Source organism: Ursus americanus, chromosome 33 (genome assembly GCF_024610735.1).
Source record: "Ursus americanus isolate L20-20 chromosome 33, mUrsAme1.1.p, whole genome shotgun sequence".
In the NCBI taxonomy this organism is placed as follows: domain Eukaryota; kingdom Metazoa; phylum Chordata; class Mammalia; order Carnivora; family Ursidae; genus Ursus; species Ursus americanus.
The window spans coordinates 24,376,357-24,447,610 of NC_142159.1; the positions used below are offsets into that span (position 1 = coordinate 24,376,357).

At 48.2% G+C, this 71,254-nt stretch overlaps 1 protein-coding gene across 1 annotated transcript; it reads right to left on the bottom strand.

The window, feature by feature from the left end:
- Nucleotides 1–17,990: 17,990 nt before the first annotated feature.
- CA6 (carbonic anhydrase 6) lies at nucleotides 17,991–56,798 on the bottom strand. The gene is made up of 9 exons (XM_045803371.2): nucleotides 56,402–56,798; nucleotides 39,646–39,785; nucleotides 37,594–37,773; nucleotides 29,856–30,004; nucleotides 29,093–29,185; nucleotides 25,333–25,402; nucleotides 21,241–21,398; nucleotides 20,091–20,214; nucleotides 17,991–18,144 (listed from the first exon to the last, which is right to left on the bottom strand). The coding sequence occupies exons 2-9, from the start codon at nucleotides 39,722–39,724 to the stop codon at nucleotides 18,023–18,025; spliced, it is 975 nt and encodes a 324-aa protein (XP_045659327.2). The 5' UTR covers nucleotides 39,725–39,785; nucleotides 56,402–56,798; the 3' UTR covers nucleotides 17,991–18,022.
- Nucleotides 56,799–71,254: the final 14,456 nt, after the last annotated feature.

A 71,254-nucleotide genomic window follows, 5' to 3' on the forward strand; every position in this document is an offset into this window, starting at 1 on the left:
AGCCCCTGAGACCCAAGCGGGTGCTCAGAAATTCGGCGTGGCTCCTCTCAGTGCCGGGGAGGTGGGACCAGCAGGTGGGCTCATCTGCACGTGGGGCTCTTGGCCTCAAGCTTTCAGCGGTCCCAGGCCGGCCCCCACAGGCCCAGCCAGCCCTGCCTCTCCCCGCAGAGTACGGTCCCTGAGCCGTCCTGCCTTGGCATCGCCTGTGTGTTCATCTGCATCACGGGACGTTCCCTCGGGCCCCCTGAGCACCTGCACACCCCACCAGTCTTCCAGGGCCTGGTGCTCAGGAGCACATGGCAGGTGCTCAGGAAATATTTGTGGAATGAACGGACGTCCTCGATTCATGATGCTTGTGACATTCTCTCTGCTTTTTCCTTTGTGCCTATATGTGAAGGTTCAGCTCAGTTTACCTTTCCCTTGAAGGCCGTTTCAGTTCACGCTCATTCGTTCAACACACATTTACCAAGTGCCGACCTGTGCCGCAGCCAGGCCGGGGCTCCCAGAGGTGCCCAACCAGGACATGAGCCTCTCCAAAGAAGGAGCTCATGCCAGCCAGACCGCACTGGGGACACCTCAGTTCACAGCCAAACCCTCCAGTCGTTTGCTTTAGCCTCCAGGCCTACCGCCCACGCGAGGCTCAGTGGTCTTTGGTCCCCTGACCCCCGGCTACAGTTGTTTGTGGCCTTACCCCCGTGACCACACGCTCGCAGCCTCAGGCCCTCCCCTCAGTCTACCTCTCGGGAGCCTCCAGACTCTGGGCTCCCTCTCCCCTCTGTGTCCTCCAGAGAATCAAACCCCATCCTCACTGCCTGGAAAAAAGGTATCTGACTCCAAAGACGAGAACATTCCCTGCAGAATCTTGGTTTTGAAAGAGCTGTCCAAACACCAAAACAAAAGTATCGATCCTTTCAACACACGTTGATGAAGTCCGGACTTCGTGCCAGGCCCTGGGACACGGCTGTGAACCAGAGGGACACAGCCGCGTTTAAGGATAGTTAAGTGGGGTTTTTGGCTGGAAGCCTTCCCAGTGAGCCTCGAATGTGGAGGCAGGAGGGCCCAGTGGGAAGAGTGTTGGTGTTTGTCAGGAACCTGAGTTCTGGGGCGCCTGGGTGGCCCAGTCGTTAAGCGTCTGCCATCAGCTCAGGGCATGATCACGGCATTCTGGGATCGAGTCCTGCATCAGGCTCCTCCACTGGGAGCCTGCTTCTTCCTCTCCCACTCCCCCTGCTTGTGTTCCCTCTCTCGCTGGCTGTCTCTCTCTCTGTCAAATAAATAAATAAAATCTTAAAAAAAAGGAACCTGAGTTCTGCCCCTTCCTGCCTGTGCTTTCTCTGGGCCTCGGGCTCCCGCCTGAAGAATGAGGATGATCAGACGGTGCGCGGATTTGACAGGGAGCCGGGTTCTAAAGGACTGCGTGGCTGCCAGTCTTCTGGAAGTGGAGAGGGAAACAGGACATGGTGGGCGGCACAGATAACTGCCCTCACCGTTTTGGGGTACAGAGCCTTGAAGAAGGGGCCTCCTCCTTGCTGGACTGGAGGGGTTTGACTTCCTACGGGCAGCCCATTTTGGGGCTTTGAAATCCTGTCCATGTCCATCCAGTGAGACTGTGCATTTTCATTGTGGCCAAATCATCCTCAAGGGTTGGAAGGTGGTTAGGAGGAGAGACAGGATGTTACTCTTTTTATATATAAAGCTATAGATAGACACACAGTACATAAAACGGTTATACAGCATATATGTGGCATTAAAATTTCATGAGGGATGGTGATTAGGGGGAAAAAATGGCTGAGGACATTTTAGACCAATCTTAATGAAAAAAGTTTGAGGAACACCCAAGGCAAGGCGCAAGCAGCATGTGCCTACCATTGCCCGCACCCACCACAGGGCAGCAGCACTTCCCAGGCACAAGCTCTCCGCGAGCTCTGCTTCCCCTTCACTGAGAATTTCAAACTGGCACCAACACCAGGGGAGAGTGGACTCGGTGTGACCTTGGGGCCCATGCACAGCTGTGGGTGCACCCAGGGGGAGCCCGAAGGGATAGGAAGCGGGGTGAGAGATGTCAGCTTCTTCCCTTGGCCATCTGGAGCGGACCATGCTCCAGGAGGTCTAGATTTGGGGACAGAGCCAGCCAGGTACTAGTCGTCCTCGAGGGCCCTTGAGCCCCTCTCTGCTCCACTCGTCCTGTGCTCTCTTCCTCAAGGTCCCGTCCCCTCTGTGGTGAGGGCTGAGATCTTCCCGCAGCCCCTCCTGGACGCCCACCTTCATATAGATGGGGCTGTGCGCTGGTTCTCCTGCTTCACCGTGGGCTTCTTGTCCCTTCCATCCAGGTGAGTGGGGTTTTCCAGCAGGAAGCACGTGTGGGCAGCCCCTTTCCCCCGCTTCCAGTCCACCCTGCTACCCCCAAGGCAGAAGAGGCTCCAGGAAAGAACCGGTGTTTCCCCTTCTACGAATTCGACAAGGGGCAGCTCTCAGACACTTTCAAGGTCCATAAAACACACGTGGCACCAATTCGAACTCTGTAAGTAAGGCAGTTTCCTATTTACTGGAGGGAGCTCCCTCGCTCAGTTAATGAAAGACTCATTGCATGGGGCCTCTGGTCGGCCACTTTCGAAGTCAATAGAAATCAAGCTGGAGCCAAGGGAACAGATGTCCCACCCCACTCTCCTTCCCCTGTCCCAAGGGCGTGTACAATGTCCCAGGGAACACCAAGTCCCTGTCATTAAAGGGCTAACAAGTTCTTATTGACATGAAGGTGGGACCCAGTTTTCTAGCTGTTTCCCTCCAGCAGAAGTAAGGTAAAACTGGCCACCAAGAAATTCCTCTATGATTCACAAAGGCCTTGCCCAGAACTGTCCTTGTCACTTCTTTCCTCCTCCATTCTCCTGTTTTCCTGTCCCTTGGCTTAGGAGGTCATTGGTGCCTACAGTTTCATTCTTTGCTAAAATCTGTTTCCTAGCTGCTATGTACGTCTTCGTGGTTATTCCTGAGACCAAGGGCCAGACGTTTGTGGAGTAAACCGAATTTTTGCCAAGAGAAACAGAGGGACGTTTTCTGAGAAGCAAGAGGAAATCACAGATGTCGGGCCTCACATACTGTCTCTGTTTGCCAAGGAAACGCATGTCTGCAGGTGGTGTATCAAGGCTTCCTCCTCTGAGAAGGACTCCGCCCCAGGCCTTGAGCGAGGGTGAGAGCTCTGAGGCTTTGGTGCCCCCCCCCCCACCTTGGCAACTGGAAGACTTTGGAAACGTTAGTCTCTGATTCAGTCGAGAAGTGGTTGGCCCATTAGAATTCCGTTCTCTGATTCTGCATTAGCACCAAAACCCAAATGATGTCTGGATGCACTTCTTGAAAGGAAAACTTTTCAAGTGCTGTGGTTGAGGTAGAGGCCTGAATCCTCATCAGCACATTGGTTAGAGGATTAAAAGAGCTAGAAGCCAAAGCTCTGGACTCCATTGCCTTCCTGGGGAGGCGGCTTCCTCTCACCTTGTGACAGGGGGCTGTGTGTCAGCATTACAGCCTGCAGGGGCGGCTGGGCAAGGGACGTAATTCTATGGAGCCAGCATTACTCTTACACCAAAACCAGACTAAGGACATTGCAGTAAAACCATAGGCCACTATCCTTCGTGAACATAGGTACAAACATATTAACCAAATTTTAGCAAACAGAATCCAATAATATGTTAACAGGATCATAAAATATCATGACCAACTGGAGTTTAGTCTAGAATGCAAGGTTGGCTTAATCCTCTCCACAATGATCTATAAATTCAACACAATTCCAAAGTCTCAGCAGGCTTTATGAGGGGGATAGAAATTGACAAGCTGATTCTACAATTTATGTAGAAATTCAAAGAACCCTGTAATAACCAAAAGTACTTTGGAAAAGATGCAGTTGGATGACTGTATGACCTAACGTCAAGACTTCCTCTAAAGCTACCGTAATCAAAACAGTACAGTGTGCAAATAGATGGATAGAACACAATAAAGAATCCAGAAATAAACTCACACGTAAACAATGGATTTTTGACAAAAACAATTGAATGGTGACAGGATAATAGTTCTTTTTTTTTTAAGATTTATTTTTATTGATTTGAGGGGGAGAGAGAGAGAGCTTGAGTGAGAGGGGCAGAGGAAGAGGAAGAGAAACCCAAACAGACTCTGTGCTGAGCACGGAGCCAGACTCGGGGCTGGATCTCACAACCCTGAGATCGTGACCCGAGCCAAAACCAAGAGTTGGGTGCTCAACTCATTGCACCACCCAAGAGCCCCATGACAGGATAGTATTTCTTTCTTTTTTTTCTTTTTTAAGATTTTATTTATTTATTTATTAGAGAGAGAGAGAGCAGGGGGAGGAACAGAAGGAAGAGCAGAGGGAGAGCGACAGGCAGACTTCATGCTGAGTGTGGAACGCCACCTGGGGCTTGAACTCAGGACCCTGAGATCATGACCTGAGTTGAAACCAAGAGTCAGATGCTTAATTGACTAAGCCACCCAGGCCCCCAGGATAGTATTTCTAACAAATGTGCTGGGTGATTATATCCACATACAAAGACAAAACAGAACAAAACTTCTATCCATACCTCACATCATACATAAAGATTAACTCCAAATGGGTCATAGGCCTAAGTTAAAACCTTACACTCTAAAGCTTGTAGAATCGAACATGAGAGAGAAATACTTGTGAATTTGGGTTACACAAAAACACCAAAAGCATAATTCATAGAAGTAGGTATCGATACATCGGACTGCTATGAAAAGACAAGCAGACCAGCAGAAAATATTTGCAAATCATATAGCTGAGAAAGACTCGTATCTAGATGGATTAAAGTATAAAAACCCCTCGAAACTCCATAACAAGAAAACGTACAATCCAATTTTAAAAATGGGCAAAAGATTTCGATACTTCACCAAAGAAAAAATAGATTGTAAATAAGCATGGGAAAAGGAGCTCAGTATTATCAGTAATTAGAGAAATGCAAATTGAAACCACAAAGAGCTACTCCCACACACCTGTTAGAATGCCTGACCTCACCAAGACTGACCACCTCGAGCATCGACGGAATGTGGAGACAGGAGCCCCTGCGTACCACCGTCAGGATTGTAAAATGCTACAACCCCTTTCCAAACCAGTTTGCCAGTCTCTTAAAAAGTGAACAGTGCACCTGCAAGTGAGCCATCATTCCATGCCTACCTATCGCCCGAAGAAAGAGCATTTGTCCATACACAGGCTTGTATGCAAGGGTCTGTACCAGGTTTATGTGTAAAGGCGCCAAACTGGAAACAATGTAAAAGTGGGTCCCTAGGTGAGTGGATAAACTAGTTGTGGTATGTCCATACAGCAGAGGACCGCTCAGCAATAAAAAGATATGAATGATAGAGAAGTGCTGCATATACATGAATCTCAAAGTAATTCTGGTGAGTGAAAGAAGCCAGACCAAAAAAAAAAAAAAAAGTACGTACTGTATTATTTCAATTATATAAAACTGTAGAAAATGCAAACAAATCGGGGCACCTGGGTGGCTCAGTTTGTGAAGCGTCCGACTCTTGGTTTCAGCTCAGGTCATAAGATCAAGCCCTGAGTCGGGCTCTACACTCAGGGAGTCTGCTTGGGACTTTCTCTCCCTCTCCTTCTGCACCTCCCTCTCTCGCTCTCAAATAAATAAAATCTTTAAAAAAATGCAAAGTAATCTAAAGTTACAGAAAACAGATCAGTGGCTGCCTGGGAGTAACTTCTGGAATAATGGAAATGTTCATTATCTTGACTGTGGTGATAGCATCACAGACGTATGCATATGTCCAACTATCAATTTGTACCTTTTAAATAAAAGAAATGACTAATAAAAATATTTTAAAAATTCACATTGGTAAACCATGGGTCTCTAGGCGACTGTGCCTGTGGTGGGGAATTGCTGTGATCTTGGAAATCAAGAGGCCCGAAGTCTAGTCCCCACTTGGCCACAGACACCTTGTTCTGGAAGCAAGCCCCTGAATTTCCGGGATTTCTTCCCGTGTCCACCGCACAGAACAGCATTCCCTCCATCAGCCACCCCATGCAGGCGGCACAGCCCTGGAGAGCAGAGTGCTTGACGGCACGTGGCCTGTGCCTGGCCAGTGCTTCCAGCAGGTGCTCAATAAGTGCTTGTTGACTGGGTTTAATTCCCAGCCAGGTGACCCGGGGCTCCAAGCTGTAACAGCCGCAGCCCCTCCCTGGGCGGCCTCACGGCATTGTTGTTGTGAGGTTTGGGGTTCAGGCTGAGTCACCGCACATGCCCCGGTCTCGTGCCTCGTGTGAGAATCGAGATTAGCTGTTTGTACTTTGCTTGGTTAACACCGTGATCTCCATGCCTAAGCCCGGGAGCCTCAAGGACGCAACTCTGCAGATAGGGAAGGGTGCCTCGGTCAAGGTTCCTGGAAGGACGGGCATGAGCCCAGATCTCAGGGTTCTAAGTACTTGATTAACAATCCTCCGTATGTGGTTCACTCGAATGAAGAAAACACGCAGCGCATTGTAACGACTCTTTGAATTCAGACTGTGCTGTTCTCAGCTTCACCAAGAGTGACTGAGCTGTTCTAGAAGCCCAGGCTTGGCCGCCACTTCCTTGCCCGAACCCCACAGTCCCAGAACTTGGGACCTCAGTGATGGTCTCATCACAGGCCTCATTTTACAGATGAGGACCCAGAGCCCAGGAGGGGCGCTGGAGCCAGCCTTGTCCACGTGGGGTCTGGACAGCCCTGAGCTTCCGTGAGGCTAACAGCGCTCTTGGGCATCAGGAAAGGCTGGGGGAGGGGTCCTCGGGCTGGTCGATCGCACGGCTCGCGAGGTTTGGGCTCCAGTGGGCCACCCCCCAGGTGTGGGGCCACGTGTCTCCCAGGCAGGCCCTCACTGCCTGCTTGGTAGCCAGTCCACTAGAAAACCAGCCCACATGTCAGTTAATTGTCCAGCGAGTCCTGTGCGGCTCGGGGTGGGGGGGCAGTATTCATGGAACTCTTGGAGCCCACTGCGGGGGGGGGGCATTGTTTGCCCTGCCTGTTCAAAAAATCATGGATTTCAAAACTGAGAGGGACTTTGTCTTAGTCCCTGTCCCTGGTAGGAATCCCATGTTCAACGTTCCTACCCTTGTCATCAGGCCTCTGCTTGAATGCCTTCATTGACGGGCAACTCACCACCCCCAAACACAGCCCACTGCAGCATGGGCTCTGGAACCAGACAGCACAGCTTTCAATCCCGGCTCTGCCACTCGGGTAAGTTACTTAACTTCTCTGTCTCATTTTCCAATCTGAAAAATTGGGACAATCATAGCACTTGTATCTACGCCGTAGCATTGTTGAGAAGATTCAGTGTGTCCGTGGGCGGGGAGGGGGCTCCTTGGCTGAGATTCTGTATGTCTGGCTCTGCTCTCCTCTTTCCGCAAAGATGTTCTTCTGAGCCCAGGGTGACCCACAAGGGCTGGAGGTGGCCGCCCCCGCGGCAGCCCTGCACCCCACTGGCCGACCGAGTGGATGTGCAGAAGCCCCGGGTGCCCCCGCCCCTCCGGTGGGAGCAGTCTGAGGATGCTCCACACGTTTGTGCGACTCCGGGGGGCGATGCCTGCTGGTAGCTGCCTCCACGACACACCATTTCTTGGCTGCTTTCTTACTCGGGGCTCATTTCTCCCCTCCCTCCCAGCATTTTCTTCCCCTTTCCAAATGAAAGACTTGCCCTGGAACCCTTGACTCAGGCTCTGCTTCTGGGGGAGCCCACTAAGTCGGCTTGGAGAGTGCCGCTTGCAGTGGGCGGCCCCAAGTGTGTGCGTGTTCAGTGGGAGCGATGACGGCAGGCAGCTTCCCCCAGGGACATATCCTTCCCGCACGGGTCCCCAGCCTTCCTGCTCGGAGCTCGGCCCTCCGTCCTCACCTTCATATGGCCCCCATCCCATGGTCTTGTCCTAGACGCCTGCTCGGCACCTGGGTGAGGACGGGCTCAGACATCACACCCCCTTTGTCATTCAGGTCCAGGGGAACCTGCCATCTCAGCCACCTTCTGTCCCCAGGGTCTGTCCCAGGCCACGTCCTGGTGGAAAGGGAGCCCCACTGATGAATAATGTCTTTGCCATCATTCCCATCATCGGGACGGGAGCCTCAGAGTGAAAGTCTTTTCTTGGGGATACAGGGTCTGTACTAACACAGACCAGTGGGTGCCAGCACCCTGGTCCTGCCTCAGGGTCACCGACAGCAGGGAAGGACCCAAGTGCTTTGCTTTCTGAGAGGGGCAGGTCAGCACCATTGGCCAAGGTTGGAAACAGGTGTGAACAGGGCTCAGGGCTCCTGTCAATTTACCTGGCTTTGCAATTAGCCTGTTTGCTTCCCATGAGGGGACAGAATGTGACCAACCATGAGAGTCCCAGGCCCCACTTGTTCCCCTGCTGTCCCTGATCCTATTCTCAGTCTAGAAAGTCTCCAAACACCTATGACTCCTAGACACATCCTCGTAATGATCCTTTCTTCCCCCGGTAATGCTTCTTACAAAAAACAACAACAGCAACAACTTATAAATTTGCCATATTTCCTCTCCTCCTCCTCCTTCTTTGCTGAAATATTTAAGAGTTAATTACAGACATCATGACATTTCATCTTTAAAAAATAAAACCTTGTTGGGACGCCTGAGTGGCTCAGTCAGTTGGACGTCTGACTTGATCTCGGCTCAGGTCCTGATGTCAGGGTTGTGAGATCAAGCCCCACGTCAGGCTCTGCGCTGAGCATGGAATCTGCTTGGGATTCTCTCTCCCTCTCTCGCTGCCCATCCCTCTCCAAATAAACAAATAAATCTTAAAAAAAAAAAGCCTTGTTTTTATATAATACCTCTATTTCACATACGAAAATTCAAAAGGACTTCTTAATGTCACCTAATAATGTCCTTCCCGGTCATTATTAAATATCTGTAATTGTGCCCAAAATATTTTTGTGTTTGCTCCTGTCAGGCACCTGGAGTTGTTGTCAAACTTTTGGTTTACTTTTTTTTTCCCTTTTGTTTTTATTTTTGTATTCTTTTAACATGCATATCGTGTGAATTTGAACCCTCAAGCCAGCGGAGGACCGACCTGTGCTTCTGAATGCCCAAGGCTCATGTTTTCACCCCTCCTCCGACGTCTGAGACCTGGACCGTCAGGTTTCCTATTAGTGGGTGGACTTGCTTCCTGCTCTCCCTTTTGCTGAAGATCTTCTCTCCAGGGTCCCACTTTGGATAGGGGTCTCTATTCCAGGTTTCCTCCCTTGGCTGCAGAGCTGAGAGTAGGGAATCCTGGAGCTGCTGGGACCCACCCTGGGGGGAAGACTTACATGAGAACAAGACCAGCAGAGGGCAGAGCAGAGCTGAGGGACGATGAGCTCCGGGCTGACGATATGGTGTGAGCACTGGGATCAGCTGTGCTCAAAGCCAGACCTCACCTGAATTTTCCAGTTAGGTAAACCAATAGGCTTCCTTTGCTGCTAAAACCTGTTTGATCTGGATTTGCTGTCTCCGAAAACAAAGAGTCTTGAATAAAATAGTTCCTTAAAGAGCAAAGCAACTCAGAGCAGTACTTCAGTGTCAGCTAGAGATTTAGACTTCCTCTATTGGCTTGCCCTGTAGTGTTTTCGTTTTCAAAGAGAAGCTTGTTGACCATAGAGAGTTTTTTTTAAGGTTTTATTTATTTTAGAGAATGAGTGAGCAGAGAGCATGAGCAGGGGGAGGGGGTGGGGCAGAGGGAGAGGAAGAAGCAGGCTCCCCGCCGAGCAGGGAGCCCAACACGGGGCTTGATCCTGGGACTCTTGGATCATGACCTGAGCCGAAGGCAGGTCCTTAACCGATTGAACCACCCAGATGCCCCTAGAGGATTTTTTTTTTTAACTCACAACCCTGAGATGAAGATCTGAGCTGAAATTAAGAGTCAGGCGCCCCCACCATAAACAATTTTTAATCTCTGATGGTGAACTTCTGACAAGAGCCCTACGAGGTCTGCTCAGGTAGGAAATGTAATAGAGAGATCACCGGCCTAAGAAACGGAAGACCTAGGTTCTAGATCTTGCTTTGCTGCTTCATACCCAAGACGCCTAGAGAAAGTTGCTTAATGTCCCTGCACCTCTGTTCCTCGTTCTTAAACATGCACCATATGGGTGCCATGCCTGTCTCGCGGGTGGGGATACCACGTCCTGAAGGATGAAGTGGGGCTCCCAGGTAGACCCGGGCTGGGCGGGCAGAGTGAGCAGAACATATGGCACCCTTGTTCTTGTGCGTGGGCAGTGGGCACTGCCTCCGATGCCCCTTCCACGAACATGGGGCCTTTTGTTCTTGACAAAGGCTAGTGGTCCCATCTAAATTTTCTTTCCCGGTCCAGGGCTCTGTTTGTCCGTCTCTGTCTGCTTCTAGGACGAGTGTGCATCAGGGGCGCCTGGCTGGCTTGGTCAGTAGAGCGTGCGACTCTTGATCTCGGGGTTGTGGGTTCGAGCCCCATGTTGGGTGTGGAGATTACTTAAAAATAAAATCTTTAAAAAAAGAAGAAGAGGGCTGTGCGTCAGCAGGCTTTTCTCATGTCTGCACTGAAGCAGAGGCCAATATTTGAGTGGCCCACCCTGGACCGGTGAGGGGTCCCTCTCCCCTCAGACGCCTCTGCCCACAGGCGTCAATCATGCTGCCAGGCGCGGGGCGAGGGACTCTGGAGTAGGGCCCGAGGGGGCATGTAACACGAATTCGGAAGGTGCTCAGGTCCCAGCACCCAAAAATTCAGCCCAGGGGTCTCCTTTGGGGAGGCTGCTGGGCTGCACCTCAATGTCCCCTCTTCTTCTTGCGGACTTGTTCCCTAGGCCAGCCCCAGGGGTCGGAAGGGCCAGTGAGAAAGTGGCTGGAGCCCAGGACTTGGAGTTGAGTTCCCACTTGTCCACTAAGCCGCTGTGTGTCAGAGCACACTCTCTGGTCCCAGTGTCCAAACCAGGCCCTCCAGCCTCCCTGGTTGCTTCCGAGGTGCAAACAAAGATGTGTTGTGTCCCCATCGGAGAGTGTGTGTTTGCAAAGAGCAGAATGGAGGCCCCACGGAAGCCTGTGGGGAATTTCTGGGGAAGCCGAGGGCAGGAGTCCAGCCGTCACCAGCAGCTCATTGCCCACGACCCTCAGCCACGCTGACCCTCCCTCTCTCTGCACCACAGCTGTCCCTGGAAGGACCCTGTGTCTGCAACCCCAGCGTCCCCTTGTGGGAAGCCCAGGGTCACCCGTGTGGGCTGCCTCTGTATGGCCGGGGCCCTCAGACGTCAGGGGGGCTCCAGAGGGGCATCGGAATGGCCAGCCTGTCCCTTTCAGCTGGGGGAGGCAGGCGCCTGGTGACAAGAGGGTGGACAGGAAGAGCTGAGCATCTGTCAGGTGTGAGGGTGCTTTGATATTCAGAAAGCAGGTGGGGGAGACCGGAGGCACCACAGCCCCGGGCAATCCGACGCCCGCCTTCTGAGTGAGAAGGACAGCAGTTCAGGGACACGCGCTGTGCTGGTCGTCGCTGATATGCCTGTAACTTACCCGAAACCTTTACGGCGTCCGCGTACCTCAGTTTACCAATGTGAAAAATGGGAGGGAAAATCTCCAAGGGGCCCCGCCATTCCCGCAGCGGCCACTGGGGGGCAGCACCTCCTCTGCAAACAGCCCGCCCGCTCGGCCCCCTCAGCCATCTTCCGCAAAACCTTGGCTTTCCTTAGTTTTCACAAAATGGCACCAACGCAGAAGGCCTTGTGGAAAATTCTGGCACGGCTGCGAGACGCCCGCTGAGAGCGCCCTGGGACAGCTAGCAGGCTGTGTCTGAGGGATGCTGTGTTCCCCACGACCGCTCTGGGGCACCTTGAGGGCACAGAACCCATAATGGAACAACTGGGGTTCAGGGCCCACCAGGGGGGTCTTCTCGCTTCTGCCCCCAGACAGGCACCCTCGGACCCCAAGGGGGCGGCTGCCCGTGACTTTCTTCCACTGACAGCGTGAAGCTGGTTTTGTGGCTCTTTGAGGGACGAAGTCTCTGTGCTGCCCCTGGGGTAGGATGTGCCCTTGAAGCTTCTGCCGCTGCTGGGAAAGAACGTAATGGAAACAAAATCGACCCCAGCAATTTACTTTAAAAAGTGTTCACAAGGACACTCTGAGGGAAACAACATCAGCCTGAAATTAATATCGCCTGAAGCCTTTTAAGATTTTTCCTTGGGTGTTTTCGTTTTTAAACTAAATTCAGCCAGATTCCTAGTGTGTGTCATACTGAAGAGCTGGAATCATACCTTAGCAGTAACACAATCAGACAATAATATTTATAGTTTCCAGAGAAGCTGTAAAAATGTCCATGGATGGTTGAAAACTTTCGTTTTCAACCTTTCAATACGATTAGAATATAAGGGACTACAGGAAAGCGGAAAAGTTGGTCATGCTAGACGATTCCAGATTTTTCCTTCTTTCTTTCGTTGTGTTATATTTTTTTCTCATTATGGAGGTAATGTTCATTCATGAGGCAGGAAAATGTCATACGCTAACCCACCCAAGAAGATTCTATGATTTAAATCCTTGGTGTGGAAACTTCCAGATCTCTTTGTACACCCACACGAATGTCATGCCAGCCTGGTCTTCAGATGAATTCTTTAGGGTTAGACATTTACAAAATTCCCAACTTCTTCTTTTTTTTTTTTTTTAAGATTTTATTTATTTATTCGACAGAGACAGAGACAGCCAGCGAGAAAGGGAACACAAGCAGGGGGAGTAGGAGAGGAAGAAGCAGGCTCCTAGCAGAGGAGCCTGATGTGGGGCTCGATCCCAGAACGTTGGGATCACGCCCTGAGCCGAAGGCAGACGCTTAACTGCTGTGCCACCCAGGCGCCCCAAAATTCCCAACTTCTTGCTGCTTCAAAACTGAGCAAGCCTAATGGGCTAAAATGTACTAAGAGGTTTAAAAACTTTAATAGAAAAATAATAATAATAAAAATGAAAACTTTAATAGAAGAATTTTACCTGCAAGTGTTCAGGGTAGCCAGTCCCTTCCAGGATCACTTCCTGGTGGCTTTGTCTCTCCCTCTCATTTCTGCTGCCTCCAAGGGGTCTCCATCAGGCCCAAGACCTCCACTCCCCCAGCAGCCCCTGGAAGGCCCTGGACGGTGAGGAGCCCAAAGTTCCCTGCTGGCCTGGTGGGCAGGTTGGCCAGGCCGGGTAGCTGTGGACACCTCCCTGAAAGGACAATTCCTGCCACCCCACCTGCCCCGGCCTCCCCGCCTTTTCCAGCTCCCGCCCTTCCTGCTGCTGTGCCGGAAAGCTCTGTCCCCACAGCCCTACAACACTCACGTGGCGGTACCGCGTGCCCCCACCTCCTGCCGCCCACCGTGACTTCCCGGAGTTTGGCGCCTTGCCTGGTAGGGCCTCCAGGAACACTGTCGCGTAAATGAGTTTCTGGTCAGACCCGCGGCTTCCTGGCTAGAGCCTCCTTTCCAGAAAACAGCCCTCCTCGAGCTCCCTCCCAAGCCCTCGGGCCTCGGTGAGAAGCCACACTCATTGCTGGTGAGGGCCCGTGAACTGGAAATCCTGGCGTCAACTTTGGTCTCCTCACCATGCCCCATGTTTTACAGGTATCACAAAGCTGCTTCCCGAGTGTGTGTTCCCGTTGACAGTCCTACCAGCGGGGAAGGAAGGTGGTCCCTTGTCCTCAGCAGTTCTTGGTATTGTCAGACTTTGGGACGTTTGTGCCCGGCTGGGGGTGAGAAACGGCACTTTGTCATGGTTTTTGTTTTCATTACCTTAATCACTAGTGAGAGTGAGCCTTTCCATGAGTTCGTTGCCATTCCCAGCTCCTCCCCTGTAGGTTGCTTGTCCCGGTTTGTGATTCTTCTCGTAGGTTGCTAGTCCTTTCCTTGCTGCTTTGCAGGAATTTTTTCTGTGGCCGGGATGCATTCGGCCCACTGTCCCTGAGCACCTTCAGGGCACCTACGCTTCTCAGGTGCTTGGAATTTCTTGGGAAGGACAGTCCTCATGGAGCCTTTGTCTTCCCAGTGAGCACCTGTTCTCTCCCCTGCATTTTCCAAAAACTGCCCATAGCTACAGGCTTAATTAGATTCAGGCTCAAAAAAAAAAAATCTCTTTTGCAGCTTGTCTTCATTGGCACTGCTCTGTACTCCAAGAGGCACAGAATGTCACCTTATTTCCTGCCGAGTGATGTTAACACTGCCGAGTATCTCCAGAGGTGACCGGCCCAACCCGTCTGTTGTACTAAGACCGTCTCAGCCTTCAGCCTGCAGGAGCCGATGAGGGTCAGCACCTGCGTCCACCACTCCGCTGCGGTTGTGAACGATTCCTTTTGAATTTACTGGCCGGAATTGCTCCAAGAAGAATTTCCATTCACCACCTGTAGTGGGTTGAATGGTGGCCCCCCCCCCTTAAAAGATACATCCACCCAGAAACTGTAAATGTGACCTTATTTGAGAAAAAGGATCTTTGCAGATGCAATTAAGGATTTTTTAATTTAATTAGGGATTCTGAGATGAGACCATCCTGGATAGTCGGGTGGGCCCTAAAGCCGATGACAAACACCGTAAGAGACAGAAAGAGGGACGCAGACACAGAGAGAAGAGGACAAGGTGATGCGAAGGCAGAGACGGAGGTGGGAGGCATGCAGCCTCGAGCAAGAAGGGCCTGGAGGCAGCACAGTTGGCAGAAGCGGGGAAGGGCTCTCTCATAGAGGCCTGGGGGCACCTTGGCCCGGCCAACATCTTGATTTCGGATTTATGGTTTCCAGAACTGTGGGGAAAAAAAAAATACATTTCTGTTCTTTAAGCCAGGCAGTTTGTGGTCATTGGCTACAATAGCCCAGGAACCACTGTGAGATTTCTCCGAAATACAATTTGGATGGAAAAGGCAGGACAAACACTTGCTTCTTCCCCTCTGTTTGTCAATTTACAGAATAATAAATGGTTCCCCCAGCAACCTCCAAAGTTGACTGATGAGTTTTCTTTCATTGTGTTAGTACCATATGAGCTCAGGTATTTTCTATATATTTGATAGGTTTTGATCCATTGAGTTTGACTCTTTCTCTGATATTTTTTTCGACGCTTAGGTTGTCCCAAGAGCCCGTTCCAGATGGCCCCTGTGTCTTTTGGGCATGACTCCAGTAATCTTAGGTAAATTTCTTGTTTTCTGAGCCTAAAAAGATATCCCAGACCCATCCTGTCTTCCTTGCCCCAGATCTGGACTCGGCATCTCTCCAGGGAGCCCTGGTTCCCCACTGTAGGAAAGAGAAACCACTGTCTGGGCACAAGGCGTCCATTGCTGCTGCTCATGGTTGTTTCCGTGAGCAGAAGTATAGAGGCTATAAAATACATGCCCCTTAGAAAAAGAATTTATCAACTCATGCTGATATTTCCAATTCGAATTTAGGATTACAGGGTTTTTACTTAGCTTTCTTGATTTTATATTTGGATCTCTGTTTTATCATCCTGAAAATCTTGTTACTGGGGGCATAAACGTAATTACGTCCATATAGTAACACGTAGCAATTACACACACGTGCACACACACAGCTTCCAAATAGCAATGCTAGTACTAACCAGACACTGACAAGATTCCTGAGTACTGTTGGGTTTCTTTGCAGCTCTTCTTGTCCTTCGGACACACCTACCCCTCTAGGTGTGATAGTAAAAGCACCATGGTTAACGACAACTTGGCTAGGGCACCTGGCTGGTTCAGTCCATGGAGCGCGCGACTCTTGATCTTGAGGTCAGGAGTTTGAGCCCCACGTTAGGTGTTGAGATCGCTTAAAAAAATAAAATCTTAAAAATAAATAAATAAATAAATAAATAAATAAATAAATAAATAAATAACTTGGATGGGGGCCTGGCTCAGTCGGTAGGGCATGCGGCTCTTGATCTCGGGGCTGTAGGTTGGAGCCCCATGTTGGGTGTAGAGATTACTTAAAAATAAAATCTTTAAAAGAAATAAATTAGGGACGCCTGGATGGCTCAGTTGGTTAAGCGTCAGACTTCAGCTCAGGTCATGATATTGGGGTCCTGGGATCAAGCCCCCCATTGGGCTCTGCACCCAGTGGGGAGTCTCCTTCCCCCTCTGACCCTCCCCACTCTCTTTTTCTCTCTCAGAGAAATGAATAAAATCTCTTAAAAAATAAAATTAATAAATTAACATAACTTGGAAAAAAATCCTCTCTGTGTGTGCTACCAACTCAATGTACAACTATTCGATCCTTTTACTATGTTTTCACATTTTAACTTAAGTTGTAGGGATTTAAAAAGATCTTAAAATTTAATTTTGTTTTATAATGACGTAAAACGGAAGGTTCCAAAGTTAAAACTACCGAACAGACGCGCTCAGGAAAAGCCCAACTTCCAGCCCCACCCCCCACTCTTCTTCTGCCTCCCCTTTTAGGGAACCATTATACTTAATTCTGGTTCCTTTTCCCTTGTTCTCAAGCACAGACACCTGTGATCTCCGTTCACTCGTTTACGTAAACCCCTGGGCAGTGCCGCTCCCTGGAACTCCACTCCAGTTCATCGCAGACCCTCATTTCCGGTGGAAAGGATGACTCTTATCACAGCGGAATGCCATCACCCCACAGCAGCTGCCCATCATCACCCATGGAAAATCCACAACACCGTAGTGGCACAGAGGTGCTGGCGCACCTGACCTCCCGGCCACGCCCCCTTTCCCTGCGGGCTCAGGTGCACCGAGAGCCTTCCCGCTGGGCTCCCCAGGTGAACTCCTTCAACCCAGGCCGAGCACCAGCCCCTCTGCAGAGGTCACAAACCGTTGTTCTCCCAGGAGAGGGCGATGGGTTAGTTCCATGTCCGTCCTGCTCACGGGACTTGAGCTCTCAGGGTAGAAACCATCCCTCCCGCCCCATCTCTGTGCCCCATCCCTCAGCCGCACGCCTGGCACGTGGCAGGTGCTTCACAAAGCTTGGATAAATGAAAGGGAAGCCTTTTGTAGCTAAAACAACAACAGATACAAAAGACCTGTCTTCAGATCCTGGCTCTACCGTCTTCTACCCGGGCGGTGGCGGGCGAGTCACCTGGCTGTCCTGCATCTTGGCTTCTGTCTCAGTGAACTGGGAGAAAGGCCGCTCTGCTGAGGACTGCCCTGAGGGGTAAATGAAGTCAAAGGTGAAGAATGACAGCGTGGGTGTGGGAGCAAAGCCAGTAAGGAGAGCAGACAAAGGAACTGGGAAGAACGTGGGGGGCTGGGCCGGAGATGGGGAGTCAAAGAGCGAGCAGTAAGAAAGGGGCCTCAGTCAGGAACATGCATCAGTGCGCTCAAACCACGTCCAGGAGACAGGCGACGGTCGCGGTAAGCGATTATGACAGTAAGTAGCAGAACTGGCTCTTGAACCCGGCTCTAGGGACAAGGCCCAGCCGCCATCTGACTGATGAGGACGAGATCTGCAGGGAGGTCCTCTCTCCTCTCCTCCCCTCTCCTCCCCATCTCTCCTGGGAACCCGCAGTCCTGCTCCTCTACTTTTCCTCTGCTCACACAGTGTGGCCAATGCTCCAGACCTCCCCCCAACAAGTTCCCAAGGTAAGACTCTTTCCTTTTTCCTAAACTTGGTCCTAGAACCCCTCCCACCTTGATCTCTGTCCCATCACCGGTGTCCCCAGGGGGAAGGGCGAAGAAGGCATATTCAAAGTGGTACAAAGGAACAGAAAAGAGAAATTTTCAAATGACAAATTCCCAAAGACGTTTTATTACACCTAAATCCCATAGGGCCAGCCGGGCTGCTTTGTAATTTACACAGATCAACATGCATGATTCGATAGGAAGATACGTAGGGCTCCAGTTCCTTTAAATTTGTATCCCAATCAATTCCCATTGGTGTCGTCTAACAAACCCCTTCTCCTACCCTTACACCACCTCACTTCCGCTCACGGATGATGGTTTCCCCTGTCTTACTCAGAAACTGAACAGGGGATCCCGACACAGGATTTGTCGGAGCTGGGGGAGCCGGGGGAGACGGTCAGGGCATGGGCTCGGGGGAAGGGCCACCTCATCTGCACACCTCCCGCTTCACGCTCGCCGCCTGTAGCGTTTTTCTTTCACATTCTTCTTTTCAATAAGTCTTCTCAAGTATTCGAGCTTACTGTCGAGTTTGTTTATATAAAGCTGGAACTCAGGACCTAGATTATACCCTATAAAAAGAAGAGTTGATACAGAAAGATCAAAAGTTTGGTGGTCCTCGTGAAAACAGCATGTGGGACAGCCAGACACCGTTCCCCACACCTGTACTAACGGGAAGGATTTTAGGTTCCTTAGAATGCCCTCCATGTTCCCATCCCATTGGCTTCAAGCAGCTTCACTCTGAATTTAGGCGTGTAAGCTGCCAGAATCCAAGGGCTGATATGACAAAGGTGGCTCTTCCCCTGGACCTTGGTTTCTCATGTGATGCTCAGAAGCCCTTACTTGAAGGGGACGTGGGTATTTTCTAATAATGAATTGTAAGACACTGTACTTGGCCATTATCCTGCTTTTGTAATCTTGCTTCTTTGTCAGGTCGTTCCTTATGGATGGGTTGATCATATTAACCCATCGGGGGGTGGACTTTGAAGGAACTATGAGACATCAGGTGGGTGACACACCGGGATGACTGGAAACCAGCGCTGCTACGAGAAGTCTGGGTCTGAGGGCAGGTGGGCAAAATGGTGCCCAGTTCCGTTCTCTTAACAGCAAAGGGAGGCTGTCATTCCAGTCCCCTGGCTGCGCGTGGGAGAGGAAGAATTCTTACCACCTACTGGAAGCTGGAGTTATAATCCTGAACAGCGGGTCTCAGAAGGGTGGGCACAATGGACATCAAGGCAAACTGCAGTGTGGGGCGTCTTGGTCGGAGAGGCGGATATCTAAACCACCTGAGCTCCCTCCTGAGGGTGAACTGGAGCGACTCTCCCCCTCATGGTAAGAGCATTTGGGGTGTGGCAGGTGGGAAACTATACAATCTGCATGTGCCTGCTGCAAGAGCCGTGAACGTTTTATCGGGGACGATGGGAACATGGCAGGACTAGAACAAGAAGGCAGATCAGGCAGATGGGTCCCTTCAGCTAGGCAGCTAGCGTTTGGACCTGGTTAGGATGATGTCACCCTTTGGAAAAGGAATTGGTACTGTTAATATCATATACAGTGTAATATGGGGAAATGATCATTATAACTGGTGTCCTTTTTCCTCTGTGAGTATTGTCAGAGGAAGAAACAAATGCAAGGGAAAACAATCAATGAAGCAGGAAGGAAAGATGGGGAGAGAATCACAAATGGGCTTTTGTTGATGGGGAGGGGGGAGCATGTCTGGAGATTTAAAAGTTTTGAAAGATACATATAATCAGTTGGGGTAATACTGAGTGGGCAATATTGATTGGAGACCAATTCTATGGTATTAGAAGGTGTAAAGGTTTCAGGATGGTTAGGAGAAATAGCCTATAAAGACAATGAATTCAGGGAACGTGTCCAGTTCACCACAATTTTAGAGAGAGACAGAAACTAAAGACGGGAAAACTGCAGAATATTTGCATTCTTGCAACCACAGCAATAAGGTGAGCCAAGAAGCCTGACCCAGTGGGTTACAGGGTCCCAGGAAGGCTGGACTGGTCATGTCTACTTCCAGCATCCCGGTTCTGGGGTGTGATCCCCAAGAAAATGTAGTGAACAATGCATGCTCTAGTTAACCCCACCTCGAGGGAACGTGTGGGAGTTGGGGATGGGCTTGCGAACAGACCAAGATAAAGGCATGAGGGAAATAATTTGAGTTGTGTTTAGTAAGGTTACCTGAGCCTACACTCTTATGGGAGTATCGGGATGTTGCTGAACATCTTGCTTCTCCTACTCTCTCTGGCCAAGACCAAGTGGGTGATAAATCATGTCACTGTCCATCCTGTGGTCTCCTCTGTTCTACGCACTGGCCTCACTGCAGGGACTGGGAAGATGAGCCATCTCCTCCGCCCACACATGCCCTGTACAGATTGGCCCCTCCGAGCCCCTGCCCTTCAGCTGGCTCTCCCTCCCCTACTGTTGCCAGAAGACATGGTCCACCCAGAGAAGGAAGAAAACAGGACTCAAAAAATTGCAAAGGATAAACAAGAGTTGATCTTACGCAGGTTAGGGAGACTCATGAGGTTGGTTTCCACCACTCTGTTGTTCAGCGGCTGGGTCCTGCGATAGTCATTGTGGAGCGTCTTGTTCTCGTGATCCACTATGGAATTCTCTAGCTTCCAAATCTACAGGCCACATGAAGTGAATTATGGAGGGGAAGAGGTACTGGGTGGTTTAAAGGAGCATCATTAGCCATTGAACTAGAGCTTGAGTTTAGGTATATAACCCCGATAAAACAGGTATGAGAAGATCTCAAGTTCTGCTACAAGGCAGGCAGAGCATCCATCCATCCATCCATCCATCCATCCATCCATCCATCCATCCTTCCAACCATCCATCCATCTGTCCATCCAACCATCCATCCATCCATCCATCCATCCATCCATCCATCCATCCATCCATTCTTCCAACCATCTCTTAATTGTGTTCTATGAGTATTTGGTCACAAGCAGAAAGAAGAAAAAGAAACAAACAGATTTCCGTGTGGGTATCCTTGAATAGGGGTCTTTCCACCTTTTCCTGCATTGGGGAAATGAAAAGTTTAAGAAGAAGATCTATTTGTTCTTGAGAAAGAACATCACTCAGAAGGAAATGCCAGCTTTGCCTCTGCAACCTCAGTTACCTTTGTCCTTTCATTAACCCAACAAATATTTATTCTGCACCCATACTATGTTGGGGAACAAAAGGTAGCTGATACAGCTCTTCTCCTCAAAGGGCTGCAGGCGTGTTAGCACGGCAAAGAGCTACCGATGTCAGTATGTCAATGTCCTTGCATAAAGCCATTTATGAAGTTAGAACGTAAGCTCATGAGCACGGGGGTTCTGTCCGTCGAGCGCCTAGAGCCGTACCTGGCAGGAGCACCTGCTCAGTAAATATTTGCCTTCACCATGTGGCTCTTCTCTGACTGAGGTCGGGTCCCTGTCCTTTTGCTGCATCCAAGGCCCAGGGTTCCTTGGATTCCCTGATGCCTCAACTTGCCCATCTCTGCCACGGCTCTAGTAGGATCACCCACGGCAACAGAGGTGAGGCACGGGAGCCCCGGGCATGAAAGCGCCCTAGGAGCCCAGGTGTTGGCATTAGGTGAGGTGTAGGGGAGCACTCTTGTGAGCCAGCAGTCAAAGGCAGACGAGGGAGGTGACGCCGGGCCTTACCTGTGCGCTGGAGAGCGGCACGTGATGGACTAGCATGAACCAGTGGACGTTCTCAGTGCAGGGAGGAGTGGTGAGGGACCCCCAATAGCTGTAGTAGTGGTGGATGTTCTCGGGGAGCATGTCCAGAATGTCAAGGCCACTCAGAACCGTGCTTTGTCCTAACAGAGGGGACAAAGGATAAAGGAATGTGAGGGGCCACCGGTGCCCCTTGGGAGGACGGCTCAGGTCAGACCTCTCCATGTTCGAATCTCCTGATTCACCAGAACACAGAAGCTGATCGTTGGAAACATTTCCCCGGTCTGCTGCTTCCCAGAGGGCGTAAGAGCAAAAACTCTGGAGAGAGACTCACTCAATACCTCCCCCTGGCTGAGTGGCACTGGCCGGGGGCTCACTCCTCAAAGGCTGCTCCCCCATCTGTGCCAAGGGAACGCTCAATAGGATTGCTCCGAGGATAAAGGGGAGGGGGTGTGCTTATGAAGTCTGGACATTGAACTTGCTCACAGGAAAGTACTCAGGAGCCTCACGTCATCACGGCTGTTGGGCAGACCATACGCTTTATGATAAATGAAAGAAGGAATTATGACTGCTGGGCTTCGGGGTGAGCCCCTCAAAGGAAGAACGAAGTTCCTTGGTGTGGGCTCACTTAGAAATGGGTGGATAGAGGGGCGCCTGGGAGGCTCAGTTGGCTAAACGTCTGCCTTTGGCTCGGGTCATGATCCCAGGGTCCTGGGATCGAGTCCCGTGTCGGGCTCCCTGCTCAGTGGGGAGCCTGCTTCTCCCTCTCCCTCTGCCCCACCCCCTTCTTGTGCTCGCTCTCTCTCTCTCTCAAATGGATAATAAAATCTTTTTAAAAAATGGGCAGATAGAGATTAGAAAGGCAGACTCAGAACCAAGCAGGGGTGCAGGCGGTGCTGAGCTCGTCCTGCCGTGCCCCCGGGGAACCAAGCTCAGGCACAGGTCGGGGGGGAGGCGCTGCCACAGGGTGTCTGGAAACTCCCAGCACCGGTACCCCTGCATCTAGAGAACCCCTCTTCTGTTCATGTCATGGCTCTGAGCCCCTGAGCTCAGCATGACGCCATCGAAGAAACACGGAATTGAGTTGAATTTTGCTTCACTTTCCCTGAGCACTTTGCATGTTTTTAATGGCAAAGAGGTTACAGGTTTTTTCAAAATTTCATTGAGAGAGAATGAGAGAGAGAGAGAGCACGAGAGGGGGGAGGGTCAGAGGGAGAAGCAGACTCCCTGCTGAGCAGGGAGCCCACCACGGGACTCAATCCTGGGACTCCAGGATCATGAACCTGAGCCGAAGGCAGTCGCTTAACCAACTGGGCCACCCAGGCGCCCCAAAGAGGTTTTACAGTTTTTACATAGACATAAATAGGCTCGCTGTACCAAGGCGTCGGAGTCTGGTCGTGCATAATCCCATGAATAGGCAAAAAGAATTCTTAATGTTAGTGTTATTGGAAAGGCTTCAAGTTACACTTTCTAAAGGGCTCTAGTGCACAGATTTAGTTTCATTACTAATATATTATAGCGAGTAATATATTTAAGCGAGTTAAGAATTCCAGAACCGTGGTGCAACCGCTAAGGAAGAGGATATGACGGCTACTTTAAAAACTAAACATAGAGTTACCGTATGATCCAGCAATTCTACTTCTCAGTTTATACACAAGAGGATTGAAAGCAGGGAGGTGAAAACAGTAAGACCTGCCCATAGTTTGGATGTGAGGGATCATGGAAAGAGGAAAATGAAGAATGATTCTGGGAGGGGCACCGGCTGGCTCAGTTTATAGAGCACGCAACTCCTGATCTCAGGGTCATGAGTTCAAGCCCCATGTTGGGGGTGGAACCTACTTAAAAAGAATTTTTTTTTAAGTTAAAAAAAAAAGTGTGGGGCGCCTGGGTGGCACAGCGGTTAAGCGTCTGCCTTCAGCTCAGGGCGTGATCCGGTGTTGTGGGATCGAGCCCCACATCAGGCTCCTCTGCTATGAGCCTGCTTCTTCCTCTCCCACTCCCCCTGCTTGTGTTCCCTCTCTCGCTGGCTGTCTCTATCTCTGTCAAATAAATAAATAAAATCTTTAAAAAAAAAAAGCGATTCTGGGATTTGGGGCTTAAACAATGGGCTGGATTATGATGCTCTTTGCTGAGATGAGAAAATCTGTTTAGGGACAAACCTGGGGGGTGGGTTAGATTGGGCCATGTTAAGTTTTAGATTCACAGGCCAGTATCAAGCAAGCAGTTGGATAGAGGAATCCGGAGTTGAGAGGGAGGCCAGTGCTGTGAGCAGTATTGATCAGAAGCGTAATTTTTTGAATCAGAAAAGGAAATGGATGTGGGTCAGTTTGTAGAAACAGAATAGCTGAGGTCGTGCATTCGAGGAAACAGCTCAGAGCACAGGCCTGTGGCTTCTCCTGCTGGCCTTGCTAAGGGTCCGTAAAGCAGCCGGCTGGTTCTTGCATCTGCCCTGCCGCACCTGTCCCGCCTGATACTGTCACTGCGTGGAGGACCAGATGCAGATTTTTGGAGTCCACAGCCCAGAGAGGGCAGTCGAGGCATGGGACTGAATAAGGCCCCCTGGAAAGGCAGAGCCTGCAACCCCACCATTAATTAGAGCAGGGGCAGAAAGAGAGCGGAGCTGGGGGTGAGCCAGAGTGTGGCCAGAAGGAGAGCCAGGAGTGATGGATCGTTGTTTCCAGGTCAATTAAGAGAAAAGAGATGCGGCCAGGTGATCTGACAGAGGTGACCATAAAGGGATGGTGGCCAGCCGGGGCCAGCCAAGGGCCAGCGAGAAAACAGAACAGGACCATGAGGCAATGCTTTCAAGGGCGCTTCAAAGGCAATGGAAGATGGGAGGATGGCGAGGGAGTGGCTGGGGCAAAAGAGAGTCGTGTCTGCTGGTGTTTTGAACCGGGAGGTATTAGAGCACAGATGTGGGGGCTGAGCGGGATGACGGGTGAACGGTAAGAACTCGGGCTGCGGGACAGGAGAGAGGCGAGCAGGAGGAAGGACCCCGAGAAGGAGGGGCGGTGGCGCACTTGTGCAGGGCCAGCCTTGGTGGGGCACAGGGGCTCTCACCCACTGTAACGGGGGAGGGCACGTGGGGCGAGGCAGGTGCAGACGGGCTGAGAAGATGAGTGAGTGTCTGACCGCCTTCCCAGTGAAGCAGGAACAAGGCATGGAATCCGCTCCAAAGGGGAAGCGGGGGCCGGTGCAGGGAGCTTCGAGGGAGGGGAGAAAATGTGAAATAAGCATTCTGGAGAGGGGAAAAGCGAAGGCCCAGATGAGTAGTTTAGGATTTCCAGGCAGTGTTAATACGTGCTCATACTTACAGCTACAAATAAAAATAACAGCAAGGGGCTCCTGGGTGGCTCAGTCGGTTAAGTGTCTGCCTTCAGCTCAGGTCATGATCCCGGGGTCCTGGGATCGAGCCCTGCGTCGTCAGGCTCCACGCTCAGACAGGAGTCTGCTTCTCCCCCTGCCTCTCCCCCCACCCCCATCCCCACTCCTGCACTGATGAGAACAGAAGGCCCCTAGGTGGGAGGTCAAGGGACCCCCTGGAGGGGCAGGACCTGAAGTCAGGGAGAGATGGCCAAAGTCAAGCACAAAGCCTCGCTGTCAAGGCTGATGCGGTTGCTGTCCAGGTCACCGCTGTAAGGGTAGGTGGCCACTCGGACAAGAATTCCCCCTTCTGGAGGCAGAGGAAAGGAAGCCCAGCCCTGTCCAGACGCGACAATGAGGGGCTTCACTCTCGAGGTCTGTCTCAGCCTGGAACTCAGGAGGACCTCTCTCTCTCTAGTGCCCAGAGTCATCGCCACTCGCGGGAACCAGAGGTGAGGCGAAGATGTCCCCAGTCCGTGGTACCCTGGCTTCCAACTGTGGGGGCAACAGGTGGGCTTCGTGGACAGGTTTCTCGGAGGTGTTTGCAGCCTGAGCCGACAGCAGGAATTGCCTGCAGGAGAGCCCTCGCCCAGGGAGGGGGGGCGCTCGCCTGGCGGGGCCTGTGCGCCACCCTCTGGGCCGACATCCCCCTTCCCGGGCCCCTGTTCCCACCTCGCGCTCCTCCCGCCACCCGCCGCGGGGGGCCTTCCTCACCTGGCTGCCGGATGTCGTTCAGGTGAGCGATGAAGTTGCTGTAGTAGGTGTTTTCACCGTAATCCTTGACCTGGGGGAGAAGCACGGAGCAGTTCACCGAGTGCAAAAGGGGCCTCCGTCCGGTAATCCAGCTGTGTGGTGTCCCTGCCGACTGGGCAGAGCCTGGGGGGCAGGGAGGAGGCAGCCCGTCCGCGCCCCAGTTGTCCGGGGAGAGAAAATCTGGCTGTTCTTTGCCACCAACTGCCCGGGCCCACTAGTCTCTTCCAGGGGGACCGGACTGAAGCGTTTCGGCAGCTCCCAGGGAGAGAGCTCTCTCAGCAGCGACCGGTGAGGCTCTCAGGGCATGGCCCAAAGTCACTGTCACCATACCCCCGGTGACCCCGTTTGGGCAGGGCCTGCCGCAGGCCGGTTCCCTGTGACAAGGGGGGGGGGGGCTTGGTCTCATGTGCTGCTTCCTCGTCCTCGGGACTCGTGACTGAGCCGGGACAGCCCTCAGTCCAAGGCAAAACGGCTCCAATTCTGCCCCCTCCCGGGTGACCAATTTTTGTGTGAGTGCTGACATTTTAGAAGTCAGAAAAATTGCTTTTGGTGAAAAAGGTAGATTTTCAATGGTTCTTTTCAGTCAGTGGCGTTGATCCAATTCTTCTTCGCTGTGCATGAATTCCGATTTCTTAGATCTGTGACTGCGGCTTGCCACCAGTTTTCTAGGTGCCTCGTGGTGTTTTTGTTCCTCTCTCCACCTTTTGTGTGAAACAAATGCTTTCCGTGTACCATTTAACCATTTTTATTTTTTTTTTAAGATTTTATTTATTTATTCGACAGAGATAGAGACAGCCAGCGAGAGAGGGAACACAGGCAGGGGGAGTGGGAGAGGAAGAAGCAGGCTCCTAGCAGAGGAGCCTGATGTGGGGCTCGATCCCATAATGCCGGGATCACGCCCTGAGCCGAAGGCAGACGCTTAACCGCTGTGCCACCCAGGCGCCCCTAACCGTTTTTAATTATTAGCATTTGCTCTAGTGATTACAGCCGTTCCCCCTTATCCGAAGGGAATGCATTCCAGGACCCCCAGGGGATGCCTGAAACCAGGGGTAGACGAAACCCGATATGTACCACCTTCTGTCCTGTACACACCTGTGATGACGTTCTGTGTATGAATTAGATGCAGTAAGAGACTAACAGCAATAACTAATAACCAAATGGAACAATTATAACAATATACTGAAATAAAAGTTATGTGAATGTGGTCTTTCTCTCTCCAAATATCTTATTGTACTGCACTCACTCTTGTGATGACGCGTGATGATAAAATGCCTACGTGATGAGATCAAGGAGGTGAATGACATAGGCGCCGTGACCTAGCGTTAGGCTACTGGAATACGTCACTAGAAGGAACATTTTCTTCTAGACTGCACTTGACCTTGGGTACCTAAAACCTGGGAAAGTGAAACCAAGGAGAAGGAGGAACTACTGTTCAAGATACAACTTGTCACGACCTATGTCAGGTTAATACTCACTTAATTCCCATAAAACGTAGCAACTTTGCTCCAAGCTAGTTCTATTTCTTTCTATTTTCTCCACTTTTGTCCCCGACATTACATCTACCTATATCGTAAACCTACCAATAAGTGGTATGATGATTGCTTTCAACAATCTTATGGGTTTTTTAAAAGAAATGTTTTAAAGACAAGACAAAAATATTTGTATATAGTCTTACCATTCCCAGCACCCTGCATTTCTTTCTGTGGATTTGAGTTACTGTCTGATGAGTCACTGGCCTCTCAGCCAAAAGGATTTTCTGTAATAGTTCTCGTAAGACAGCAATTATCTCAGTTTTTCTTTATCTGGGCATGCCTTTGTTTCGCCTTATTGTTGAAGGGGTTTAGCTGGATTAGGATTCCTGGCTGCCGGTCATTCCACGGCCTTCTGATGACTTGTTTGTAAGGAGAAGTCAGCTATTAGTTGTAGTGTCAGTCCCCTGTTTACAAAAAATCCTTTTTCTCTTGTTGGTTTCAACAGTTTGACTTTGACTCTGATTAGACATGGATTTTGTTCAGTTTCCTGGTTTAGTAAATTTTTTTCATCAAATTTGGGGAATTGGGGGCCATTGTTTCTTCAATTTTTTTTCTATCACTCTCTCTTTTTCCTCTCCAAGACTCCTATTACGTCTGTTTGGGCTGTGTGATCTTGTTCCCATGAATCTCTAAGGCTTTGTTCATTTTTCTTCAATCTTTTTCCTTTGTTCCTCAGATCGAATAATTTCTTTGTTCTCTCTCCAAATGTACCGCCTCCTTTTTCTGCTGCCTCATATGTGCTTTGAGACCATGTCATGGGTTTTTCATTTTATTTATTATACTTTCCAACTCTAGACTTTGCATTTGGTGCATTTTTATCATTTCTGTTTCTCTATTGAGATTTCCCTTTTTTAAGTCATTGTCATTACACTTTCCTTTAATTCCTCAAACACGTATATGAAGGTTGTTTGAAAATCCTGTCTGCTAAATCCCTGGGTCTACTCAGAGTCATTATCTGTTCACTGCATTTTTTTCTCCTAAATATGGATCATATTTTCCTATTTCTTTGCATGTGCAAATTTTTTTTGAAAACTGGACATTTAAATAACATGATAGTAAATAGGAATTCTGATTTTTAAAAATTGTTCAGAGAGTTTTTGTTTGTATATCTGTTTAGTAATTTGCTTGGCCTTCACCTGCAGGATGTGTCTCCACTGCCAGCTGATGTCTCCACTCTGTTCTTAAATCTTATTTTTAGGGTCAGCATAGCTTTGTGGTCAGCTCAATGATTTCAGCAGAGCCTGCCGCTCAAACCCCTCAAGCCCTGAAGATTCACACCCTCTGCTGATGGATCTGTGTGTGGGTTGAGAAGCACATTCAGAGATCAGCCAGTTCTCAGGTCAGCCTCAGTTTTTGCTTGCTACCAGGTCATCTCGGGAAGCTCACACAGCCCTTCTGCGGCTCTCGCATTTCCAGGATCTCTCATTACATTTCTGGTTGGTCTGCCACTTGGTACTTTCCTCAACTAGATCTGCAACCTCAGATGATCAGAGCTGCAAGTGTTCCCTCTGTTTCCTGTCTTTTCTGTCAAGCTTGCTACTTTTACTGTTACTGCCTGGAGCATGGGTTTTCAACTCACATTCCAAATCAAGTGGGTCCCCCACCACCAGGCAGTGAGGCTGCTGGTTCTCCTGTCCAGTCTGCCCCAGTAAAACCACTTTGCTGACCAAGCTAGAGGGTGGGGATAGGAATAACCTCATTGTTCTTGCTCAAAATTTTAGCCACTTTTCACAAATAAATGCCTCAATTTGTTGTTTGTCTGTGGTTCATTTCCAGAGCAGGGAAATGGTTGGTTTTGGCAATTTTATCCCACTTAACACTTGTTAGGGAAACTGAATTCACTGACCACTTCTTGCCACAAGTCCTGCCCTCGAGACTTTCTGAGAAAACCAGAGGTGTTGTCTTTGCCCGGCAGGTGGCTGGCTTCCCCTTGCCCTCAAGCCAGTTAATGTTTGGCCAACTGTGCTGTGATCCTAGCTCTTTTAAGTCAGGTGTCCAACTTATCCAAGCTCCCTGAGATTGGCGACACAGGAACACAAAGACTGTGAGCAAGGGCTTCACTGACTCAGAGTTTTTTCGAGAGTGGTGAGTTCCGAAAGAGATGAGGAGGGACAGGAAGGAAGACCTTTTGTCTACACTTGATACTTTGGACGCCAGTCTATGACTTCACGTCTGTCGTTTCAGCCTACCTTAATGAGGGCTGCCAGCACAGCCAAACCATCGGGTTCACTCTGGGCTATAGCGTAGCTCTCATATTTAGAATTGTAGTGAACGATGTGAATCTGTGGGAGCAAGAAAGTGTAAGTCAAGGGCGGTCCACACAGACTTCAAATACTTCAGGTTCTCAGGGAAGAATGAAAAGAAAGACGCTCCACCCCAAGCCTCAGCCTGTCCCTCCCAAACAACTCTGACCTCCTTCCATCTGAGTATGAGATCTATCAAGACCAGAAAGTTCTCCAAGAATAGAAAGAGCATGAGTGGGATTCTGGGGAGATGGCAATTCAAGGGCATTTCCCTGACCCCAAGTCCCTCCAGGCAGACAAGCTAGCAGTGTCCAGAGGGCTCATATGAGGCCACTGGGTTCTCCTGAGGTCTCCCAGGAGTGGGCATGGGTCACCTTGCTCTGGAGGACACTGTAAACCATGGTCATCCTAAGGACAGATCTATGTAAGACAGAGACAACCCTGAAAATCTAACACGTAGAAATTCAGAGGGCTTGCCCCATTCCATGGGCTATAAACTCCTGCCTTGCTGTGCATTCTGGGAGAGCGGGGACCCTGCTGGAACCCCTGGCACATAACAAGGATCAATAAATAGTCGTGAATGAATAAAAAACACAAAACCTTAGGGTGATCTGACTGTCACCATGCAGCCCCTTTGGTTGTTTTACTAAGGAAAGTGACTGTGGGGTTTGAAAGAGAAAAGAGGACCTGGCTGGAGTCCTCAGAGTACCTCAGCCACAAATCTGATCCCATCAATGGTATGCTCGGAGCCGCTGATCTCTGAGGACGCACCACCCCAGTGGAAGTGCATCTGCTCGGCTATGTACACGGTGCCGTCGGTGGCCGTCATGCGCATGGTCGGGGGCAGGCTGATCTGCACTGGGAGAGAAGACGAACAAGGGCTGCGAGTGTGCAGATGGGTATGGATGGGTCAGGTCTACTGGCCAGGCAGCTCCCCTGCTCCCCTGCCCACTTATGGGGCAAGCCAGGACGACAGTGGCTTAGAACTCCACCAGCAGGGTCACCCATGGGGAGGAGGAGACTGGCACACAGGGCAGGATGAGAGAGCTGGGCTGGGCAGGTGCCCATATCAGGGCACATGCCCTCCTACCCAGACCTGGAGGGCAGGGGCAGGACCACGGAGTGGCAAGGCCAGCTTGTCAGCCCTAGGGAAGGAGGATGCCCTAAAAAATATGGCCAGTGGGTGTGGAAACCAGAATGCCACTCTCCACTTCTGGCCAATTTTGTAATTTGCCCACATCGTAGGAATAGGAAGGGGGCCTTCTTGGGACTAGTTTGATGACTTTTACTCCCAGAGTACTGTAAGTGAGGCCAAGTTGAGGTGTTTAATATAGTCATCCTGGGTACCCTTTTAGAAATAGCCCAACAAGCTCCCTGCTCAGCCGGGAGTCTGCTTCTCCTTCTGCCCCTCCCCCTGCTCCTGCTTTCTCTCTCTCTCTCTCTCTCTCTCTCTCTCAAATAAATAAATAAAATGTTTTAAAAAAAGAAAGAAAAGAAAAATGGGGCACCTGGGTGGCTCAGTCATTAAGCGTCTGCCTTCAGCTTAGGTCATGATCCCAGGGTCCGGGGATCAAGCCCCACGTCAGGCTCCCTGCTCAGCGGGGAGGCGGTTTCTCCTTCTGCCACTGCTAGTGCTCTCTCTCTCTCTCTCTCTCTCTCGATGTCTCTCTCTAAAATAAATAAATAAAATATTCGGAAAAAAAGAAAAAGCAATAGCCCAACGACCAGCTGACTCCATCCCATAAAAGGGAGAATCACTGCAGGCTTCACTGCTTTTGTTTTATGGACGAGGAAGTCAACCTGGGGGGTGGAAAGACTTGCTCAGAGGCACACAGGTCACGGGAGGGGGGCGGGCAGACCAGGCCAAGAACGGGGCATGGCCGGGATAGGATGTCCCCATTACAGGCCTCCCCTTGTCTTCGGAAGACAAGAGACCAAATTCTACAGCAAGTCTGGAAACACAAGAGCTCCTGGCCTGAGGTTTAACTTGCTGTTCTTATCCGTGGATGCGTTCAAGTGTTAAGTTCCTGCCAGCGGGAAAATGGGCCACTCTTCCCACTTCCTCCTCCTGCTTGTGCCCTACAGACTGGCTCCAGGGAGGTCACCCTGGTCGCCTAGCTGCCGTTGTTCGCTTCACTGGCTCAGGCCTCAGAGACATCTCTACATTTTGGAATGAGCCAGGGAAAAGGAAGACACGGGAGGGTGACAGCAAAGAGTGACGCAGAAAAAGATCTATACATAATTTAGGACTGGGACAGGGACAGGCAGCATCTAGTCTTTGAGCCGGGTGTTTCCATTTAAAGTCATCAAAGAGGATTATAAACAAATAGGTTTCCTTAAAGAGCAAATGCTAGGGATTGGTATCTATCAATAATGTCCCCTTCTTCCCTTCCAATTTGCCTAAAGCAGCGGGGAGCTGCGATTAAGTTCATACGCTTGTAAAGCAGGAATCTGGCCCCAAAGAGTTTAACATGCACTTTGGCAGAGCAGATGATTCATATTTGGTGCTTCAAACGCGGCCAGCCTCCAAATTGATGCTCACATGAGAAAAAAAAAGGAAAAGCCTTTAAAAGAAGATGTGCAGAGTCATCTTTGCCAAGAGATCGGAAAGCAGAACACCAGGCCAGAGCTTTCTAATTGGACAGTTAGCCCCCGTGAGCAGTGACAAAACTCCTGCTGGGTATGTTTCCCCCAAACACAGTTCCCTGCAGACAGATTGTTTTTTGCCCTAGTTGTATCCACAGGATCGCCCAGGCTGGGTTGAAAAATGGCAGCGATGTTGCTTCAGAGCACGTTACTGGGCCTTTGAAGAGGTGAAGCCAAATACCTGTCCCCCAAAATAGACTTGCTAAATTCACCTCCCGGATTCCGAAAAGTGATCTAAGTTTTAGCAGAAGGTGCTCCTCTTTGCTTGAAACTAAGTTCTCCCAAGTTCTTTTCAAGCCAGAAGAATCACGTGATCTACGCATTTTCTGTGCTCAAGAAAACGAGAGCAAATTGTGAAGGTCGTGAAGGTCAAAGAAACATGGAGGAACTAACTGCGGTTGGAGGGAACCAAGGCGATAAGAGGGCTCCGTGGATTGTGGGATCCTGGATTAGGTCTCAGAGCAGAAGGAGGACATCTATGGGAACGTGATGAAATTCACAAGGGTTTGTGAAATAGTCGATCGTGTTGTATGTATCAAGGTAGTAAGGTTATGGGATGTTGATATTAGGGGAAGTGGGAGAAGGGTATATGGGAATTCTGTACTATTTTTGCGGTTTTTCCAGTCTAAAACTATTTCAAAATGAAAGGGGTCTTGGCGAGGGGGGTGCGTATTTTTGTTTGTTTGTTTGTTTTAAGACAAAACCAGCCTGGCTCCCACAGCCTTCAGAGATGGAACCTGCTAAGAACCCTACCTCACTCTGGGCACCTACTTGGGGATTTATCCTTTCACATGTAAGTCTTTTCCCCTCAAGTGCATCTGACCTGTGTCAGGTTCTGTGCCGGGTACTGAGATAGGAGGATGAATGACAGATCATCCGTCCTTTCAAGGAGCCTAACAAATGGAGTGACTAATAGTACCTACTAAGAGAACAGTGTTGTTTCTCCCACTGACCTTTAAAGGCCCAATGTCTCGGGCCTGTAAGCTTTTCTGGAGCCTATGAATATATATTTTGGGGGATAAAGAATATATATGTTAATCAATGAGTACTGGTCCACCAACTGTTACCAGTCCGCGACTAAATAGGGAAATTGAGAATAAGCTTTAGAAACTCTTGTAGCAATTTAAGTTTGTCTCAATATCCAGCTGTGTTTTCAATTTCTTTTTACCGAAATACCATTTTATATCTGTTGAATCTCATAATAAAAGATAGGGTACATAAAAATGTAAATACAAAGTAGAATTTGAAATCAAAAGCACGATGCCATGTGTATGAGCTCCCCCCAAAATTAAGTACTTACGTATGAATTGAACAAAGTGTGCACAAGATCTAGATGAGAAAGTTCAAAATTCTGATGAAAGAAATCAAAGAATAAATAAATGGAGACATAGGGGCACCTGGGTGGCACAGCAGTTAAGCGTCTGCCTTCGGCTCAGGGCGTGATCCTGGAGTCCTGGGATCGAGCCCCACATCAGGCTCCTCCATTATGAGCCTGCTTCTTCCTCTCCCAGTCCCCCTGCTTGTGTTCCCTCTCTCGCTGGCTGTCTCTCTCTCTGTCGAACAAATAAATAAAATCTTTAAAAAAATAAAAAAATAAAAAATAAAGAAATGGAGAGATAGTCTGTGTTCCTGGGTAGAAAGGGTTGGTACTGCCAAGGTGTCAGATCTTCTCCACTTGATCTATGGAGTCATGCAATCAAAATTCCGGCAAGTTGTTTTGTAGATATCAACAAACGGATTCTGAAGATTCTGTGGAGCAGCAAAAGACCCAGAATCGCCAACACAGTATTGAAGAAGAACAAAGCTAGAGGACTGGCACTACCTGACTGGAAGACTTACTATTAAGCGACAATCAGTAGAAGGTAGTGTTAGTAAGAGACAAGTAGCTCAATGGAACCAAATAGAGAGGCCAGAAATAGACTCTTAAGTAAATCTACTCAACTCATCTCTAGCAAAGGAGCAAAGACAGTACCATGGAGTCTCTTCAACAAACGGGGCCGGAACAGCAGGCCATCCACATGCCAAGAAACCAGTCTAGACCCAGACCTCACGCCTGTCACCGAGATTCACTCAAAGTGGCCCACGGACCTAAATGTAAAATACAAAACCATAAAATTCCTAGAACATAACATAGGAGGAAACCTAGATGACCGTGGGTGTGGTGATGCCTTTTTAGACACACCACCAAGACAGGATCCATGAGATAAATCCTTGATGAGCTAGACTCCATTACAATGAAATTCTTCTGTTCTGTGAGGGGCACCCGGGTGGCTCAGCCGGTTAAGTGTCTGCCTTCGGCTCAGGTCATGATCCCAGGGTCCTGGGATTAAGCCCTGCCTCAGGCTCCCTGCCCAGCAGTGAGTCTGTCTCTCCCTCTCCCTCTGCCCCTCCACCTGCTTGTGCTCACTCCTCCTCTCTCTCTTTCTCAAATAAATAAAATCTTTTAAAAAATAAATAAAAAGTTCAATTCTGTAAAAGACACTATTAGGAGACTTAGAAGGTAAGCCTCAGACTAGGAGAAAATATTTGCAAAAGACACATCCGATAAAGGACTCCTAGCCAAAATATACAAAGAGCCCTTTAACACTCAACAATAAGAAAACAACCAACCTGATCAAAAAATGGGCCAGAGACCTTAGCAGACACCGCACCACGGATGTACAGATGGCAAACAAGCATGTGAAAAGAGACTCCACATCGTATGTCCTCAGGGAAATACAAATTAACAACAGTGAGATACCATCGCACACCTATCAGAACAGCCAAAATCCAGAGCGCCATTACCCCCAAATGCTGGAGGGTGTGGAGGGGCAGGAACTCATTCGCTACTGGCAGGGCCGCAACATGGCGCGGCCACTTTGGAAGACGAAACTGAACACTGTCTTACCATACATCTCAGTCATCGTGCTCCTTGGTCTTCACCCAATGGATCTGAAAACTCACGTCCACAGAAAACTCTGCCCATGGATGTCTATGACAGCTTTGTTCATAATTGCTGAATTATGAGCTTGGAAGCAGCCAAGATGCCGTTCAGTGGGTGAATGGATAAACGGTGGTCTATCCTGACAATGGAATATTATTCAATGCTAAAAAGAAATGAGCTACCAAGCCATGAAAAGACATGGAGGAACCTTAAATGCGTTACTCAATGGAAGGAGCCAATCTGCAAAGGCTACATACTGTATTATCCCAACTCTGTGACATTCTGGAAACGTCAGAACTATGGCGATAGTAAAAGGATCAGTGGCTGCAGGGGGTGGGAGGGAGGGGGAGCAATGAACAGGTGGAGCACAGGGGATAATTAGGGCTGTGAAAATACTCTGTATGATATTGTGACGATGAATACTGTCATTCTACATTTGCTCAAAGCCATAGAATGCGTAACACCAAGCGCGACCGCTAAGGCAAACTCTGGACTTTCGGTGATTATGTTGTGTCAAGGTGGGTTCATCCATGGTAAAAAAAAAAAAAAAAAGAAAGAAAGAAAGAAAAAAAAGTACTATTCTAGGGGCGCCTGAGTGGCTCAGTTGGTTAAGCAGCTGGCTCTTGATTTCAGCTCGGGTCATGATCTCAGGGTCGTGGGATGGAGAGACCCACGGGGGGCTCCATGCTCAGCACAGAGTCTATTCGAGATTCTTTCTCCCTCTCCCTCTGCCCCTCCCCCCGCTCTATAAATAAATAAATAAATAAATAAATAAATAAATAAATAAATAAATAAATAAAATCTTTAAAAAAATACCGTACCATTCTGGTGAGTGATATTGACAATGGGGAGACAGTGTATGTGGGGGCAGAGGGTGTATGAGAAATCTCTGCACTTTCCTCTTCATTCTGCTATGAACGTAAAACTGCTCTAAGAAAATGAAGTCAGTTAAAAATATGTGTGTGTATATTAAATATATCTATCCATCTTTGGTTCCTAAATCTAAAAAGAACCCTACAAAATCAAAATTAGTAAGTGTTTAATTATATCATATCAATTTTATTTTTAAACTTACTCATCAAAATGTTATTAGATTTGGAAATTTGTTGGTTACGGTATTGTTGTTTTTTTCCTTCAGTAGAATTCTTGAAGCTTGGAGCTTGCTGACAATGTAAAGCCAATTGTAAAGAATTCTAAAAATCTTTCAAAATACTTGACATCAAAAAAATATAAGTAATGGGAGCCATTTGAGGGCATTCCAATATGTTTGATATGATATAGGGTAGATGGGGGACCCTACAGGCTTCCAGCCTCCAGAGAGCCCAGTACAGCCCATAGGAGGAAGGTCCAGGGCCCTCTCTAAACTGGGAGGAGGTGGCCGCTGTAAGCCCCGCCTCCCCAGAAGCTGGGACCTTCCTAACCCCTCCCCTCTCCTGGGTCCTCAGCACAAAGCCCTACCCAGCAGGCATGCAACAGAAACAGCCCATGGTGCCTATGGGGTCTTCGATCCTTTGATACTTCTGGCTGCCTGTCCTGGTGGGGTCAATCAAGCTTCTCCCCGGCCCTCAGCTGCCACCCTTGGCCCCTCTTCATCAAGGGCAAGGAGAGCAGGGGAAGCTCCATCCTGCCAGCTTGCTGGAGGCTTCAGAGAGTAACTTTGGAAATAGGAGCTTGATGTTAATGATTGAATCAGGCTTTCATGAATTCTTTGCAGAGTTCAGTGATTTCGGCCACATGTGCCTGAGGCCTTTTATCGATCTTCATTCTCCCGTGTCCACCAGCCCCATCAAGGGCAACTGGTTTTATCTTCTCCATCGTGCAAATAGGAGATCTAAGTCCTGTGACCTCCATGAACCTATGTGGGTGGGAGTACATCAGCCCAGAGCATGTGGAAGTGGGTGGGGGTGTCTGAGGAGGACGTGGTCAACGAATCGGACATGGGGGCTGGGGGTCTGAGTCCGGCTCAGCCACCAGAGACTGCATCACCTTAAGTCCTTCTGCCTCCCGAGGCCGCTGGCCTCCAGCCTAAACGATACCCCTTGCCGGGGGTGGAGGGTATCACGAGACTCAGGGGAGATGGGCCCACTTGGAAAATCAAAAGTATGTTCAGTAAAGATAAAGCACAGATTTTCCAGCTGAACAGTCCAGGCTTCTGAAATGGGGTGTCTCCAAGATCCAGGTCAGCCTTTTCCTGTCTGACCTCCACCCCCTTCCTATAAGAGGACCCAATTCAAGACCTCAAGAGCCTCTTTTTAAAACCTTTGAGGGACACCTGGGTGGCTCAGTTGGTTAAGCGTCTGCCTTTGGCTCAGGTCATGATCCCAGGGTACTGGGATCGAGTCCTACATCAGGCTCCCTGCTCAGTGGGGAGCCTGCGTCTCCCTCTGCTGCTCTGCCTGCCGCTCCCCCTGCTTGTGCTCTCTCTCTCTCTCTTTCACACTGTCAAATAAATAAATAAATCTTTAAAAATAAATAAATAAAATAAACAAAACCTTTGAGAAATACTGGGCCCGCCTGTCAGGCATTGTGAGCCAATCAGACTCGATACAGAAAATATGGAAAATCCGAATAGGGCACAGGTGCGCGGACCTCACAGGCTGATCAGGGGCCTCAGCAGCATGGACTCTGTCAGCTGCATTTCCCACTGGCTGGGTCAGAGTGAGCTTGGGGAGAGGCTAATATGCAGAAGGAAGGAGCCAGCCAAGAATTGAGGCCAAAGACAGAGGCCCTCCCGTGCAGCTTGGGGTGGAGGCCACCACCCGCCTGTGGCCTGCAGCTCCCAGCCTGCGCTCTGTGTCTCCCGTGTGCCGCTCTGGCCCCTGGCACCTGCCGCCGCTGCTGGGCGCCTGTGGACAGCGTCCTGCCACCTGCCCCTTACCTGTGTGGCCATTGTTGATCATGGGGAACTCGCCTGCCTGGACCTCATAGCCTGTCAGGTTCAGAGCCTTCAGGGAGGGGTTGTACTGAACCTTTCTCCTCTGCAGGTCGATGGGTGACTGTCTCCTCCCCCCGCAGGTGGGGTACTCCGTTGGCCAGTGCGCTTCGTCCAGTGCCCCCGCTGTGACAGGAGAGAGCCAAGGGTCAGAGTTGGAGGGGCTCAGCTCACAGCAGGGCCTGCCCAGCGGGAGGCCACAATCAAGGCCAGGGGTCTCCTTTCTAGAAAGCAGGGCCTGACCCCCAGAAGGAGGTGGGAGGGACACCGTCAAAGTCCGCTTGGTGGAACCTGGTGTCTCAGGGGCTTTGACATGGATTCCAGACTTCCCCATTGCTGTCATTAGTGTGGAGAACAGTCGGCTTTTGGAAAACAATGAGGGTCTTTAATATATAGTTTTCCCCTGGAATGGGAATATGCTGGTAAATGCACTAGAAGGCTCCTTGGGGCTTGTCATTGCTGTGTTACTCTCAGGGGTCCTGTCCCCATTTCCTCCTAATGGCACAGTTTTCCTTCCCCTCCCCCAACAACCATGCAGTCCCCTCCCCTCCCCCACCGGTTTACTTGCTCCAGCCCCTTCCATGGGATCCCAGTATGGTCGAGGCCACCTGGATGCCTACACCTATGGATTCAGGGCAAGAAGGGGAAGCATCACGTTCAAAGATGACCAAAGTGATTAGTTGAAAAGAAAGTAAGGAAATGTCTCTTTTTAAGGTGGGCAACGATTCTAGGGAGAGAAGGAAGAAAGCTAGTGGTTGTAACGAGCCGCCCCTTCACAGTCGGGATGGCAGCTGCATGGCAAGCGCATAGCTGGTTTTAAGGAAGATGTTTGTACTGGGGCCCCTCACAGCTGCTTGGTTTTGCAATCAACAGAAAAGTCCATTTTTTCTATTTCTCTGCTCTTCTTGTTTTAATACTACAAACCAATATTTAAACATTCTTTCCCAGAGGTGGGATGCCAGGATCAAGGCCAGAGGCGCCGAACACAGCCCCTGCACAGATCGAGAGGCCTTGGCCTGTGTCCCTGGCAGTGCTGCAGTATTCTCGAGGATTCCTCAAAGGCCTTTGAATCAGCTGCCCCGAGTGTTCCCGGGCCCCTGATCACTTTCCAGAAGGCCCACAGTCTCAGAGGCCGGGCTGAGCTTAGGAAGGACAAGACCAGCCTGTTGGAATTCTCTCTCTTGCTTACGCTTCTGAACCGCCCCTAGTACCAACGAGCCGCAGGAAGTAGAAGCCCAGGGCCTCCGTGGCACTGGCCACACGTGATCGTCCTCTGCTCCCGAGTGGAGAGCTGGTGGCCCTGCCCTCTGACGCTGAACTCTCTGAGCCTCCCATGATGTCCCTAATTCTGTTGCCCTTGACTTAACAGAACATACATCCACCCTGAATGTATGCTTCCCCTGGTGTCCAAAGCTGGGGGTGCCGTGTGGAGAGTGGGTCAGCCAGCGACCCTGAGGTCCTCCAGAGCCCCATCCTTCAGTGCAGGGCATTAAAAGGAGGGCAGGGACAGGAGCTCTCTTCGCCCCCCCCCATGGGAGGGGTGACTTGGGTCCAGATGTGCACATCTGGGTCTCAGCAGGGTCATGGCTACTGGGAGGCAGCAGCCTGGGGGCCGCGCAAAGTTGCTGGGTTCTCGGCAAGTCGGAGTGTTCTGGGTAAATCTCAGACCATGAGCTCTCCAAGAAGAAAGCTCTCACAAACCCTCTGTGAGATGGCAGGGAGCCCTTTCTAGCAACTTCCTCCACCACGTGCAGAGCCTGCGAAAGCAAAGGGCTACGCAGTCAGGGGCGCCGCGCGGGCTCTCCAACCAGCACCACGGCCAGAAAAGGTTCTAAAGCAAGAACACCTGCTGGAGAAGCAGGGGGTCCGGGAAGGGAGCACGAACTCCCCTTGTCTCGATCAGGGGTCTGAGTTCAGTGTGCTCTCCGTAGGCAGGAGGGGCAGCCCCAGCAGGTGAGGGTACCGAGGAAAGGTGCAGCCCCTGGGGTGGGGGCTTACCTGAGTAGGTCCACTTGGAGCTATGCTGGGCCCGGGCGCCCAGGAGGAACAGAGCCAGCAGCAGGGCCAGAGCCGTCATGGTACCGCAGGTCCGGAGCCACGCTGATCCTGGGGCAGCTCTTCTTTTAAAAGCTCAGAAACTGTAAATAACAATTTACCAAGTCTCGCTGACTGACCCACCCTCAGCTGCACCCAGTAAAACAATAACACCTTCCCACAATGGTCCTTGTGACTCGGGTGACGGGGCCAGGTGGCGTGCACTTGCCCGAGCCCTGCTGGCGTCATGTGCACTGAGCCCACGGTTTGGGTTGTTCCATGTCCTAACTTATGAAAACTCACTTGAAGGACCACACAGTGCACCCTTTGTGGATGAGTGGCCGCAGGACAGGGAAAGGCCCAAGGCAGAGAGAAGCAGGATGGGGAGGATTTCCCGGGGACAATGACACTTCCTGTGCCCTTGCTCCTGGCAACTGGGGACTCTGGGAATGGGTGAGGGCCATCCCAGGGGCCTGGAAACCCCAGCCGGATTTGGCTTGGCATTTCCTGCCCATCAGCAGTCCACACAGGCTGCCCCTGCAGACCTGGGCTGCCTCGGCCGCTCTCTTGGGAAATGGCCTGGCCCCCCACGCTTAGGCAGGGACCAGTGTCCCACCTGGAGGCCCTTGTGTTCTTAGCGTCACTCTCGAACCGCCTGTAGACCCCGGAGCCCCAGCTCGGGAACCACATCCCAGGGCGTGCCTCGGGGCCATCGAGCTCCTGTGGGCCTCCTGTTTCTCCATGGGAAGCCTTTGTCCTGACAGCTGCAGCCCGCTTGGTCACACCCAAACGGGTTGGATCAGTGGAGGGCCTAATCCTCCCATGTCTACTCGGGTAAACAGTCCTTGAAACCAGCTGAGGGAGAAACTTTTGAGTTTATACCTACTGACAGGCAGGCATTTCCCATGCCCTTCAAGAGAGGACAAAGGCACAGGGCAGGCGGCGTCCCCGCAGGGCGCTTGGGGCGCTGGCCAGACACCAAGGAGAGCAGCGCTAACCCGACCCCGCTGCCCGAGCTCGTGGCGCCCTTCTCCCTGGAGCCCGGGGACACTGGACCTGCTACGTGCCAGCGCGAATGGAGCCTGGCCAAGAGCAAGGGTTCTTCTGAAGCCAGAGTGATGGGGTTCAGATCCCCACTCCGCCACTGATGAGCCATGTGTGACCCCGAGCAAGTGACTCAGCCCCTCTATGCCTCAGTTTCCCCACCTTGAATAGGCTTTCACAATAGAACGTGCCCCCTGGTACATGGCAGATGGCAGTATCCTCTATCCAGATCCCTCTCTGGATGAAGAAAGAAAGTGACTTCTCATCGTCAGCCAGCCTGTTAGTGCGGGAGCTAGAGGTAAAAACGAAGGGCTCATTCTCCCCCGCCCCGGAACTCTCTTCCACATTTTCAGAAGTGAGAAGCTCGCTCTCTGGTCTTTGCAAAGTGAGTCGCGTCCTGCCTGCTGGGCCCCGGCCCTGTGAGAGGGCCACCTCATGGATTCCGTGAGACCACCTCTCCTGAGGACAGCAAGGACGCCAAGCACCTTCCAACAGACCAAGGACCCCTGACATCCAGCGGGCAGAGAAACACAAACCGAGGTGTCTGAGCACTTTTCTTGGGAGTCTGAAGTAGGACTTAGGGAAGGAGGGAGAGCAGAGAGAGCCTGAAAGGTCATGGGCTGCTGGCAGCTCGGGGTACGGAGCCCCCGAGCAGGGGAGACAGGAGGGAGAGGGGGCTGGGTGAGGGGTAGGGGCGGCCTGCAGAGAAAGAGAGAGGGAGGGAGGAGGTGGCCCCAGGGCAGTGCGAGGAGACAGGGCCCGTGCTCACAGGCAGGAGGGCTCGGGGCTGGTGTAGACAGCGCTGCCGGGGAATTGGAGGGTGTCTGCTACTACCCGTGGCTCCATTTCCCGCAGGTTCCCCTGTCCTGCGCTTAGTGCTTTGGGGATGCCTAGGGAGCCCCGGCCCTTTTATGGCCCCACAGAGTCCTCACAATAAGCACCTGCGAGCCTGTAATTTTAGCAACCTCCCCGTGGAGGCATCCTGCAATATAGTCGTCAGACCTGCAGCCTTGCCCCAGTTTCTCCCAATCCTTGGCTCAGGCAAGAGCCGGGGCGGCTGGGCGGCTGTGCTGCTGGCTAACACGGACCATAGGTGGTTAGAGTGAGTAATTACTTAATCACGTGATCGGACCAGCCAGGACCCACCTGCTAGGGAGGGCATCATACTAGAGAAAGAGGGTCCCTCCCTCGCCTAGGTGGCAGACTCCAATGACACAGTCGACACAGAGTCAAGCAGGGTCCCTTTCATTGCCTACTTTCTAACTCACTGTCTTCTTCAACCATAAAATTTTCCATTAACTGTGGACATGAGTTTCCTCCTTCTCGTGTTGACGAAGCACGTTGCTTGTTTTGGTTCAGGCTTTTGTTTCATTTTAATTTGTTTTTTTAGGGTGTCGCATTCGACTCTGAACTCGCTTCTGCCATTATCCGACCACATCACCGGCTCATCAAGGCTGCGTCTTATTCTAAACTCCTGTTTTTCTAGGCCTGTGTCCTGAGCGACTGTCTGAGATGAGCTGACAAGTATGCCATTTTCATCGTAACACCATGTCAAAAATGAGAAGGGAGCTTTGTTCTTCCTCAGTGCCACCACAGCTCCATGACAGAGACCCACAGAGGCGAAGAGAAGGAAGAGGCCAGGGTGTGTGATCAGCCCAGGTAAACAGGGAAGCACCATCAACCCAAGTGAGCAGGGCGGGGTGATCAGCCCAGGGGAGCAGGGAGGGGTGGTCAGGTCAGGCCAGGTGCGCCAATGCTCTGGTTTGCGTAAGACTAGCCTAGAAGAATGGATCCGGCTACCAAGGAATATGTACTTTCTGGTAGCGGTAATACAGACGGGCCACCATTTTGTTTCATTCAGGAGTGCTAACTCTGGAATCCTGAAGAATGAGTCATTCTGTTCAAGTGAACTTTCTAGATGGTTAAAGGCTCAATTCTATATAAGTACTAACACCTAGTCTCTTTTGGATTAAAACTTCTCAAATGTATCACACTCATGCCTGTTTTCTTAAACAGATTAAGCTGAATGTAATTAAGCTTTTCCTAATGACTGAGGCTCACCAATTGTCATTGTCATTATATTAATGCTCACTGGGCCTATAACTACGTAAGACTGTTTTCCCTACACGAAACAACCACTAACTGTTATATCTTCGGATTTCTTAGATATTGAGGGGGGAAAGTTAGCTAGCTTTATTATTAAAGCAATATACACTGATGTTCCTGGGTGATATTCTAATTATTAATATTGATAAGGCCAGGGCACAACCAATCAGGACAGAAGTGAGACTTGGTGCTGTAACAAGGTCTAGAAGCCCCGTGTTTTGCCAGGAGTTAAGCCTTTCATTGGTGGACCATATGGAGATTGTGAGGCTGGAGCAGGGCTGGGCAGCAAGGGTGTCTGGAGGGTACCAGTGTGTATATGTTTATTTTTTACAGTTAGCATTGCTCACACAGGCTGCCGACTGTCTCCTCTTAGGGTTGTCTGTTTGTCTGCCCTCATCTCCTGGCTTCTTATGTACTGTTTTTTATCTGTTTGGCCAGAAATCAGATGACTGACTACACATTTAGAATTACATGCACAAGAAGAATAGATAGAGCTGAACTGAGAGCCCAAAGTTTGTACTAAAACCAAAATATGCAAACTCTGAAACATCTTTTTTTTAACGTATCTTTTATTTTATTTTATTTTTTAAAGTAAGCTCTACACTCAACATGGGGCTTGAACTCACAACCTGAGATCAAGAGTCATACGCTCTACCAACTGAGCCAGCCAGGTGCACCTGAAACATCTTTTTTGACTACCCAAAAAATTTTTATTTCCTTTCTGGCTTTCAGCTATGTCCGTAGAAGTGAGGCATTAACATAACTAAATCCTCCTATTAAATAATCTGCTTGCAGAGTGTTCAGCCATATCCACCCGAAATCAGTAGGGATGCCCATGCTTTCTCTCACCAGCCTCCCTGGAAAGATTCCCAGTCTTATAGGGTATCTTCTGATTCATCCTTTCCCCTAGAATTCAGCATTTATGGTGTCTACCAGCAGGCATGTTCTGCCATCATATCTACCATCATATCTATCCTTTTTCTAGTAACCCACATCAAAAACACACCCGGAGCAAAACCCTGGTTTTGGGAAATTATCTTCTCTATTATTAGTTTAAGTATTAACAAAACTGGAACCAAATTCCTGACAACATTTACAGCCCAGCCTGCCATTAACATTCTGAGCCCCTTATCTGTGTAAACTCACCGTAAGACCTGCTGTTGGAATGGGTCATCCTATTTGCACCTGCTGGCTGGACCTTCTACTTCCTGGAGCAGGCCGGAGTCTTGCCTATATCCTCTCACATACTCCACCCCCACTTGCCTTCTGTAGGACAGGTACATGGCTTTCAGCTCCACCCCGAAACTGGTCAGTAAGCAATTCCAAATCTGTACTGAGTTCTGACTCTCCCCTTCCACCCCAGCGAATGGTTGTGTCACTAGGCTGTATCAGTTTCCTTTTGCTGCTGTAACAAACTACCCCGAAGTCAGTGATGAAAACAACATAATTTGTTCTCGTACAGCTCTGGAGGTCAGAAATCCAAAATCAGTTTCACTGGGCTTAAGTCAGGGTGTTGACAGGACAAGTTCTTTCTGGAGACTCTGAGGGGAAAATCCGTTCCCTCACCCTTTCAAGCTTCTGTAGCCACTGGCCGCCCTCCCGGAATCCCTCCCGTCTCGTTTCAACCATCGCATCTCCTACTTTCTCGTTTCAACCATCACACCTCCTACTTCCTCCTTGGATCTTCTTGCTTCCCTCTTATGAGGATCCTTGAGGTTGCATGTAGGACCCACCCCCAAAATCCAAGATAATCTCCCCCATCTCAAGATCCTTAATCCCATCTGCAAGTCTCTTGTGACATTCACAGGTTCCAGGGACTAGGACATGGACATTTGGGACAAAGGCAATATTCAGCCTACCCCAAGGAAGGATGTAGGGACCCACCAAGCTAAATGAAACTTTAAGCCACTGAAAACTGGATTTAGACTCAATGTCATGAAACATGCCAGGAATGATGGGGGCGGTGGCGAAACAAGATGGACAAGGGCTGATCTGTGGGGAGAATACCTATTGCTGGGCACTTCTCTGAGCTCTTAATGGTCACAATGGTATGACCAGGATCAGCTAGTTGGACTGCGACAGCAACCCAGTAACCTCAAAAAGTGTCAGTAGCACATTAGGATAGGGTGTCAAAGACCCAGTGTGGTCAGTCTTCCAGGAGCGGGCAGGACCAGCACCCCTTGATGAGCATCAAGAGAGACAGAGTCACCAAACACAAGTCTGGCATGGGGGGGCAGCCTCTGCTTCAGAAATGTAGAGATCTTTGCTTGTGCCCACGCACACCTCTGTGATATTGATTTAAGAGTGAAAAGGAGAATGTAGCAGATATACTGAAATTTAGTCTTCAAGGTTTTTTCACTTCAGTAAAGGGAGCCTCACTTTTTTTTTTTTTTTACCAACACTACCACCAAGAAAATTAGAAATGCTGGATAAATTAGGTTTTTAAAAATATTTTATTTTTAAGTCATTTCTGCACCCAACGAGGGGCTGGAACTCACAACCCTGAGATCAAGAGTTGCACACTCCTCTGACTGAGCCAGCCAGGAGCCCCAAGGACAAATTAGTTTTTTGAAAAATCTCTTGGAAAGCATCAGAGCTCACCAAGGCAGGGATATATAGACAGGATAATATGTCCCCAGAGGTTGGGTTTGTCCCAGGAATGCAAGGTTAGCTTAATATCCAAAAATCAATGCAACAAAAAATGGAAGAAAAAGATATTAGAAACATTTCAACACATGCAGAAAAAATCAATCAATAAAATTCACCATCCAAAAGTGAAAATCAAATCCACTTATGATTAAAAAAAGAAAAAAACCTCTTAGGAAACTAGGGGAAAGGAGGAATTTTCTCAATCTGATAGAGAATGTCTACCAAAAAATTCTACAGCAAACATCGTACTTAAGGGTGAAATATTGGAAGCTTTCCTCTGATATCAGGAAAGAGACTAGGACACTTGCTACCCCAACTTAAACCTGGAGGTCAGGCCAGTGCAACAAAGCTTTTGGGATTAGAAAGGCAGAAATACAACCATCTTATTCACAGATGCCGTAACTGGGTACATAGAAAATCCAAAAGTATCAACAAATATATTATTACAATTAATAAGTGAGTATACAAAGTTGATTATACAAGGACAGGATACAAAATGCAATTGTATTTCTATATAACAGCAACAGTTAGAAAATAAAACCTAAAAAAATTTTTAAGTAAACTCCCCACCCAACATGGGGCTCAAACTCACAACCCTGAGATCAAGAGTTGCACACTCCACTGACCGAGGCAGCCGGGCACCCCCGCGGTGGTATTTTATACAGTGGAATGAATTAGCCACTGCTACAGGCAGTTACACGGAGGAATCTCGCAATATGTTCAATGAAAGAAGGCAATCACAGAAGAATAAATAAAAAAGGATTCTATTTATATAAAGTTCCAAAGCAAGCAATACCAGTCTCCGGTGGTGGAGGTGACTGGAAGGGACACAAGGGGCCTTCTGGAGAGCCAGCGGGGATTCCAACCTGGTGGTGAGTTGAGATGATTGCGTGAAGTGTACATGGATGATTTATGCAATCACCAATGTGTAGAACTTCAATTACACAGTTAGTAATGAAGGAAAACCATTTGGCAATTCCTCAAGAAGCTAAACAAAGAATTACCATATGATCCAGCAAGTCTACTTTTTTTTTTTAAGTTTTGATTTATTTTTTCATTCAAGTAATCTCCATATCCAATGTGGGGCTCGAACTCACCACCCAGAGACCAAGCGTCTCATGATCTTCTGACTGAGCCAGGAGCCCCTCCGCTTCTTGATACACACCCAAAACAATTGAAGGCTGGGACTCAAATACTTGCACACCCATGTTCACAGCAGCGTTATTCGTAATAGCCGAAAAATGCAAACAGCCCAAATGTCCTTTGACAGATGTATGGATAGACCGAATGTGGCATATATATACAATGCCGTATTATTCTGCCTTTAAAAGGAAGGAAAGTATTTGTATTTATTTACTTTTTCCAACTTTATTGAGATAAAATTGACATCTAACATTGTGTAAGTTTAAGGTGGACGGTGTATTAAGTTGATACGTGTAGATATCCCAAAAAAAAGTCATTACCACTGTAGCGTGAGCTAGGAATGCAATTCCGAGAGACACACACTACACCCAGGGTGAACCTGGAAAACATGCCAAGTGAAAGACGTCAGGTGCAAAAGGACACACACTGTGTGATTCCACTTACGGGAGGTACCTGGAGCAAGCAGAGTCATAGACCCAGGAAGTAGAAGAGAAGTTACCAGGGCCCAGGCGCAGGGGAGCTGTTGAGTGGGTCCAGTTTCTACTTGGGAAGTTGGAAAACTTCTGGGGAACAGAACTTCTGGAGATGGGTGGTAGGGGTGGCGGCACAACATTGTCCATGTGCTTAATACACTTAAAATGGTTCCGGTGTCCCGTTCTGGATCTGTGGCACCTGCCGAACTGTACGTTTAACGGGGCTAAGACGGGGATTCGAGAGTACGCTTATCGCGAGGAAAACACAAAACAAAATAAAATGACAAAAATCAAATAAAATAATGAACAATTAAAAATAAAAACGGCGGGGCGCCTGGGTGGCTCAGTCGGTGAAGCGTCTGCCTTTGCTGGGGTCATGATGCCAGGGTCCTGGGATCGAGTCCCGTGTGGGCTCCTTGTTCGGCAAGAAGCCTGTTTCTCCCTCTTCCCTCCCCACCTCCCCCCTGCTCATTCTCTTTCTCTCTCAGATAAATAAATAAAATCTGTAAAATAAATAAAGTAAATTAAAAAAAAATGGCTAAGATGGTAAGTTTTATGTCATGAATATTTTACCACAATTAAATTTTTAAAATTTTTGTGGTTAGAATGGTAAATTTTACTCCATAGAGAGTAGTAAGATAGAGTAAAATTGACATATATAATATGTTATATATATATATATATTTATAATCACAATTAACAAGTGAATTATGAACAATTCTTTGTCCATTGATGTGCAAACATAGATCAAATGGACAACTATCGGGGCACCTGGGTGGCACAGCGGTTAAGCATCTGCCTTCGGCTCAGGGCGTGATCCCGGCGTTGTGGGATCGAGCCCCACATCAGGCTCCTCCGTTATGAGCCTGCTTCTTCCTCTCCCACTCCCCCTGCTTGTGTTCCCTCTCTCGCTGGCTGTCTCTCTCTCTGTCAAATAAATAAATAAAATCTTAAAAAAAAAAAAAAAGAAAGAAAGAAAGAGACAAGCAGAATTATCCTGTAATTTTTAAAGAAATTGAATCAACAGTTTAAACACATCTTCACAAATCAAAAGCAGGCCCGTGAGGTATTACAAGAGTGTTTTCTCAAACATTTGAGACACAAATAATTCTGAACTTACACAAAACATAGCCTAGAGCAGGGATAGGTAAACCACAGCTTGTGGGCTGCATTCGGCCCTGTCTGCTCTACCCCCGTCTGCGGCCGCTCTCATACGCTAACTAGCGTGGTGAGGAGCTGCGCCAGAGACCATAGCCTCTGCAAAGCCTCATGTGTTTACTATCTGGCCCTTTGCAGAAAACATTTGCCAATAAAAGAGAACTCTCTCCAACTCATTTTATAAGGCCAGTGTATCCTTGGCACCAAATTCTAACAAGGAGAGCATAATAAGGAAACATTATAATATCGGTCATGAATTTAGATACAAAAACCCTAAACAAAACAGGAATGAAGGAAGGAAGGAACGAACGAACGAATGAGTGAACAAACACGCTTCCTAAGACGTTCTGAGTTTTTGGTCTGTGTTCCCTGGGCCTGCTTGGTTCCTTAGGTGTCATCTTGTCATTGATCAATCTCTTTTAGTTCATTTACTCAACTGTGGAAGGCACCATTGCCGACCAACCGTCCCTTTTCCTTTGCCCACGTCCCAGCTCCTCTTGTGGCTAATAGTAGCCACACCACTCACTTTAGCCAATGAGACATAAAGGGAAATCGGCTGGGGAGACTCCTGGGAAAGCTTGCTTGCTTGCTTGCTTGCTTGCTTTCATTTTTTTTTTAACAGTTTCTTTCTTTTTTTAAAGATTTTATTTATTTGACAGAGAGAGCGCAAGAGAGCACAAGCAGGGGGAGCAGCAGAGGGAGAGGGAGAAGCAGGCTCCCCACTGAGCTGGGAGCCCAAAGTGAGGCTTGATCCCAGGATCTGGGATCATGACCTGAGCCAAAGGCCGACGCTTAACGGACTGAGCCACCCAGGCACCGCAAAGCTCTTGCTTTCTTATAAAAACAGGCAAGAAAAGAGGAGAGCTTGCCAACATTGTTTCTTCCTCTTTCTTTGGTCCTAAAATAGGTCTGATGCGTGGCACCGTGGCAGCTATCTTGCGACCACGAAGGTAAAAAGCCAGCATGGTAATGATGGCAGAGCAGAATGAGAGGAAGAATTCGAGGCCTCAATGGCTTCACAGAGCAGCTGACGCACCGCCAGCAACTGCCTCTAGACTTCTTGTTATCTGAGGAAATGACCCGTTTTGTCTGGGTCTCTGGTAGTTGGGAGATCTGTCACGTGCATATGGAAGCATTCCTAAGAGATACATCCACAAATATACAATATTTTTGTCACTTTTCTTTCTTTTTTTTTTTTTCTGTCACTTTTCTAAGCTATGCTTCCACAGAGCTTACATTCTGGTTGGAGGAAACCAATATTAAAAATAAATTAAAGAAATAAAAATAAATAAAAAATCAATAATAAAAATTGGGGCGCCTGGCTGGTTCAGTCAGTGGAGCATGCGACTCTTGATCTCAGGGTCATGGGTTCAAGCCCCATGTTGGGCTCCATGCTGGGCATGGAGTCTACTTAAAAAAAAATTTTTTTTTAATTTTATTTCAAATGGCAATAAATTTATTAAGAAGATAAAGCAGCATAATGGCATAGAAGATAAAGGAAGGGAAGGAGAAGGACATCAGTCGGGTGGTCAGGGCAGGCCTCTCTGAGGTGACATTTGAGCTGAGGCCTGACTGAGAAGCAGCAGCCAGGTAAAGAGCTGGGGGTGAGGGGTGGGGTTCCTGGCAGAGCAATCAGCAAAAACCTGAAGGTGGGAAGAAACACAGTAAGTGTGAGTGTCCCCCCACACCCAGCCCATTCACAGACCCTGTCAAGTCTACCTTCAAAATATTTCTGACCACCTTTCTTCTCCCGCACATTGCTACCAGCCTGGCCTAAGGCACCAGCTCCCTTGCTTGGACACCTGTAGTAGCCTCCACCTGGTCTCGCACTTCTACTCAGGTCCTCCCTTATAGTCTATTCTCCGAGTGGCCATAGAGAACCTTCTAAAACCTGAACCAGCTCATTGCAATCCTTGCTCAAAACCGTCCATTGTGTTTGGTCTCACTCAGGGTAACAGCATTTCCTACCACTCTGCCCCCCTTTCCTGCTATTCTCCTATAAAATGTGCTCTCACCACAGGACCTTTGAACGTGCTGTTTCTCTGCCTGGAAGGCTCTCCCCCCCAGATATTCAATTGACTCCTCCCTCATCCCATTGAGCTTACTGGCGGAGGGACATCTCTTAAGAGAAGGTCTCTCTGGCCACTCATCCTAAAACACCCACCTGTCACTCCCAGTCCTTCCTATTTCTTCTTGTGCCATCATTCTAAAGAATGATTAAATTTTCTTTTTTAAGTTCTGAATCTGATCTTTATTCCATATTAGAGGTTGTTAGCATTAAGGATGGGGAGAGTTTGAGTGCATTCTTAAAGTACAAGCATTCCCTTCCTTCACTCCTAGGTTTGCTCAGGGGCCAGGCTGCTACTTTACATCCCCTATTCTTGAATACCTCATAGAAATAAAAATGCAGGGGCACCTGGGTGGCTCAGTCGGTTAAGCAACCAACCCATGGTTTCCACTCAGGTCATGAGCTCATGGGTCATGGGACTGAGCCCCGTGTCTGGCTCTGCACTCAGCAGCGAGTCTGCTTGGGATTCTCTCTCTCTCCCGCCGCCCCTCCCCCTCACTTGCAAGCACTTTCTCTCTCTCCCTCAAATAAATAATCTTAAAAAAAAAAAAGAAAGGAAGAAAAATGTATTTTTTAGATGTCTTATCCAATTTTGTGGCTATATTCTCTTTCTCCAGCCCCTTGGTTCCAATTTCTCTAAGCCCAGGTTTCAACACTTCCTGAATTGGCTTTGAACAAACCATTCAAATCCTTATAATTTGCAGACAGACCACCTGTGGGGGGAGGGGGTTGGGTAAAGAACCTAGTGTCCTTGGAAGTATTAGATTTAAACTAGCGAGAGCCCAAATTTACTTCCTACTTAATTCATTGACCTTCCTTCTTAATTAAAAAAAAAAGTTAGCAATGTTATTGGCACAGATGATTTCCACGGTTGTCACAGATGACAACCAAGAGGGGTAATTAGAGCTGCTGGTTGGCACAGTCAGGCCTCCCTAACTGCCCCAGTTTAGAGAGGGACCAAGAGTATTTTCGTAAATGAGGACATGCTGATGTCAAAGCTGGGTACACCTGGAAATTCCATAGCTGTACAATTCTGACGTGGGGTCAACGGCACTCAGGATAAGTTACTCTCAGGAGGTTACACTCCGGAGAAGTTACTCTCTAGAGGAATTAGAGACTATTCAATTGGGGGGGGGGGCACCTGGCTGGCTCAGTCAGTAGAGCAGGCCACTCTTGATTTCAGGGTCTCGAGGTTGAACCCTGTGGTGGGCATGAAGCCTACTTAAAAAGAATACATTTAAAAAATTTTAAAGACCATTCAATGGGAAATAAGATAGTGAGTGACAACAAGCATCTACTTGTCCTTATTCTGATTTGCTAAATGAGCGAGGCTCTGTACCGTCTAAGGCCGAAAGGTACTCTCAATGCCTCTCAGTGTCGTGCTTGCACAAGCAAAACTTTTCAACAGCTCATCACTGGCCCATGCCCTCTGCGCAGACATACGGAGGACCCCGCCGTACTGAAAGAAGCGGAGTTCCTCGGAGTGCAGGGTTTCCAGCTGAAGTATATACTGTGCGCTCATGACATCCAGTGGTCAGAAAAATACTGTGCAGATTTTTATTTACTTATTTTTTTAGTTTCATACAGGATCCACAGTGCAATTGCAAACAGCTGGTCTATAGAGGAATAAAGGATCTACGATGAAAGAGGAATGAGTTTGGTGTCTCCCTGCTGCGATATTAGGGAGAGGCCAGGCTGACCAGGGAAACCTAATTGACGGATGCCCCTAAAAGTTCGTTTGGCTATTCAGAAAATTCCGCTCCCCACACCACCCTATAATACTCGTTACAGAAAGAGTGAAAAAAAATGTTTTTAAATTTTTTTAAATTGAGGTGAGATTTACACAGCATAAAATCAACATTTTTGAAGAGTACAATTCAGTGGCATTTAGTATATTCACAATGTTGTGAATGTTGTGAATCTGTCTAGTTGCAAAACATTTTCATCACCCCCAAGAAAATCCTGTACCCATTAAACAGTCACTCCCCAATCCCTCCTTCCTTCGCTCCCTGGAAACTACCAGTCTGCTTCTCTCTCTGGGAATTTACTCATTCTGGTTATTTTATTTTATTTTTTTTTTAAAGATTTTATTTATTTACTTGACAGAGAGAGAGACAGCCAGCGAGAGAGGGAACACAGGCAGGGGGAGTGGGAGAGGAAGAAGCAGGCTCCCAGCGGAGGAGCCTGATGTGGGGCTCGATCCCAGAACGCCAGGATCACGCCCTGAGCCCAAGGCAGACGCCTAACGACTGAGCCACCCAGGCGCCCCATTCTGGTTATTTTATATACATGGAACCATCCTATACGGGACTCTCACTTAACATAATTTTTGGAGGTTCATCCATGTATAGCATTATATTAACATTTCATTCCCTTTGAAGCCTGAGTAATATTCTATTATATAAATATATCACATTTGATATATTGATAAATTTGATATATTTATCAAATTCATCTGTTGATGGACATTTCACTGTTCCCACCATTCGGCCACTGCTAATGGTGCTGCTGTGAACATTTGTGTATGAGTATTTGTTTCAATACCTGGTTTTGATCCTTTGACGTATATACCTAGGAGTGAAATCCCTGGGTCACATGATCATTCTCCTTAACTTTTTGAAGAAAAAATTTTAGAATCCTTGAAATCAGTAGAAGAAATTGAAATAGATTTTTTAGACTCCTTGAAATTGATAGAGGAATAATTTTATTTAGACCAGGACCAAGTTTTCCCAAATGACCCATTACTCTTTTTTTTTAGTTTCCATCACTCATGTGTATCTAAAGACGTTAGCCCAGCCTGAAAGTACCCACGGGAATGAATGCAGATGCATGAGATAAAAGAACCCATTCAGGGGAAAGTTAATTTGCCTAAGGATACTCTGTTGACATTTGTTTAGCTTGGGATGACAGTTCGGCAAACGGAAATCCTTGCCCCAAATCTTTAGTATGAGCTCTGTCATAACATTTTGTTTGAAACTAGCCTGCAGACCTAAAATGAGTTTGGACAGCCAAAGTGAATTAATTAAGCTGAAAATAACTCTCAAAACAATGATTTCCCTGGTGTGTTTTTTATTCAAATCTTCCGGGTCACTAATTTGTCATGTTTTCTTTAAAACGCGAAAACAATGAGGGGGTGTATTTGGCGCCCTCTACGGTAAAATATTCTTCATTTAACAACAGTGGAGAAAGAGCTGCTGGGCGTAAATGAGTGTTCCCATAAGCGCCCGTTATAAATACGTTAACCATTTTGGATGAAATGCTTTCTAAAACAGCACTCCACTTCCTCTCTTCTCAGGCAGAAGATTCTGAATGCGATTATGAACATATTTGTCGGACCCACTTTGAGCGACAACACAGAGGTCTTCTCAAGAGCGAAGGGCTTGGAAAGGCTGCTCGAGTGCCTGCAATTTACTCTAAAATCCTTCAGCGCCCTTTGTACATGTGACTTAGTTTCAATCAACATCCCAGGGACAGCCAGCTCTGCTCAATCGGAAATGCAAAACTCCAGAGGTAGTTAGAACTTACATTCGAAAGACTCATGGAAAGCCCACTAGGGCTCTCTTTATCTCCAGTCAACACCAGATGGTTTGCTAATTAGCATCATGGGTGCTAAGAATAATTTTTCACTGACGGATTGATGGAATAGCCAAGAACATTGTCTAGAATCTAGACTCTAGACAGTCTTGCCCGTGTATGAGCAGTATCCGTATATCTGATGAGCCCTGTGTGTGATTTTAATTTTCTAGTAGCCACGTTTAAAAAAAATTTTAAAAAACAGGTGAAATTAATTTGAGTAATAAATTTTATTTAATCCGATATATCCAAGACATCATTTCAGCATGTAACTGATATTTAAAATACTTATGAGATATGGCACGTTATTTTTCTCGTACTGAGTCTCGGAAAACCCTTGTGTATTTTGCGTATTACTAGCCACACCAGCACTGCGCTAGAAACTCTGTGTGTGTTTTGTATCTCTAATCCTTAAAGCAACCCTGAAAGTTAGGGTGTTTTTGACCCATTTTACAGAGGAGCAAACTGAGGCGTGGAGCTATGAAGTAACTTTCTCAGGTAACATGCAGTTGTCAAGGGCAACCAGAGGTAGGACGCGATACAGTCACACTTAGATCCCCTCTCGGCGGCAGGCACCCATCCTCCACCTGGCGACAAGGCCCAGCCCTCCCGGCTCAATTTCAGACCAGAGCTTTCTCATAGAACAGGCCTCAGTTGCAGCCTCACCAGGCTCACCTTCTGCCCGGGCCGGATCCTGCCCTCCTCATAGCCACGGGGCATCTCCCCCCAGAGACTCCCCTGGCAACCTCTGCAGTGTTTCAAAGGAACCCAGTCTAAGACCCCAGGACTCAACTCAGACTCCACAGCCCTTGCTTAGATATGTTTTTCTCTTGGGGCGCTTGGCTGGCTCAGTGGGTAGAGTGTGCGACCCTTGATCTCGGGGTTGTAAGTTCGAGCCCCAAGTCAGGTGTAGAGATTACTTAAAAAATAAAAACTTAAAAAAAAAAAAAAGAAAGAAATCTTTCTCTTTACGTGCTAACTGCAAAGAGGGGTGGTGCCCTGCATTGCTGATGCTTTGGTCTTTAGAAGCCGGGCAATATGAGCTCATTGGAAAACAAACCAGGGCAGGGGGAGGACGGTGAAAACAAACCAGGGCAGGGGGAGGACGGGACAGTTCAGTTATCTGCAGTTTCAGAACACACAAACATACAGACAGACACACAAATCAACAAAAACAGCATCGGCTTGATTTCCGAGGAGTCCCCCAACTAATAAAATGTATCTTCACAGTATTCGAAAATGGCAAGAATCTTCAAGAGACCCTAGTCACCGACGATCTTTGTGTCACTTTCAATCAGCCCAACCTCAAAAATTACAACAGCAAATTTTCAAGTTGGCCTGCCAGCAGGCCAGGGGTCACCGGGGAGGCAGCCCTGACCCAGTCGCCTGGCCACGCGGTCCCCTTGGGTTGGCACTGCCAGCCCCCTGGTGCGTGGACTTACTCAAGACCTGAGGGGCCCTCCAGGACCAGCAAAGGCATTACCCGTCTTTAGAAACCCCTTCCCAGGAGATCCGGGCAGTTCGCGAATCAAAACAGCCCTGTTCGCTAAATTTGCACTTTCTGTTCCATGTGGCAACTATGCATTCGATTCCTGGGTTCCCTCTGCTTCAATTATGTAGGACTTTTTCTAAATAACTAAAGGGACTTTTAGAAACAGGCCCTGGCCTGTCCTTAATGCCCCACCAGGGAAGACAAAGCAAAAAGAGGGGGAAGAAAATGATGGATCGCTTTTATTTACCCCTGGAGCCCAGGGGCAGCTCTGCATAGCAAGAAAACTTATCTTCAAACAAGCCCTTCCCCACAGAAAGGAAATGGCCTAGGGCCACAGTGGACCTTGGAGGATGTGGGGGGCGGGGGGGGGGAGGCCACCAAGGGATGTATCCAGCTTGTCCCTCCTAACGCAGCTGAGGGGAAGGGAGGAAGGGAAGATAAAAACCCGGCCGGATCTAGCGGCTGGCTGCTCTGCCCCGCCTTCCCTCTCCCCGACCATTCCCCTCCTCCCCAGGGACACACGGGATGTCACCCCCTCTTGCCCCGGCCACCCCTTCTTGTACCTGAGTCCCAGCCAGAAGCAGACATGTGTGGGCTCCAAAAATGGTACACCACAAGGAGTAATGCTTGTGGTAAACAAAACAAAACGAAATGAAAAGAAACGCAATAAATAAAGGAACACATAAAATATCCCAGCAGGATGTAGAGGAGTGAGAGTAAATCCATTTCCTTCCTCCCTTCAGCCCCTCCCCAGGGGTCGCCACTGTTAGACATGCGGTGTGTGTCCTTCTAGACGTTCTCCAGATGCACACACACACGCACACACGTGAGCACACACAGTTGGGTTCTCGTGACACGTGTGGCCCGGAGCTTTGATTCTATTCCCCTCACTACATCGCAGGCACCTTTCCGCATCACACAGACACTGCAGATCATTCTGGTCACGGTGGAGGCCCGTTCCACAGAACAGATGCACCATAACACGGGCAGGGGAGGCCAGCATGCTTCTCCTACCTTCTGCTTCCCCTCAACGTCGGCGGGTCCTCTCCTCCTCGGGCTCGGCCACTGCACCACTAGAAATACAACCTCCCCTTGCCTTTCGCTGCTGTGGCCACAGCCCTGAGTAGCTCAGACTTCAGAAGAGGCTTGCCTCGGGGCGCCTAGGGGGCTCATTGGCGAAGCGTGGGCCTTCGTCTCAGGTCATGATCCCAGGGGCCTGGGATCAAGTCCTGCATCGGGCTCCTTGCTCCCTGGGGAGCCTGCTTCTCCCTCTCCCTCTGCTGCTTCTCCTGCTTGTGGGCTCTGTCAGATAAATAGAAAGAAAGAAAGAAAGAAAGAAAGAAAGAAAGAAAGAAAGAAAGAAAGAAAGAAAGAAAGAAAGAAAGAAAGAAAGAAGAGAGAGAGAGAGAAAGAAAGAAAGAAAGAGAAAGAAAGAAAGAAAGAAAGAAAGAAAGAAAGAAAGAAAGAAAAAGAAAGAAAGAAAGAAAGAAAAAAGAAAAGAAGAAAGAAAGGGAAGAGGCTTGCCTCCAGTGTCCCCAGCTGTGGCAAAAAGATCTGGTTGGACCCCAAAGGAAATCGCCAATGCCAACTCCCGTCTGCAGATCCGGAAACCGCTCAAACACGGGGGATCATCCGGACAGTGACGATCCACTCCCGGGCTTGGGGCTGGAAGGGCACTTCGGCCCGCTGGAAGGGCAGGCATGCGGGCATTGGTAAGGGAAAAGGTTTATTTTCTAATTCTCCCATTCATTCTACGTTTGTTAGCTGGGATTCTTGTGTACCTAGAGCTTTCCCTCATCAACTGAGGCTACTTGGTTCTTGTAAAATATAGAGTATGTTCTACTGGGATAAATGCTCTAATTCTTTTCCTTCAAGTACCAGTGCTCGGAGAAGGGAGGTCGCATAACAGTCATTCCCAACGGTAACAAATGAGATGGGCTGGTTACTGTTGTTGTTTGTTTTTAGTTTTTCCTTCTTGGGAAATCCACCGTTGACTTGTGGATTTTCATACCGTTATTACACTACAGTTAACTACAGTCATCTCCTCCTGTTCTTCCCGTACCCATTAGAATTTATCAGAATCACCAGGAATCAACTACAGAAGAAAGGATTCTTGTGTGGCTTTGACCTTGGGCACGGGTGGGAGCTGGTGACTAGCTCCTCTTGCTGTGCTGCTGTGTCGGCTGGCAGTTGAACAGGGAAGATGGACGTGAAGTGGGGAAAGAAAGGGTAGCTGGAACCCACAAGGGTGAGCCAGACCCACGTTGGTCTTTCACCACCTCAAAGCCTCCTCCTGCAGTGGGGTGGGCAGCCTGCAAGAGAAGTCAGCGCCTTCCCCGCAGGGCCGCCTGCAAACCTGGCTGGAGGAGATCGGGCAGGGGCCGGAGCTGCCTCGGCTCGCCTGAGCTCCTTTCCGAAGAGGTGAGCCAGCGATCAGCAGCGTGTGTGAGCTGCCCCAGAGCCTGACAGAACACAGACCTTCCCATCTGCTGCTGCTTTTTTTTTTTTTTTTTTTTTTTTTTTAGAGAGAGAGTGGAGGGGGTGGCGGTGGGAGGGAAGGGTGGAAGGAGAGGGAGAGAATCTTGGGTAGGCTCCACACCCAGCATGGAGCCTGATGCTGGGCTTGATCTCATGACCCTGAGATCATGACCTGAGCTGAAATCAGGACTGGGACGCTTAACCAACTGAGCCACCCAGGTGCCCTCCTAACTCACTTCTGAAGCACCTTCCTGCCGGAGAAAGAGCTACACATGGTCACTGAGCACCGGAAGTGTGGGTAAAGTGGGATGTGCTGTGTGCTTAAGATATGCGCTGGATTCCAAAGACTTAGCTCAAGGAAAGGAATGAAAATATCTGATGAAAAGTTTAGTATCGATCACATATTGAAATGATATTCTGGATCTACTGGGTTAAATAAAATACAATACTAAAATTAGTTTCACCCGCTTCTTTTTACTTTGTTTGATATGCCTACTAAACATTTTTAATGGCATATGTGGCTCACGTTATATTTCTGTTGGGCAGCAAGGATATAGACAGACAGTTATATCATCTTCAAATGATGGCAGTTTGGTTTCTTTCCAATTCTACATTTCACTTATTTTTCTTATCTTACTGCATTAGCTAAGACCTCCTATTTAATACTAAGTAGAATCGGTAATGGTGAGGATCCGTGTTATGTTTCTGACTCAAAAGGATGGTTGCTCAGATTAAGGAATTTCCTAGCTTATGTTATGGCTAAATTGTGCACTCCCCCCAATTTATATGTTGAGGTACTAACCCCCAGCAACCACCAAATGTGACCAATTTGAAGACAAAGTTTTTAGAGAGATAATTCAGTTAAAATGAGGTCACTGGGGGTGGGGGCTGGCTGGCTCAGTAGAGCATGTGACTCTTGATCTCAGGGTCATGAGTTCAAGCCCCTTGTTGGGGGTAGAGATTACTTTTAAAAAAATTTTTTAAATTTTTTATTTATTATTTTTTAAAGATTGTATTTATTCGTCAGAGAGAGAGAGAGCACAAACAGGGAGAGCAGCAGTCAGAGGGAGAAGCGGCCTCCCCGCAGAGCAAGGAGCTCAACATGGGACTCGATCCCAAGACTCCGAGATCAGGACCTGAGCCGAAGGAAGATGCTTAACCGACTGAGCCACCCAGGCGTCCCAAAAGAAACATTTTTTAAATGAGGTCATTGGGGTGGGGCTTAATCCAATATGACTGGTGTCCTTATAAAAAGGGGAAAGTTAGCCACATAGAGGGGAGATGGGAGAAGATGGTCGTCCACAAGCCAAGGAAAGAGGCCTGGAGCAGATTTTCCCTCACAGCCTCAGAAGGACCCAACCCTGGGGACACCTTGATCTCAGACTTCCGGACTCCAGAATTGGGAAGACATATTTTTCTGTTGTGTAAGTCACTCAGTTGGTGGTCCTGCGCGATGGCAGCCCTAGCAAACTAATACACTAAGATTAAGGAATTTCCCTGCTATGCCGACCTTGGAGAGCATTCTTACCATAAATGATTGTTGACTTTTCCACGGATATTGAGATCATCTATGGACTTTTTCCTTCAACCTGTATACCAATAGACGCTTTTCTGACTGAGGCGGCCCGGCGCCCCCATCTGGTCATTTTTAGAAGTCTCTTCTGTTGCTCAATTTTTAACTCCTTTTTCTTATTGTCATACATAGGTATTTAGTTTCCGTATCTGATCGTTCCACAGTCTGAAATCTTTTGCTGACTTAAGTCTGTTGTTCATAGTTTCTGCCAACTCTCACTCATAATGGCTTGTTTCCTTATATGTTTGCAAATCGTGTCTCATGAGTTTGTCTTCAGTTGAACTTGGTATAATCCTGAGGGCTAAGTTAGGGGTGCTTTCCTCCAGAGAGGAGTGATATGCAGCCCAGTTAGCCACAAAATGGAAAATCGGTGAATGGCGTATAATAAAACGCCACGCGGCCTGACACCGTGGAAACTGTTAAGTGCCCCAGGAGATGAGAAGGGGAATAGATCTGAATGGATGTTAAAGGTAGTGAGAGAAACAGGTTATGTTATGAAGTCATGTTGATATCCTTTTCCTTTAGAAAAAATTATTCTGGGGCACCTGGGTGGCTCAGTCGTTAAGCATCTGCCTTCGGCTCAGGTCATGATGTCCAGGTCCTTGGATCGAGCCCCACGTTGGGCTCCCTGCTCAGCGGGGAGACTACTTCTTCCTCTCCCTCTGCTGCTCCCCCTGCTTGTGCTCTCTCTCTCTCTCTGTCAAATGAATAAATAAAATCTTTAACAAAAGAGAGAGAGAGAGCACAGGCGGGAGGCTGGGGGTGGGGGTGGGAAGGCAGAAGGACGAGCAGACTACCCAGGAGCCTGTAGGTACTTTTTATGTACTTGGTGTTAGACCTCTTCATACCCAAAGTGACCGTGTTTACAAATTGAATTGAGAAATCCCTAAAACCTTTCTCGGGAAGTCTGCTCTGTTACCAGTTCACGCCTCTTGCCACGGGCAGGAGGTCAGTGGTCACCCAGGAGCGAGAACAGGGTGAAGCCCCCCAGTGGCCCCTCACTAGCCACGCACTTAACCGCTCCCTGCAGTGCCTCTGTTGGGGAAGGAATCCTGGGGCTGAATATATCCAAGTGGAAATAAGTAGCCCAAACTCCCAACCAAAAGGATTCCTTGTTACCCCTTATTACTGGATTGTTAATATTTAAAAGTTGTGCATCACTCCACATACACAAGCTGCTTGTGCGTTGACTTTACTGTTAAAATAATACTAGAACTTTCCAGATGGTTTGAGGCGGGCACACCTGGAGAACTGCCCTCAATTCCACCCCCTAAATATCATTTTCCAGACTTAAGCTGTATCTTGCCCAAAACACTAATTCATTTTTCAGATTATAGGTTAGAAATATTTAATGATATGAAAAGATGTCTCAGAGTATGTTTTTAAGTGGGGGGAGAAAACAAACTACTTAACAGTATGTTCAAAATTAGTCCCTTTCTTGGGGAGGAGGGCCCTATATCAATATATAAGCAAAGGAAAAACAATGAATGTGATCCAAGAGTTTCACTTCTAGGTTTAAACACAAGAGAAATGATAATATACGTCCACACAAAAACATGTGCGTGAATGGTCACAGAAGTCTTATTCATAACAGCCAAAAGGTAGAAACAACCCAAATGTCCACTGACTGCTGAATGGATTAAAAATGTGGTCTATCGGAGGCGCTGGGCTGGCTCAGTTGGTTAAGTGTCCAACTCTTGATCTCCTCCCAGGTCTTGATCCCAGGGTCAAGAGTGCAGGCCCCACATTGGGCTCCACACTGGGCGTGGAGCCTACTTAAAAAACAAAAAGTCTGGTATATCTGGGGCACCTGGTTGGCTCAGTCGATGGAGCATGAGACACTTGATCTCGTAGCCGTGGGTTCGAGCCCCATGTTGGGCGTAGAGATTACTTAAAATAAATAAATAAAATGCTTTAAAAATGTGGTCTATCTCTAGAATAAAATATTATTCAGCAAAACCAAGAAGTATTGACACATATTACAACAATCTTTGGAAAGATTATGGCGAGTGAAAGAAGCCAAGCACGGATCACATATCGTACGAAATATCCAGAATAGGTAAATTTTGTCAGAGACAGAAAATAGATCAGTGGGCGCTTAGGGCTGGGGAGAGCAGGAGTGATCTGCTAATGGGTGGGGGTAAAATGCCCTAAGATGAGATTGCGATGGTGGCACAACGCTGTGAACGTACTAAAACACTTTTGAATTGTATACTTCAAATGACTGGGGTCTAGATGATGTGAATTCTATCCCAATAAAGCTGTCAAGGAGAGAAAAACAACCTCCAAGTTGTTAGGAGGCTCATTCATGAGTGGATCTATGCATGGGTTTTATTTGCTTCTCTTTATCTGTCTCTGCTTTCTAAATTTGACTACTTCTGTAAACGAGAAGGACTATTTTTAAAAGATTATGTTTTCCGGTGACAACGCACCCTAATATTTCAGCTTTGTCCCTTTCTTTTTTTTTTTTTTAAAGATTTTATTTATTTATTTGACAGAGACAGAGACAGCCAGCGAGAGAGGGAACACAAGCAGGGGGAGTGGGAGAGGAAGAAGCAGGTTCATAGCGGAGGAGCCTGATGTGGGGCTCGATCCCAGAACGCCGGGATCACGCCCTGAGCCGAAGGCAGATGCTTAACCGCTGTGCCACCCAGGCGCCCCCAGCTTTGTCCCTTTCATTCTGACCTTGGTTCACAAGCTCCCTCTGCTTTCAGAAAAGAAAGGAATTTTTTTTTTCTTAATACCAGTCAACAAGCATTTATCTAGGTCCTACTGGGCCTTCCTATATACTCTATCTGCCACAAAATCTCATTTCTACCTGTCCTAAAGCTCACTGGGGACATGGGTCTCCAGCTCCATCTGAAGCTAACCTCAGAGATTCGAGCTTGAAGACTTGACTAGATGCCTTGATAATACTTTATTTTTTCAGTTTGAAATTTGCGTAACATCATTCTAGCTAATTCTAAAAACGCATGCAGTTTTAATAGCACCAACTCATGGTGATCTTGCGATTTGGTGGCCCTGCTTTTTGGGGGGTTTTGTTTTTGTTTTCGTTTTTGTTTGGTTAAGATGGTAAATTTTATGTCATGTGTTTTGACCACAGTTAAGAATAAAGGATAGGGGCGCCTGGGTGGCACAGCGGTTAAGCGTCTGCCTTCGGCTCAGGGCGTGATCCCGGCGTTCTGGGATCGAGCCCCACATCAGGCTCTTCTGCTGTGAGCCTGCTTCTTCCTCTCCCACTCCCCCTGCTTGTGTTCCCTCTCTCGCTGGCTGTCTCTGTCTCTGTCAAATAAATAAATAAAATCTTTAAAAAAAAAAAAAGAATAAAAGATAATAATTAAAGTTGATAATAGAGGTACAAAAGTTTATAAAAATTACCTTCAATTCGAAAAAGTGTTTCTCTCACAAAGAGAATATAAATTCATCAATAAATAGATGATGAAATTAATTCTATTTTTATGACAACTCACCCAGACAGGATAACACAACCATTGACCTCTCGCCAACGAAAGAAATGAACAAGGTAAGTCATGAACAAAGCATGGGTAACGTGTGTACAGACAAATACATACGTAATTTTACTGACACTAGGCATATGGCTGATTCATCCTTGAATTAAACCCCATTTTGTCTTAAAATGCACTGAGTTGAAAACTGTCATCGAAAAACAGAGTCCATTAGGTAAGAAACAAAAACACAATCAGCTAATGTTGTAGAAACCACAGGGGAAGCACATTGTTATGGAATTGCAAAACAGGAATAAGAGAAAATTTAACCCCCAAAATTCTGAATAAAAATAGAGGTACCAAGTATAAAAAAAGAATGCTTGTATATAGCTGCAGTTTTAAATTATGACTGTGTGCCCACAGAAAGCAAGCATTTTGAGCCATTGTCATGTGTTTTATGGCCGTAAGACTGGGCAGAAAATTCATTACAATCAATCGTAAAAGCTCTAATGAAAAGTTTTATGAATAACCATTTAATGACATTAGAGAAATTTACTATGTTATTATCATACTGCTCCTGCTCTTTTTTTTTTTTTAAGATTTTATTTATTTATTTGACAGAGATAGAGACAGCCAGCGAGAGAGGGTACACAAGCAGGGGGAGTGGGAGAGGAAGAAGCAGGCTCATAGCGGAGGAGCCTGATGTGGGGCTCGATCCCATAACGCCGGGATCACGCCCTGAGCCGAAGGCAGACACTTAACCGCTGTGCCACCCAGGCGCCCCTGCTCCTGCTCTTATACAGAATGTAAAGGCTGCAATCCATCCCTTAGATGCAAAAAAAAAAAAAAAAAAAAAGACGGAAGGAAGGAAGGACAAAAGAAAGAAGAAAAGCTAATCAAACAAACAAAAAAACCCTCTTCATTTCTGAATAAACACCATGAAAGTTGTAAAATAGGCTGAGAATCACTAAAACATAAAATAAACTTTTGGGATTAAGTGACATCACCATTCAGATACGTTTTGAAGAAAGCGGATGAATATATCAATAATTACTTTTTGCCTGAAGTAAACCTGTATTTATGAGCCAAACATTTTAATAAATATGGAGTGCTTACCAAGTATCTGACTCACTTATAAAATGTGCATACATTCCAGCACATTCTATCAGAACTTACAGATCTAAAATCACCAGAGAATTTCACATAAAATTAATCAGAAAGTGAAAACACATAGGACATAATCCCAGGAAGCTTCATATTAAAGAAGATGAAATTATGAAATGGTATTTATTAAAAAATAGGTGACGGGGCATCTGAGTGGCTCAGTCGGTGAAGCGTCTGCTTTCAGCACAGGTCATGATCCCACGGTCCTGGGATCGAGCCCCATATCGGGCTCCCTGCTCAGCGGGGAGCCTGCTTCTCCCTCTCCCTCTGCTGCGCTCTCTCTCTCTCTCTGTGTCAGATAAATAAATAAAATGTTTAAAAAAACAAGAGACAAACAAACAAAAGAATTCTCTGACATAAATACATAGTTAGCTTACCACTGAGGAATTGGAGCAGACAGCATGGAAATTTCTAACGTTAGTTCATACAAAGAGAAAGGAACTTTTGACTCGAAATCGAGGAGTAGGCTTTCTCATTTCAGGGTGGTGTTTCGTACTCTGAGGAAATCACGGCCTCTGAATTTTGCAGTTACGTTTGGAGCCTCCATGAGATTGGAGGTAAGAAAGCAGAAAATACGTGGCATCTGTCTCTGGTGTTCCTGAGATTCCTGAACCAAATCCCAATATTGTCACACCCCTCAGACTTCAGACATGAAGCCAAACCAGAGCTTGGAGGGCTTAATGCAGGAGTCCTCAGCAATGGGCATAGATTCTTCCAGACCCCGGAGGGAAGTGATGGGAGGTCACAGGCCTGGCCGTGACCGTGATGGAAGTCACAGGAGCCAAGGAGAATCTTCAGAGGACAGACGAGCAGGACTGTGTCAGACAGGTGTCCTTCTGGGTGACGGCCACCGTCCCTGGGCTCCTGCTTTTGCTCCACGAAGGTGCCCAGGTCTGGCTTGGTACAGCAAGACTGCAGGGATCCGAATTCCAGTCATGCAAAGAAGAAGTGGCCAAGAGACCTTCTTCAAAGGAAGGAAATAGGCCCCGAGGGCAGTTTGGGGATCCCAAAAGGAAGTTATCCTCGTGCAAGGAGAGGATATTCTTGTGATTCTCTTAACACCTCATCCCTGGATAATTCCCTTGGGGTGCAGAGTTCCCACCCCTCCTGAGTGGTCAGCAGGCCCCGAGAACCTGCTGTTTCTTCCTCTTCCTGCTTCTTTCTCAGAAGCTAGGATGTGGAGAAATCACACCTGCATCTGGAGATGCATTACTTTGCTTACATTTTGGAGCTCGTCTCCATGAAGACAAGGAACTCCCCCAGCCCCTGAGAGGGGAGGCTGCCGGGAACAGAACTCCTGGCTTGGGGGAAGCCAACAGAAGAGAAAGTTTCAAATTTCTTTGCCCCTCTCCCCCACTCTCTCTGCTCAGAGGACTGAAGAGCTGAGGAGTAGACAGGAAAAGAAGCTCAATTTAGCCAACACTCCTAAAAACGCCAATTAGAGCAAATTAGTGTTTTTCACCTCACAGACTGACAAAAATTAAAGTCCTGGTGTTATTGAATGTTGGGAGAGATGCAGACAAGAGAGTTCTCGCTCTTTTTTTTAAAAGATTTTATTTACTTATTTGACAGAGAGAGAGTGAGAGCACACAGGCTGGGGGAGCAGGAGAGGGAGAGGGAGAAGCAGACTCCCCGTTGAGCAGGGAGCCTGACCCGGGGCTCGATTCCAGGACCCTGAGATCATGACCTGAGCTGAAGGCAGACGCTTAACCAACGGAGCCACCCAGGTGCCCCAGACAGTTCTCTTCTGCTGACAGGGTAGCAGTGTATGGGATCGGTAAGGTCACCTTAGCAATATCTATGAAAATGGTATATATTCATGCCATTTGTTCAAATTCTAGAAATTCCAATTCTTGTTCATTTCAAAATGTAGAAATCCGTCCTACAGAAATACTTGCACAGGGGTGCCTGGGTGGCTCCGTTGGTTAAAAGTCCGACTCTTGATCTCAGCTCCGTGCTGGGCATGGAGCTTGCTTAAGAGTCTCTCTCTCCCTCTCCCTCTGCCCCTCCCCTGCCCTCTCCCTGTCTTTAAAAAAAAAAAAAAAGAGTGAAATTTTGGAAACAACTTAAATGTCCATCAGCAGGACACTAATTAAATCACATGAGATATTTAAACTCTAATGTTCAATGTTGCCTTAAGAAGGGCGAGGATAGATGAACTGAGAAATATACACATGATATAATGGGATGGGGAGGAAAGCAAATTGTAGAAGTATTCCGTTTTAGTCTGTTTAAAAAGCATCCATCTCTATATGTTTCTTGGAACATACAAAGAAAAAATCTGGGGGGGGCGGGGGTCACACACCAGACTATTCACAGTGCAAGTGAAATAGGGATGGGAAATGAGTATGCTTCTGTTTTGCTTGAATCACTTAATAACTAGTATAGAGTACTTTTGTAATTTTAAAAGGAAGTGGTAAAAAATTCAACTGCTTCTTTTTCTGTCCTACCTTAAGAACTGGGAGATTCTCTAAAGATATAAACTGCTAGAATTTTGAATTAATAAATTGATTTACATAGGGCGCATAGTACCCTGATCATACATGTGCCACCCGTACCCCCTCTCTCCCTGAGACCTGCTTTAAGGATCTTCATAGCATTTACCACCAACTGCCTGTCTTTGTCTTACTTGCTTACGGATTGTTTCCTGCACCAAGGTGTAAGTGCCATGAGAGCAAGATCTTTACCTTGCTCTCTGTTCCGTATCCAGCTCCTAACACAGAGCCTATCCATACAGTCGGCCCTCAATAAATATTTGTCGAATGAACTTTAACCAGCAGGGGAATAGCAAGGTAACTTTAATCCGATTTCAATACAGATCAGAAACCAGAGGTGCTGCCGCCCGAGGTACGACATTGTCAGAGAGGAAAAACTGTTCCTCTACTCTGTCGTGTTTTGTCATGGAGGGCCTGCAAATTAAACTTACAGAAGACAGATCAGCGAAAGAAAAGATAAATTTTGTAACATATATAATTGTTGAATCATTATGTTATATACCTGAAACTTAAAAAAAAAGACAGATTTGCATTTTTGTATGTAGGGGAGTTCACAGAAAAACATGACTCAAGGAGATGAGAACTTGCCAGGGGAACGGAGGGCGTGAAGAGCCCTTCAGAGAACAGGTGGGAATTTTGTGACAGTGTTTCTCGATAAGAGTCCCTCTTCCCTGGTTGCTCCCAGGAGAGGGATTCATGACAATTTGAGTTCCTTTAGGAGATTTTACTTTTAGACAGATAAAGGAGACAGAACAACAACAAAAAAATCCCATTCTCAAATGCCTTCGGCTCGAAATAATTCTCATGCCATAGTTCACGTCACGGACGCCTTCAACATCTGACTTTGCACCGCGGCTGGGTCTGCTCCGTCCACCGGCCCGCCCAGCTGCCCTCCGAGGCAGGACCTGCGTCTGACTCACCTTGGAATCCGTTCCCAGCCCTGAGTTGGTGGCCGGAAGGCATTTAGTAACCGTTGCTTAAAAAAAAAAAAAAATTAAAAAAATAATAACCATTGCCGCATGCAGAACGTTTCAACGTCGCTCACACAGGAGGCAGACAAGAACGTGGGGCTCTCTCCCCACCCAAGTCGAAGAACACCCAAGCCTGTGTGAATCAACACATAGAGGCACCATTTTTATTGGGCAAGAACCTCGAATTCCAAAAAGGTATGTAACCCTCTCTAAAAGGTACGAACAAAACAAAAGAAAAGAAAAACACCAATACGGGTGGTAGAAATTGATGCCTTTTCCCCCCTTTCTGATTCTCTTCTCCTGGCGTATCTACCACAGATTTTGGCCCGCGGCACTGCTCCTGGCGGGGGTAAGGCTGCCTGTGGAGCGGGGTGCCTCTTCCCTGCTCTCGGCTCAGAAAACACAGGGACATTTTATACAGAGTTTGTAGACGTCCATTCATTTCCTCAAGTGATTCAGGTGAGCAAAGGCAAAATTCTTCAGGGCACTCTGGATCGATGGTTCTTTATCTTTCTGGGCCACAGACCCTTCAGGGGTTTTAACTAGAATCCTTCCCCTCAGAAAATGTGCACCGAACCAGCACATTTGCGTGCAATTTCAGGCACTCTCGAGCCTCTGATGGTGCTTTTATGGGACTCCAGCCCAGATCAAGAAACTGGGCTTTGCAGTAAATGGGACATAGTCTATATATTGACTCTTTGGGTGAATGAGAATAAATTAAACTCAGAGTACAAGAAGCACCGCCAAGATGTAGGCCCCCGCCTGGGGGGCTGGTATCTGTGGGTCTGGCAGCAGGAGTAGAAGCTTCTGGTCTAGAGCGAGCCCAAGGACACCATTAGGACGGGACCAAGAGAGGGACCTTGGCACGGCCCGCGGTGGCCCTTCCCCTGCCAGGAGTCTGTGCACAAGCACCGCATTGGCGAGGCCCGGGATGGCGTCCAAATGGGACACTTTAATTGGAAAGTTACAGAAGCATCTTTGTCTTTGCCGAAGCATCTCTGTCTTTCCTGGATCCCCAAATCCATTTATTATGAATGGAATCCGTGGCGGGTGTTCGTGCTCAGCCTTGGGGTTTTGTTTGTTTTCTTCTTCTTTTTTGATTTAATCCCCAGTGTTCACAAATCATCTTAAAGATCTTCTAAGAATCTCAAAAGGGTTGACAGTAAATTAATTTTAATTCGCCTTAAATATGTATGCATACATGCCTTTCAGGACCACGGGAGCAACAGCAGCCCCCAGACTCTCCCTGCACAGCTAGCCCCCAGGGGCGGAACACGGAACGTCTGGAAATGCCGCCTATTTTTCTCCTACATCCAGCTGCAGCAGACTCCCCAGCCTCCCCGAGACTCTCTTTCAGCTCTCAAGTCCCCCGAAGTCTGCTCTGCTCCTGGGGGTCGGTGGGGGTGGTCCTGCCTTCCCCCCATGCTGCCTCCCTAGCGGGGTCCTCTGTGGGCTGGACAAGAATCTTCTATCGAGGTTCCTTTAACATTAGCCACCGTATCACCCTGGGCCAGGAATTAGGGGGAGGCAAGCAGGCACTCGTCTGGGACACACAATTCACGGGACGGGGGCTCAAACCTCAGTAATGTAGAGAAATCATATCTTAAAACATCAAAATTGACACCAAAATCCATGATGAGCAAAATATCACAATTTTTTTTTTTAAGATCTTCTTCTTTTCAAGTAATCTCCACACCCAACATGGGGCTCCGACTTACAATCGATCCCAAGATCCACTGACTGAGCCAGCTAGTTACCCAAATACCACAATTTTAAATAAAAGGACCTGCAATATTGGAGCCCGACCAGGAGGAAAAATGTATGCCCCCAAACACACGTGTTTATGTATTTTGTAATAGTTGATTTTCCCCCCCAGGACATTAAAGTGGTTGAGGAATTATTTAAAAATTGAAAAGTAAGGGGCGTCTGGGTGGTTCAGTCGGTTAAGCATCTGCCTTCAGCTCAGGTCATGATCCCAGGGTCCTGGGGTCAAGCCCGGAGCGGAGTCAGAGTCGGGCTCCCTGCTCAGCGGGGAACCTGCTTCTCCCTCTCCCTCTGCCCCTCCCGCTGCTTGAGCTCACTCTCTCTCAAATAAATAAATAAAATCTTTTAAAAATTTAAAAAGAAAGTGTATTAAAATTCACATTAAGTGTAAATATTTTACTTATACCAAAAAAAAAAAATCAATTATAATCTTACTTCCCCAGCTTTAGCAGAGGCAAACTCGTCAGTAAGTCTTTCCAAAATCTTCTGTAATATATTTAGTATTACGGTGGCCAATCACACCCCCAGTGCAGTCCCCAAGCAGGACCACTGCCCACGTTCGGTCAGAGTATGCATCACCCAAGGGTGCTGCTTCTAAAGGGCACCATTCCCATCGTGGCCATCTTTCTTATTTTGACATTTTTGTATTTTTATTATAACTATATTGATTCCCAGGATGGAAGCAAAATGTGTCAAGGAGCGTGTGTCCTCTGGGCCAAGGCAGCCCTTGCTGCCAAGCTTTCCCCTCCTCTATGGCTGTTTGCCCATTCTCTTGAAAGTTTGGTACGGATCTTTCTAGTCTTGATTTAGTATGTATTGATTTTATTGCACACAGCTCTCTTCAAGGAATCTCAGATCCTTTTTGGAAGTAGGTGAGGTAGAATAAACGATTGTGTGCTCCGCCCACATCGAGTCCAACGCAAAAAGCCTCAGCTGTGTTTGCAAATATATCCGGAACCAATCACTTCTCACCCACCCCACGCACCCTTGGGACCTACGAGGTTACCACGTACCATGGTCTGTCCCCTGGACAGGCAACAGTCCCCTCACCAATTGTTCCCGTTTCTGGCCTGCCCTGTGTGGTTGACTGTTTCTTTGAGGTCCCTATGAACCAACCTTTTGGGAGCCACACCTATAGGTAGCCCCGCCCACAATGATGCTGGGCTTGACCATGTGACCTGCTTCAACCAATGGGACACCAGCAAGAGGTGTCTCCATCAGCGCTGTCCTTTCAGATGGCTGCTTCTTGGGCTACAGCTGTCCTGTGAGAAGCTGAAACAGACGCGGGTAGTAGGCAAACTTTCTCTACAAAGGGTTAGGTTAGGCCCTGTGGGCCTTATGGTCTCTGTTACAACCGCTCAACTTGGCCATTGAAGCTTGAAGGCAGCCACTGACAATATGTAAACAAAGGTCCATGGCTGTGACCAATAAAACTTTATTTACAAAAAGAGATTTGACCCATGAGCCAGTTTGTCAACCACTGGGCTAGATTACTGAATGATGAGAGGCTCCAGGGAGAGACCCTGCAAGATGGGAGGCTGTACTTTGTTGAATAGTATCTCCCAAAACATCATGTCCACCTGAAACCCATGAACATGACCTATTTGGAAATAAGGTCTTACACATGCAATCAAATTAAGATGAGGTCATCCTAGATTAGGGTGGGACTTAAAGCAACAGACACCATACTTCTCACCGCCTCAAGGAGTCTGTTTCCTTGTGGACTTCCCAGTCTCATGGCTTCTGCTTATGGCCTATTCTGTGTCTTTCTACCATCAGATCATTCTCTTTGTACACCGTGAATTCAAACTTGGCTGGCCAGTCACCCCAGGCCATCATGACATGCTCCTACTGGGCAGAATTCTCAGGCCAGGCCAGCTCATTGGCCACTTCTGGTGCCAATCCTCGATCCAGTTGAGTGCATGCAGTGGTAACGACCTGCCCTATCTGAGAAATCCTTTCACGGGCACTGTGGG

Coding starts and splice junctions, on each gene's coding strand:
- CA6 (XM_045803371.2), bottom strand. CDS start 39,724: ATGACGGCTCTGGCCCTGCTGCTGGCTCTGTTCCTCCTGGGCGCCCGG. Junction 37,774..39,645: donor CTCCAAGTGGACCTACTCAG/GTAAGCCCCCAC, acceptor CTCCTGTCACAG/CGGGGGCACTGGACGAAGCG. Junction 20,215..21,240: donor TGCCGCTCTCCAGCGCACAG/GTAAGGCCCGGC, acceptor TGTGGCCTGTAG/ATTTGGAAGCTAGAGAATTC.